At 41.2% G+C, this 58,013-nt stretch overlaps 1 protein-coding gene across 1 annotated transcript; it reads left to right on the top strand.

Annotated features, from left to right (window-relative positions):
- The first annotated feature begins 19,428 nt into the window (after positions 1 to 19,428).
- LOC104347980 (visual pigment-like receptor peropsin) lies at positions 19,429 to 49,787 on the top strand. Its single transcript, XM_009953157.1, has 6 exons — positions 19,429 to 19,549; positions 28,213 to 28,418; positions 43,008 to 43,107; positions 45,539 to 45,643; positions 48,461 to 48,684; positions 49,347 to 49,787. Exons 1-6 carry the CDS (start codon positions 19,429 to 19,431, stop codon positions 49,785 to 49,787), a joined length of 1,197 nt encoding a protein of 398 aa, XP_009951459.1.
- The last annotated feature ends 8,226 nt before the right edge of the window (positions 49,788 to 58,013 follow it).

Raw genomic sequence — 58,013 nt, 5'->3', positions numbered from 1 at the left:
TTAACTTGGAGCAGTGCTTTTATTGCAGTGTTGTTGCTTCCAGGCTGAAAAACCGTGGTATTCTTTCTGCATGCATGTCGCTTGGAAACTTCAGCTAGCCCAGGAACTGCACTCTGTGTGCTTGGCAGCAGTGTTGATAATCAAGTGTGTATCTTTGCACAGTATCGTTTACAGCAGCTGCCGCCTCATTTCCAAGGGGACAATTTAAGATCCAACTTCAGGAGTTGAAACCTGTAGATGGTGCAGAGCCTGTGTAGCAGGAAGGCTGCTTCTCCAGCTGTGGCAGCAATGGGCAGTGGAGATCAGCAGCTTACTCCACTTCGAACTGCGTCTACCCAATTCAGCAGGGAAGAGCCTAGAAGCAAAGCTTTCTAGTGAAGCATTCTCCACTCCGATGCACCCACATCGGAACTTACTGTCTCGTCTCATCATTCTGCAAAGCATATCTTTCTTTTGGGTGATGGGGCTGTATTGTAACTAACAGAGTCTGTGTGGGTTTGGAGCTATTTTCTGATTCAGGTATCAGTCCTAATTTTTAAAACTTCTCATGAACCTCCAAGTTAACCCTGGATATAAAGTCACTCCAGAAACCATAAAAACTGTCATCCCCTAAAAAATGAAGTCTCAAGAACAAAATGGATCTTGAATCTGTTGGGTGAATTTAGTGTTCTGCTTCCCTTGGGGGCACAGCAGTGCTTATTTTAAGCCTAAAAAGAAACTCTGGTTGTCGTACAGGAAATCTAGCTGTTCTAAAGCTGAGATAACATAATTTCTTTTCAATATGTCTACAATTTTGCAGGTAGCAGTGAATGCTAGGAGGTTTTTATAGGGCCCATCTAATTATGGAGAAGTGCTGGATACCATCCTTGGAGAGCGTTTCTTGTCACTGACGAAGCAGAAGGAATGCTTTCATTTTTTTAAGTGCTTTATCGTAGCTGGGGAAATGAAGTGTCTTGTTCCCTTTCTCGTGTTCTTTTGATCAGGACCTACCTCAGGACTTCTTGCATTTTCAGTGAATGTATCAATCAGCGATGGCTCTCTGGATTAGCTGATCAGCCCTAACAATAATGGTTGAAGAAACTGTATGAACTGGGAGAACTAGTTAACTGAATTTTGTTGCTGTGTTTTGTTTTTCTTTCCTTTATAATGGGCAGAAGTTGGATAGAAGCCTCTATTTGCACTGAATTATAATTTAAACATAGCTTATATTTTTGTTGTTCATTTTGCAACCTATCTTTGTGTTTGGGGTTTATGTTAGTTTTAGGTAACAAATACTAATTTTCATTTTCTGTAGCGTTGCGTGCAAATTTATGAATTCAAGTACGTGTTTCTTGGAAACATGTTACAACTTAGGCTAAATAGAATGGGAAGAAAAACTCAGCAGGGAAGGTAATGTGTTTGGATTTTCTTGATCAGGAAAAGATTTGGACAATCCCTCTGTTTTCAAAACTATGGAAAGCAGATTCTGACCCTACGTCTGTTTCTGTTGATATGCAATCCTGTGCAGTTCTATGGTTTGATGGTGTTCAGGGCCCTGACCAATTCAAATAAAACAATTCAGATTTTCCCACTGACTGCATTTTTGACCTTCAGAAGTATTCCATTGCCCAGCTCAAGGAGGCTGGTGTACAAGAAGTCTTTCAAGTGAAATGGCATCATTGCTGTTAAAATGTCAGTTCATTTTTATCTGTAGACAAATCATTGACTGCTCCCAGGAATGTTTCTCCTTCTGCTTCTATTGGCTTCACAGGAAAACTAATCGTGCAAAGTAAGCCCCTTACAGATCATGTTGCTTGTCTGTGTGTTTTGGAATCAGGTTGGAAAATTCCTAAATTAGCATGGGAGTCCTTCAAAACACCTTACAGCTATTTCATCATGGAAAAAAATCTTCACACTATTACCTGCATTCACCTCATTCCAACCTGTGTGATAGAAATTGTCCTTGAGATAAATTTGAAAAAGACAAATGCAGAACCTCTGTCACTTTCATTTCCAGAAGAAGTTGATGTTGTCTGCTAGTGCTAGCGTGAAAATAGTTGAGTAGAGAGCTGCTTCCTTCTACATGCATCTGTTGTTGATGCATGGAGGGAACAGTCATATCAGGCTGATCTAAACCTCACTGTCATGACTGAGCTTTTGCCTAAAATTGGATGATTGCTTCCTCTAAATGCGTATCTGAGATCGCAAAAGATCGAGGCCTTAGAAGGCTTCACTTCGCGTTTGGTGCAGTGGATGATTCCCCAGTGAACATGCTGGACATTGAAGCACAACGTGGCACTGCAGTTGCCTGTTAGAGTGAACAGTGCGAGAGCGAGCTGTGCTACATAAGCACTTGATACTGAAGGAGGGTCTTGCAGAACCACTGCAGTGGTGACAGCTTCAGTAGGACAGGGCCCTTGACATCCTTAAAATTTTTATAGTGCATTTCAGCTATGAAGGATGGACAGGGATGTTATCTTTCCTGTTTCTGTAGACATTGCTTTTCCAGTGCTTCCTAAGTTTTGGTACTGCTCTGAACTGACTTAAGAGGTTAAGGTATGACTTTGCTGGCTTACGACAGTAAGTGTTGAAATTTGGGGTAAAAATCAAGTAAAATCCTATAGTCTTCAGGGTGATTTTAAGTGCCCTGTGTCTAATCATGCATGTTTGGGTTAGCAACTTAATGATCATTCTTTGTCATGTACCCTCTGACATAAACTGATAGTGACATTTTCTTTTGGAAGTGTTAATCAACAGTTCTATTGGCTGCCTACAGCCCATTCTTCACTCTTACAAATGGCTCCCAGAATAAAGTTTACCTATGTAGCCAGATTTTGTTTTCAAAGAAAAGCTCAGAGTTTTGAAAAGCCTATTTAAATAAGTGTCTGAAGAACACAGAATGGATTTCAATGGACTTCCCATTATTATTATCCCTAAAAAATTCACAAGCATGTTCCAGTCATTAGGGCAGTACCAGGAAGATGAGATGAGAATACACCATGCAGGCCATACCTTTAGCATTCTTTTGTAGAAACTTTGTTCTCTGGAACAGAGAAACAATCCCCTTCTCGCAGCTGAAAGCAGTGGCAGTATATAGACATCACAAGGTGTCAGAAGGTCAGGAGACAGCTGTGTTCTTTGCCACTATGGACGCTAAGGAGCAGGTGGAGATCAGCTGTGGATGGATGGACTTCAGAAGGTAAGACCAGATGTACTTGATACTACTGACCACAGTGACTTACTGACTCAGGAGATGAAGCAGCAGGAGCAACTGGAAGGTCTTCATTCCTTCTGGCCCGTACTTCTCATCAGCCTGAGTTTCCTGGGCAGGGTTGAGTCCCACAGTGGCTAACTTTCCCTGCTGCTACCAATGTTCCTTTGTACGTGGCCCTGGCTACCCCTTTCCATGTCAGTGCTCCCTCCTGCCTGTATGCCTGAGGCTATTTCTGGTAACCCTTGCTCCCTGCCTCAGTAAGAGGAACATGATCGGCCCACTGTCTTCCCCCTGCTACTCCAAACCAATGTTTTTTCTTTTCCTCCTTTCTCAGCCTGGTGGCTCTTCATTAGTGTTACCATCTGTAAGCCCCTTCTTCCTTTTAAATATCCCATGGAGTGTAAGTAGTTAAGACTCGTCATTGAAGAGGGGAAATTCATGAGTGAGCTGGGTATTGGGGAAACTGTGTCCAAGTAAGCAAAGAAGCATCTCAGAAACAGCAAGTATTTGTGGGGGATGCTGACAACACTGACAGCGAACAAGGAGTTGCAGGGCTGGCTGGCTGTGGTGGGTTACTAGCGTAGAGAGCTGTCAGAGCCTGAGACAGCCACTGACACAGCAGGTGTGAGGTTGGTGGGCAGAAGCACACTCTAGCTGCCTGGCTGCTGCAAGCTATTGCATACAGAGCCCAGAAGAAGGGAAGGGGCTGTTGAGAAGGAGCAGGTCTCAGTGAGAGAAGGTCGTCAGTGCATGACTTGGAGATTAAGAGAGCATGCTGGGAGACTGAAACTCCCATTTTGTCCGTTGGTGTAAGTTGGTTTGTGGAGGCTGTTATGGTCTGGTTCTCAGATGCATATAGAGAGAGTCTGTGGGGTTTTTTGCCTTTTCTGTTGTCATGTGCTAAGGGGAGAACAAGGCTGGGCTGCACGTGCACCTTTGGGGCACAGTCCTGCTGTGGTCTGTAGTGGCTTCTCATTACCTTTGCACAGACTTCACAGACCAGAGATGATGCACATCATGTCTACCTGTCCTTTAGGTTTAACAATCTAGCTGAATGCTTGTTCTGCTGAGGTCTTGGGCAACATAGGTGAAATTAGCAGGAGGTAGATGATATTTACTCTGCTGTGCACTGGACTTGGGCCCCCACAGAATCTGGTACCTGCAGGGTGGAAGAGACTCTTCTGTCCTCACTCTTTGAAATTCGAGCATTCACAAACTGGTACCAAAGGCAGAACTGGTACAGGTAACCTTGGTGCTTGTGAATTGTTCGTGGTGGTATCTAAGGGCTTGTTTTATGAAAGAGTGGGAACCCATCTTGTTGCAGGATGTACAGGAGACCTGCAAAGGTTGCTAAAGTGTTGTGAATCCTTCAGTGTGTTGTTTCATGGCTTCTTCAACAAGTGGATGCAATTTGGCCTGTGAGGGACACGTGAGTGTGGAGAGTGTCTTGCTAGAGGAGACTGTGGATGACTAGGTGCAAAGTCTCCTGGGGTCCACTCTGTCCCAGGTCCCATTCCAAGGATGCAGCACAGCCTGCTGTAGGACACAGCAGCCTTGCGTAGGATTCTCTAAGAAGACTACAGTTCTAGAAATCTGGGTCTCAGTTGTGGCCATGTTTATCAGGGCCTGCAGAATCTCAGGCCTCTTGAAGACTCTCTGCTCCTGTCAAGTTTGGTGTCTCAGTCTCACATCATATTTAGTCTTGGATGAGGGTGGGATTTAAGTGCCACACCTCAACAATTCTGGTCTTTTCTGCAAACTGTAGCTTCTCCAGGATTGCATGATCACCGTACTGTTTCAGGGGGTTCAAGTTTTGTTCAGGCTGGGATCTCTTTTAAGCCTTCAGTTTGTCTGTTTTCGGAGTCTCCAGCTCATCTGGAGTGAAAAAGCGTGTTGCTGTCAGTCTGCAAGTTCTCACATGTGTTCACAGGTGCCTGGGTCTCACAGCCATTTTATGGAAAACTATATTTCTCCCCTAAAAGACTAAAACTGTGGACAAGATGTGAGAAATAGATTCTCAGAAAGTAACAGCCCATTGGTCATCCACTGGTTTATTTATATACACACACACCCCCCTTTAGGTTAAGTGTTAGGAATGGAGCTAGTCTGTTGTGTTTGGGTGTGGCCTTAGCAGAGCGCTTCACATTATTCGAGCCATCTAATGGCTTTTCCAACTGAAGACACCAGCAGTTGCCGTCAGAAACAGGGATATCCCTGTATTTATATGTTAATTATACATTCTGGAACTGGCAGTGTGATATGGTTAGGGTTAGAGCTGGGTTACGGTTAGCATCCTTTCTGGGGTTAGACCACTGAACACTGCAATACCTCTCCATTTAAAAGGGGGACATGAGCCCCTTCTCAACTGGTCCTTGTTTTCTGCTCAGGAGAGTAATTTGTGCTAGGATCGCTGAAATGGCCCATGGCTTTCTAAGATCTGAAGATTGCCCTTTACAGACGACTAGCTTTCCTTCTGTGGCTTTTAAGAATAGTGTGAGTTTGTAAGAGTTTTTTTCTAAAATGACACCTTTAACGGAGTATTTTCTGGCAAGTGTCAGTCTGAAATACATGTGTCTGCCACAGGATGGCAGCAGTCACCTTTGACTCAGTTCGAAGTATTACATTTCAAGATGAAGTCCAAAGATAAACCACTCACACTAGATCAAGCAGTGAAGATGATATGACAAACACGGGAAAGCCTTTGTGTATTCTTATTCATTATTAATGAAAACCGTGTTTTACAAAGTTTATTACAATATAATTCGCTTAGCTACAAAAGCTGGCCCAGGGGATGAGCTCTGAATACCTTATCATAGAGGAGTTTGTATGGGAGTTCATTCTTTGGGGGATTAAGTACTGAGGGTGAGGTATGTACTCTCTTTTTAATGCTCACCAGTGAGTACATATTTAATCCTTGACAAAATCTGAGGGGTTTTCCATCATTAGGCCTGGGTATCCAGTGCCTAAGGTCATCTAAACGATCCATCACTGCAGTGTGATGGGGTCAGTGCAGTGTGATGCCCAGCTGTGAAATACCTTCAGTTTCCCTGGAACTGAGTGCCTGTTTGAAGGCATTCAGTGCCTGGAGTCAGTCTTTAGCATTTTAATGTTTATGTACATTGACTTATGCTGTCATCTTATCTGAAACAATACATTAATTTTTACGTCCAGTCGTCTTTTAAGTCGATTGTAGGGGTCCCTGGTTGGTTCTGTAGTCCGCATCATCAGCTGTGATCAGTGACCTGTCCCAGCACTGACTGGTAAAAGCACTGTATTCAGTAAGACTCTATACGAAAGCTGAAAGGGTTTATAGCTTTACTGTGTAAAGGATTTTGTGAAATTAAATTGGTCTTTGAAAGTCCTACTTTGTGAAAGCTGAGCCTTTTTGTTAGAAAAGGCAGTTTTAAAAATCAAAAAGTGCAGTGGTAAAACAGGGTTCATAGCCAGCGAGCTCTGCCCTGGCAGACAATGTATCCTGCTGCCTCCAGCTGGGGATCTGCACATCCATCCCCACCACTGCAGGTGTGTGCCCCAGCACTGGGGCACAGGGCCAGTCTCTCTTCCCACCAAGGCTAATAAGGTTTACAAACATGAGTTGTGCTACTCGGGACGGTGCCACTAAAGAGGTGTTTTGGCTGCTCACAGAACCAGTGGGGGAAACAGCCAGAGCTTCGACCTTTCACCTTACAACCTTAGACATCTGCACTGAGAGTCACAGGTTAACTCAGTCTCTTCTCTCTTTTGGTCAGTATGTGTGTTCATGAGTTTCCCTCTTTCAGTCTTTTTTTTTTCTCTTTTACTTGGAATATTTGGCAGATGCCTGAGGTGCAGCCCCTCCGCGCAGGGTCAGAAAGGCCGAGGCAGGAGTGGGCAGCAGGGGCGGTGGCACACCTGAGATGAGGCAGCCACAGCTGGGAACAGCAGAACAGGGGGAGACCTGTCCTCTGGGGGGGAAGGAGGCTATCTAACACCTAGGGAGCACCAGAGACCAGAAACTCTCCCAACAGGGCATAAAACCAGGGGTGAGGCAGTCAGTGTGGTGGCTGATGTGAAAGGGGATGTGAGAAAGGCAAGTGACAGAGAGAAGGCCCTGGACTTCAGGAGAGCAGGCTTGGGCTCCTTCAGGCAGCTTGCAGTTGGGGTGCTCAGCATCACAACGAGAGAAGTAGCAAAGTAGAAGAAGAACATGAAGGAAAATCTCAGCCTCACAATAAGCAAAAATAGGGTGTTATAAATTTCAAGTGGCTTGCTAAAATAATAAGCTTGTGTGACTCAGTATGGAGAGCCCAGTACCAGACAAGGCATGAGACTCTCTCAAAGCTGTTAATAACACTCTGGCAGGTAGACTTTCCTGGCTGCCTCTGGTAGCCCACGTAGCAATGTATTAATCGCTGTTTCAGAGCAGTCCACCAAAAATATTCTTGTTTTTGTCCATTCTTTTCACTGCACAGATGATGGAAATTGTCCCGAGTGTCTTTGCCCAGTTGTTTGATGTCATGTCCCTTTGGAGTCTCAGAAGTCATTTTCAGTAATGAATTCAGAAAATATCCTGAGGCAACATAATACTGGGATGACGTATTTCTGTATCTCAGAGGCAGATAGTCTGAGGCTGTGCCAGAAATAGTACTGAGAGAATAAGTGTTTCTGCTCCTCTTTACTGTAGAACCCTTTTTCTTATGGTGTGGAAGACAGACTCCTTCCCAGTGTCAGCCACGTATGAGGGGGCTAGATTGGGGCTTATCCACATCTAACGTGAGAGAAAGCTCTGTGGTGACTGGTCTGGAGGTGCTTGGCATCAGAAAATAAAATGGCATGTGGAAAGCCCTGAGCGGGGTAGAAAAGGCACAGCCCAGATCTACCATTGTTGAAGGTGTCAGAGCAGAGGTAGCAGGATCAAGGACCTAATTCACAAAGCATACCTCCTGCTTATCCCTGAGATTTTAGCAAGTGTACATAAGGAGAGGGAACAACTGAGCCATCGGCAAGATCTGTATCTTCTCATATGGGACACAAATTTAAGTTATAAAGATTTACGAGGATAATTCTGAGTTAGGTATATTCAATCAGAGCTCTCCACTTGTTGTTCCTACCATGCCCATGCAGGCTCCTGAGCTGTGCACTGTACATGGGGATGGTATCAAGAAAGCATCTGAAAGATGATTTCCCTCTGCTGTTCACACGGGTCAGATTTTCATTCTTGGCTAACAGCCAGTTGCGGTGTTTGTATTCATCCATTCGCAGTCTCCTGCTGGCAGCGGCTTTTCTTCCCAACCAGGGTGAAAATTCTAGCATTTCTTTAAAGAGCTGTCTCTGCTGCCGCGCTGTGAATTACTTGCCTGGCTGTTTTGCTGTGGGGAGAGAAGGAATCTCTCAAAAAACAGAGGCACAACCTTCTGCCTATGACTGATTGCTATTTTGTGAGTTTGTCTCTGCCACTTGGAATAATCTGGATGTGTTTCAGTGTGGCTTTATCTTGCCCCAAGTGGAAGTAAACATTCAGATTAGTTCTTGTAGCCTCTTAAAGAAAACTCCCAATAACCTTGAGCTTTACAATGTTCCTTCTCAAGCAACATAATATGATTGAAAACATTACAAGAAAGCAAATACATTTGATCTCTGACCTAGAATCGGAAAAAAACCCTAAAACTCACCACAGGTGCAAACAAGGCTCAGATCACTCAGCTGATGTGTGACAGAGCCCTGAGCTTGGTAGGGATCTATTGAGTTTGCCTGGGCAAATAAAATGTCCTTTGTGGAAAGCCTTGGAACCCTAATGGTGAAAAGCGCTGTTCAAATTTTAGGCTTTATTTTTCCAGTTCGCATTGGTAAAGTGACCTGAGGACTGTCTCCCTTTCTGTGTGTCTATGAACAGTGACAGTGTCTGTTTTCCCCTCAGTAGATGCAGCCCTGGCTGACCTGCTGGAAGGATTATGACCAAAAGTTGGCAACATGGTGCAGTGCCCAGCTTCTTGGCCATGTTGTCAAGCTGCACAGTTTTGATGTGAGTAACTCCTCACCTCTTCTGACCTCACTTGATAGTGTGTGCTCTTGCCCAAATAAGCAGCCCATTTACTTATACACCAAGCAAACAGCCCTGAAAAGCCGATACTGTCCCTTTTGAAGTGCTGAAGAACTTTGCCATTCATTTGCAAGATTAGAGTCTGTATTTTTCAGGCAAGCCACTCTGAAATCTCTACTGGAGCTGTTTGTTCCTGTTGCTTCCCTCAGAAATCATCTGCTTCCATCCTTTCCTTAAAGGGCTGTCAGAGCAGAGTCCCTGCAAACAGTACTGATGTTTTAAAACTTTCCAGGGAAAGAAGAGATGATGTTTTCTCTTGTGTAGGACTTGTGTTGTGCTGAGTCTTTTTCTGTTGTAGGAGTGCTACATTCATTTACATGGAAAAGCTGTTTGTAGCCCCATATAATTCTTCAGTGGAAGATACTGATACCTATTACCTGTCCATTGTTCTCAGCCTTTTGATTTGAAGTTGCATTATCAATATCATTTTGTTAAGTAGATCAGATTAGAAATGTGAAATGCTTGAAAGTTTAAAAAATGGGGTTTTTTAAATAGGATTCTGCCAATTTTGGCAGAAATTTGTCTGCTATAATATGCCAACTTAAATTCTGAACCAGAATGGAGTCCCTGCACAAAACACTTGTATTCTATGACATAACGATGCTTCTGTTAAAACTGTTCATGTGAGGAAATAATGTCTGTGATAAAACTCATGTTCTGTACCACATGGCCCAGATACCTGGGATTTATACAGAATTCCTTTGGCAGTCACACAAAAGAGCCAGTAGGTACCTAGTAGTAATCCAAACCTCAGTTTGCTTTTCCAGAAATTGCACTCCTGAATTCTTACCCAAGTTTGGAAGAGAAACTGAAGCAGCTTGTCCAAAAATAGTGGTCCCACTAACTTTCCAGAATGTGGACATTAATCTATATTCACATAAGCTGTTCAACAAAGGATCTTTACCATTGTGTAAGTGAGAGTACAATGTTTGGATCTTTTTTAATATATTTTTAATGTGTGGAAAAGTACTATCCCAAAGTAAAATAATTCATGTAATGGGAAGGAGATTTCTAATATCCTCTTTCTTGGGACCTGAGACATAAAGGCTTGTGAGTGCTGGCATTTTAATGTATGAATCAAAATCTAGCATAGGAGGAATATAAAAGGGTAATATCTGATGGTAAGGAACAATGCTTAGGAAGTAAGGAAAAGTGTCTGGTTCTTCATAAGAACTTTGTGCTCCTGACTTGATTATTTATTTTTATATAGCTTGCAAGTAGTTCTCTGACCACTTATAACTGTTTTCAAGTGATCTGGTAATATGCTAGATGCTTTCCAAGCTCTAAGCTCATTTGGGGAGTGACATTCATGGTACTCTGGAAGTGTCCATTAGTCCTTTTGGCCCATGGGATGTGCAGGAGCATGAACTAGATATCAGAAGGAAAAGCATTTTTCCTTTTCAGCATCCTGAGAGGATGCATTCTTTCTGATTTCTGACAGAAAAACAGTAAATGTATTACAGGAAGTCCAGAGAGGGTAGGAGCAGAAGAAACCAGCATGTCTAGGATTTCTCTGCTGTAGCAGTTTCCTGGACTGGTCATTGTTATAAGACACTTCTATTATCTGCTCCCACACCAGCTGGAATGCTCATATTAATGACTGCATAGGAGTCTATGGTATATAGTTTATAACAGCAGCCAGCACCTGGAAACAATTAAGTGGATTCAGCTGATGGAAGCATAATACCAGGTTAAGATTATTTGTATTTTCAGTGATTTCCTCCTCCTGCATTGTATTCTCTTAATCCAGGATTAAATTCTAATTGTGGCTAAGTCCTTGGAAAGCTCATCAATTTGAATGGAAGTTTTAGGAAGCCAACATATCTGAGGTTTGAATGAGAAGCTGTAGGGTGTGAATCTTACTACCTTGTAATTTCTGGATATTTTGTGCAAGGCAAGCACAAATTAAATAAAAGGAATGAAAAGAGAATCCTTGTAGGCTCTGTTCTCAGACATGACAGGAAAGGCCATGGAACGAAAGCACAGTGCCTTGGGTTTTGCTCTCACTTATGCTGCCTGCACACAATCTCATATGAACAAGTTAAGATAAAATTCTGTGTTGTCTCGCTTGTTTGGACATTGGAGCTGAGCATGTAAAGCAAAAGCATCGTCAAAAGGGAAACCCATGCTTCTTTCAAAGTGGTCAAAATCAATCTGTGCATAATTTGACACAGGACAAGAATAGATGGAGTTAAGCAGGAGGTTTGCTTTCTTCTACAAATTTTTTATATGAATGAACAAAATTTCACTGAAGCCAGTGCAGCTCTATCCAGCTACTGCCTGATCTGTGTAACCTGTAGCCCCACAAATACAGTTATTGCTATTGCTAGCTCTGTGCCACAGACTAGGTACTAACATTGCAGTATTAAGGCAAGTCAGGCTTGCTTTGCCTCAAATTGCTTTGGCCTGCCTGGAACTTTGTTTTAGCTGGCTTAACTGTGACAGCATTTTTTTTTTTTTTTTAATGATCATGTGGCTATTTTCTGATTTGTTTTACTTGTGGGTTTTTTTTTGTATAATCATGGGTTATAGCCACAATTTTGGTACAGCCAGGAGTAGTAAGTAGTTATTCTGTGTAGAATGAAATATTTATGGCACTGTCTTAATGTTGCAATGTGAGAGAATATAGGCCTGGCCTGGCAGTGGAGGGCTTGCCCATGGCAATCCAGGGCACAGGGGAGAGGAGTGCAAACATGGGGGGATAAGAGAAGAGGGCACAGGGTGTCAGTTCAGGGCTATTAACAGCTCAGCTGCAAACAGTTAAATGCAAACCTGGGAGCAGGCAAAACCAGCTTATATGTAGCAGAGAAAATAGATAAGAAGTATACAACATATGTGAGATACATTTTATATAGGACATTCAGATACAATGTGGAGTTGCAGACCAAACAAAAAAAAGCAAGGTGTAAAGCATGAAAGAAAATGTACAAAAATAGCCCTCAAGTGGACCTTAGAGAAGGAAGAAATCAGCATCTTCAACATTACGCTCCTCCTGGCAAAGAAGAGGGAGAAACCTCTACCACCACCATCATACTCCTCCCAGGAAAAACCTACGAAACCCAATGACTCCTTGTAAACATCCCTCCCCGTGGACTGAAGCCAACAACCTGAAGACTTTAAGAGAAAATGTGGAAGGGTAAGTACAACACCAGGGAGAAAAGCAGATGCTAGGTAGCGTGTGTTTATTGAATTATTATTGAGAGTTTTTCCCATGTTGGTAGTCTTTATTTCTTTTCTTTTGTCATAAATGAAATATATTTTGAGATGCTTTATGCTTCCCCCCTTTTTTTTTTTCCATTTATGATTCCTGAATTTGCAACAGCTTGCTTAGTCCCTAGGATGCAACTTTAAGATTCTCCTGACATTAAAGTCCTGATGATACATGAAATGCTGGGGGTTTTGTTCTACCTTTTCTACAGCGAGCAATTTCTTCACATGAGTCAAAGTGACGGTTCATTCAGTGCACCTGCCTCTTGCAGTGTACTTCAGAGTCTGGTGAGCATAAAAAAAAAAAAAACCCACTACATTTTGCCTTTTTGAACCAACACCTAAGGCATTCATCTCACATCCTCAAAAAAAAAAAAGAGTTTGTTCACAAAAATTTGTAATAAAATATCCTTTACTATTATCAACCAGCAAGCATGCTCTGTGTTGAACATTCCCAACTTTGAAGAGTAGCTTGGGTTTTGATCCTGTTTGTAAGTGGTAGCATTTTCTTCAGTTTTCATGGTTCACAATATTTGCAATGTCCATAAATTTCACATGAGACTGCAGGCATATGATACAATGCAAGCCCATATTTGGGGAAAAATGATTCTCTAGCTGGGCTCCCCTCTTAACTGGAGCACTGAAGTGCTGCTGCACACAGACAGTAAAGGTGCCCCAGTGACAGAACATGAAGTCAGCCACTCTTTGAAGTAGGTTTGTCTAAGCCTGCTACCATAATGAGCTTGCCAAGCATGACTGGAAGGCTTTTAAAGGCAAAAAGCCGAGTTTTGCTGGAGCGGGAATGGCAATAACATTTTTTTAATACAAAAAAAAAAGTCAGTGCAACTTAGGATGACAAGTTGGAAATAAAAGTGCTCAAATCTTGAACTCCCCTGTGCCACAGAGAGGCCCCTGCCTTCCAGCCAAATTTCCACTCTTTCTCAGGGGTTGCTGAGAACTCCTGGTCCCCTCTTCCTTAGGAAACTCTTAGATATCTTCACTGTGATCTCTCATGAACAGATTCAGCTGCCCAGAAGTTTTTGTTTTCTTTAGCATCACCTAACCTACTCAGCGTAAGTTCAGCTCAGAGGAGTTTAAATAATACAAAGCCTCAGCCACCTAATCTGCACAAGGCAGTTTTCCCTTCCCCTGAATCATCTTTCAGTATGAAGGTAGCATGTATTTGAAGCTGCAAGATAGTCTTCTTTTCGTATTTAGCATCAATCTGAACACAGTGTTCCCTGAGAAATTGTTAATTTCAAACTGTATCTTGCAGTAATAAGCGTAACCAAGCATTTTTTTCTGACAGGTAATTTTTCTAAATCTGTCACAAGCTACAGAACACAATTCCTCAGAGAAACATTAGCTTTCAAGATTGATGAGAGTAAGAGTAAAGTGTGAAGCAGAGTAGGTGAAACTCCATTAAAATCATGACAGGTATGGCTTTTACAACATATTAATTATATGATGTAATCATTTTCTTAATTGAATTTGGCAAGTAATCTAACACAGGAACTGAAATGTGATTTGGGCATTCAATTAGAGAATGCATGATGTGCATTTGTTTTCATGCTAAAATGTCACAACAAGGGAACAGTCTAGGGTTAAACAGGCATGTTTTCAAACATAAATGGTTGAGCATGTTTTGTATTATGGTCACTCTTCAATTTAAATATTTCAGATGTGTTTTTCTGCTATGGAATAAGAGGTTGCTATGTTACCACCAGTTGAACCTCAGTAATGAAAGAGCAGATTCATGTCTGCTTTCTTACAGGTAAATTATTCCAAGTGGCATACAGCTAGCACAGTCATTCCCATTCATCCATTGACATGTTTTAAGCATCACTGACCTGATCTGTTTATAGGAGTTTTTTCTTTTATCTCAGTGGGCGTTAGAGAAGGTCCTGTGCAACGAAGTGTATTTTCTTGGAAGTAGTGATCAAATAAGTGATCTGATTTTGGAAAAATCATCTTACTGATATGAAATGCACTTTCTGACCACCTCAATGAAATCCATAGGCATAACTGATCATAGCAGGATTATTCTTTGCAAGACTAAATGATGTCTTGTTGGATACTGACAGGTTTTTCATTTTATAGTGAATAGTCTAATGAAAAATGTGAAGTAGAAATGAAAATAACTTATTTCTAAAAAAAATCTATGTAGAGGTGTTCCTACTAATATACCATTGGATTTGCCTTGAAATCCTCCTGATTCATATTTCTGTAAAATTTCACAAAGTTTTATGCCTTCCAGAGACAAAAATGTGTTTTTATTCCACAGAGCAAATTTCTATCTGCTTATTGTTTATTTTAACCTATCCTTTCTGCATCTATTTCCTTTTGCCTTTTCCCTCTTTTTGTCCCTTTCTTTAACCCATGTGTAACAGGTATCATGCAAAAATAGTGCTGTGAGAACTTACACTAGCTTTCTGACAAAATCATTCCTTGGGCAACTGCCAAATTCTTGATCATCCTCAGGGAAAACAGATGCTTGTTAGAAACATACATCATATGTTTTCTTTCACACACAAACTTGAATTGTTAGGATTTTTCTGTTATGATGTAGTGGAAACAGTCAGTAAACTGAACTCTAATGTAACTAGCCTGAGTATCTCAGGCCAGTTAATGCTGCTGTGATACTTGCCTTATTGTGCTGGTATATCTTCATTTTGAAAGCGTTTAAAGAGGTGCACAGGGATTAAAAGGCTGTTGCACATTTTTAGCAGCCCAGATAGGGGATACCTGCTGGCTTATATCCTCTCTAAATTGACTTTGCCTGCCACCTCAGAGATCACTGGTTAGTTTAGAGTGCCCATAAAATGGGCTTTACTAACCTGTCGTGTCATAATCCAGTCATTTCATCACTCGCTTTAATCAGGTATCCTGAGGTATTGGTGATTTCAGAGGGTTACTTTCTTTATTAACCTTCCAGTAACAGCTGCATTAAACCCTCATGTGCAGCCATGAGTATTAATTTCTTCATAGAAGTATTAATTAACTTCATTCAACTTTCAGGTTCTGTTAGACTTGAAAATGTGACTTACTGACAATCTTAAAATCCAAATTCTGCTTTTATAATTGCATCAGTGATGTCATTAGATTTCAGCTGGCAGGGCGATGTGCAGGGTTGACCCCAATCTGCTTGTGCTGGTTGTGCAGTCCCTTCCTCGAAGGTCTGTGGAGAGCAGTTTGTGGGAGGACTAAAATGTCCGGCTCAGACGGGCATTGCTGCTTACGGACAGGGCTTGCTTCTCCTGCTCCCAGACCTGCACCTCGGCTGCACAATGAGTGCATGACTGCTCCTTGCATGGCTTGGGAAGGGGTGGGTAAGATCCTCTGTCATCTGCTGAGAGAAAGCCCTTACAAGCCAAGTCTCCAGTACTGCCACAGCCTCTCTTCCCGCACCTAACAGGAGATGGGTCGTATGGCTCTGCTTTACATGGCAGGCAGGTCACAGTGGGGAGAAAATCTTTGGGTGAGCAGAGGGAGCGTATAGCAGGAGCCATGGCACCAGTTTTTCCAAGGCACTTTTGCATTGCTTGCGTCTCTTCTGTGAAGCCAGGCTGTAGCTCCTACATATTTAAGAAAGGGGCACTTTCATGTCCAAATAGGTTTTTTTCCACATGCCTTCCCACAGTCATAGCTATGCCAAACACAGTAATTTCTCCATGCTGCCACAGTGTTTTAGTTTTCTTCTCCTTTTTATAGAACTGCCCGCAGCATAAACTCCTCTAATCTTTTCAAAGCACTTTGCAAAGATAGTAGAGGGACTCAGGGATAATCTCTGTGAGGCCAGTAAATTGGTTGCCACCAAAGCACTGAGAGGCATGAAATGAGGCAACTGTAATCTGCAGAGGGAGCCTTCCTCTCGTTTGGAAGTACAGTGACCTGCAGACACAAGAAACAAACCACAGGAATTTGCAAAGCCTCTGTCCTTTATTAAAGGATGCCACCTGAGGGAGTAAGGAAAAAATTGCAAGCAAGTCAAGATATTAGTCACTCAGTGTAGTGTGTGAAGACCCAGGAAAAAAAAAATCATCAAAAGGGGTGCTTGACCATGGAGAACAGTTTACCCCAATTTTTTTTTTTTTTCTCATTGGTATCAAAAAGCTCTTTCTTTTTTTTCATCTCATTATTATTGCGAGGTCCAAGGCTTGACAGAAGCCTTTCTCATTGAAATGGAAAGTTGAAGTGTCTATGGAGCTGCGGTATTTATGTGAAACCACAAGAAACACACAGCTGGGAAAAGTCAAGATTCAAGTTCAGGATATCAAGGAAAATAATGTTTGTCTTTTATCGTAGCAAAAGGGAAATAATGATCATTGTTACTTTATCACCATTTAAAGTGCTTATGCCTAAAAAGGTCACATCTATGTAAATCATCCCGTTTTCCTGAATAGCTTCCACGAAAAATATTCTCTACTGGTTGTCCCTGTCCCTATTTAATCAAAGTCACAGGCACTGGCATTTGTGTGACAACAGGTGCCAAACTCAGGCTTAGAAGTCCAGGCCTGTGCCAAATGCCATGGAAAAACTGCTTGTGCATAAATGGAAGTGGTTAGCAAGCATGCTCTGACACCTCAGCATTGCCTGTGGTGTAGGAGATCAGCACTCCCTATACTTGCTGTGGGCGTGGCTTCCTGCGAGGTGGAGGCCAACACCCAGTTCCAGGACACCAGGTCCTGACTGCAGAGCAGGAGTGATCTGCATGGAATGAGACATGCCTCATTGCAGGAGGAAACTCGTTGAGGAGCTGTTCTCTTCCCTCTCACAAGGCTGAGAGATCTTGCCAAGAGGCCTTGGACTTGTCCTACAAGCGGGCTGTTGGGTGGCTGATTCATTTTCAATGCGAGAGTAGAGGGAAGCATGGACCAGGTACAGTTTTTGCCCAATGTAAAGTGACATCCTTTTCCACATCTTTCTCTCGGCAAGTGGTGAAATACACTCCAATGAAGACATGAGCATCCATGGACAGAGACTTTGTGACGGGCTCTCAGCTGAGAGATGGGCTCTCTTCTTTGACCCATGTTCCTTGTCCTGAAGAGCAGATGATATTGGCTAGGCTTTGTCATGGGCCTTCTTGAGCATTTGTGAATGTCCTTGACCTCTGCCTTCAGGCATAACTTTATCCCAACCCTCCATCTGAACAGCAATCCATTTACAGGCAGACAACTAGCTAGAAATGGCTGCTGTAGCTCAATGTTGAAAAGCTGTGATTGTACACATACGCCTTGTGAAACCTGATGTACATCCAGGATTTTGCTGGGTGTGCCAGACAGCCTTGTGAGGGTTGCGTGCATGGTCAAGCAATGCCTGCAGCTGGAGCGGTGGTAAGAATATTGGGGGCAACCTGGGACTATTGCAGGACCACAAGAATGAAGGACTTCGGCCTTGAGAGCACTGCTAGGGCTTTTTTTAATCACCAAGCTGGTAAACCCCAGGTCACTCTGTCACAGTCTGCTAAGCAGCATGTTTTAGGAGGCTTGTCAGGGTTAAACTCCAGCTGTCTATAGATGTACTTAGGAAGAGGTCTCTTCAAAAAGTCAGCAGACATTAGGTTGGAGAAAGAGAGCACAGCACTCCAGTGAGTGTTACAATACAAGATGACTGGGGACAAGTCAAGCCTAGTACCCTTGAAAGGGTCCTTAGTGAAGCAAGCATGTGGGTCACCGTCCTTACTGTTAGCAAGAAGGTGAGAGGCTTTCCTCTTTCACCACAAGGCAGCTATTTCTCACTTGTTCTTGCTGTGCAGGATTGCTGTCCCCTTTTGTTCTTGTCACATTGCCTTTATTCCCCTCTCTCACAGTGAGGCTATCATAACAAACACAGGGAAAGCTTGATGGAAGGAGCTAATCTGCCTCAGGAGGGATGAAACCAGTCCACGGACAGTGGAGGTTCCTAGTGAGGTGCTTTGCTTCCTTCGGCCAAGTGCCACCACTGGGGCTCATTTGCTGCCGAGGGTGGGAAGGGACAAGCCAGTTGGGGCACTGAGAGGGGCACAAGGATTTCAGTGCAGTTAAGTGTGTTGCTTGTCAGGGAAACTTTGCTGTTCCAGATGAATTAATTCAGGCTCAAATTTTTTACTACAGATTGGTGAGAGAGGCCATATCTGAAATAAAATTATCAATACCCCAATGAAGACTAAATATACTCCAGACTCACTTAAGTCGCATATAATGTGTCTCCTCAACAAGACAAGATCTCATTTTTCAACAGTGTGGGAAAATTCAACTACAGTTGGAGTGAAGTAGATTGGAGGGTGCTTAGCAGCCTAAAAATATGATTCAAAGGACTTAAAAAAAGAAATTCAAGCTGTAGTGGGAATTATCTTCCCTTGTTTATAAATTAGGAACTATTCTGCCGATAAAGTAACATCATAGCTGATTTCTTCTGCTATGTTAAAGTCACATTCTCAGGTTGTGACACCTGCCCATTGTTTTTTACTGTGGCTGGTTTTTGGGTTTTTTTAATCTGCATGAGATTTTTTCCTCAATTTCATTTGAACTAAAACTCTACTGGTCTTCAGTGAAGACAAAAAGACAAAAGTACTTCTATTTTAGCAACATACCAATATCCACTATGTGGGTGCACCTGTGAGCCTGTAGGTTGTGTGGTATCACCCTATTTTTAAGGAAATTGTCCTTTTGTCAGATACATGCTCTTCATTAAAGATTTCTGCATGTAGCCATAATAAGGATATGAGGAAACCTGCTCTCTTGGGCTGGCCACAGATTCACAGGCTGTATTAATAGACAGGATTAGTGAAGAACAGGTCAGAAGGCTGCAAAGCTCCTGTCCATTGAGATTTGCTTCTTTAGGTCATTAGTCTTGTTGAAGAGCTCCCTCAAATACAGGGAGCAGAAACTGAGGAAAAGGCTGGAACCATTTTATTTTTCCAGGACGCACTGAGGAAAGGGCAATTTCTGGGTCATAAGCTCCATTGAAAATGTCTGTCCAGTTTTCTCCACAGGCGCCCTGGAGGAACAACAACATCAGTTTTCTGAGCAGAGAGGCAGCTGTAACAGAGCAAGGAGAGACTATCATAGGTTTCTACCTACTGGCTTTAGGTATGTACTCAGCTTGGATGTGAAAAGAAGCTCCTAAGTAGTGTTTGGTCTAAAGTTCAAAGTGATTTGTTTGGGTTTCATCCCTAATAGAACAAAATGTTAGAAAATACAGCTTTTTTTCTTCAGCTATTACAGGATCAAAGAGGTATAGCTTCCTTTTCATAAAAGGAGATTAATAATCAATGCAGAAATCTTGAGAAATAAAATAATCAAGCCTGTAAACTTTTAACTAATGTTCACAAAACTTAATGTGTGGGAAGACAAAAAAGTGCCTTATCAGAAGTACATGATACTTCTGTGTCTTCACGTGTCTCGGTAGCACTGAATTTATATTTTGGGATTTCCAGGGCTTTGACTGCTGGTGGTCAGTTGGCATCTTAGGATTACCTCCTGCAGAGACAGAAAATATGGTTCTGTAGTTTTAAACTTTTTTTTAACTATTTGTACTGCTCTTGTTTTAAATGTTTGATGCACTTAGAAATAAACTCCTTCAAACAGGATCTATGAAAAATCTAAGTACTACAATATTATCCTGTGTCACAATGTTGTGTGTTTATTTTGGTTCTGCTGCAAGACAGCTATTCTAAGTGTATAACAAGGATTTGAAAATGGCACCCAATATGAACTCACTTTGATCCCAGTGCAATTTTGTTTGGTTTGTTTAAATATTGTCTTTTTGGAGCAGACTCATTGCAGGATACAAAGAAACTTTATGACATTTCAAAGAATGCAGGTTTGCTAGGTAATCAAAATTTCCAACCATAAAACCTCATAGGAAAATACAAGAAACCATAACTTTTATTAAATCTGTTCTTCTAAACAGCGTATACAAAAATGTTTCTGTTTTTAAATCATTAGTCTGAACAGATTTTTTAGTTTTCTAAGCTTATCACATACTGCAAGTAGCTTACTAGCCCTCAGCTTATGCTTGAGAAAAGTCTATGGAAGTTACAATGTAAAATGTGAAGTATTTTAATACATAAACATGAGACTTTCTTTTTCTACCTATAGCAACCAGGAAGGGAAAAGTTGTGTTTAGAACAAAAACAGAGATTCTAGTAGAAAAATGTACAGGTTCTATCTTAGGAGACTTAATTAGAAGAGTGGCCACAAGATCAGAGCTGTTCAAATTTATCCCCAATCTGTTCATGTCTGTGTATCCCTTCATGAATGGCTGGGAAATACCTGCACCTTCAGCTAACAAATTAATCAGTGGCACTTAAGACTAGAAAGAACATCTTAGGTCAGCAAGGCCAGTCCCCTGCTGTGACAATATATAATCTCATTTGTGAAGCTATTGTCCTCTGTCATATTAACTGGCTAGGGATTTTTTGGTGTTGCTACCACTCTTCCAATTGACAGCCTTTTCCTGATTTTGTTTCTCTGCCTTTTCCTAAATTCTTAACTAAAGTGATCACACCAGCTTCATACCCTTTTTGTCACTCCCTTCAATTAAAATTTTTTTTTGCCTGCAATTAACATCCTATGGCCAGTCCATGTTCATGAAGGAACAATTATACCCCATGGTCAACCTTTGTACCCATGTATTAAACAAGTAAGGGGTGGGTGGGGGACATGGGGTGTTTGGTTTGTTGGTTTGGTTTTGGCTTTTTTATTATAATTTATTTATCTCCTGTCATAATAACCTTTCCCCTGTCATCCCCATTTATCATCCTATCAGCCTTTTGTGCTGTCTGTTCCAACCTGGACTTTTTCTGGACTTTTTTTTTTTTTTTTTTTTTTAACTTATAGCCAGGACTGAATAAAGCATCCAAGTGAGGTCTTGCCGTTGCCATGCACATTAATGTTTACACCTCTCCAGCTCTGCTGATCCCTACTAGTGTTACCTCTGCATCACACTGATAGTTCAAACTCCTTCCTTCAATTGACCAACAGAGGCATTTTCCTCTGCTGCTTCCTAATGGTGACCCCACATCTTCTAGCAAATACTTTCTAAAGTACCTAGGTGCCTGACCTTTCAGGTTGTATGTCTTTCAGGTTTTGATTGCCCAGATCCTTCTGCCAAGCTTACAAGTGCTTGGTGTGTCATAGCTGCTATTCTTGAAACTTACCTCCACATTCAAAACTCAAGTTGCATTTCTTGCAGAGTATATATAACCAGTTACAGCACTACTCCAAGTTAAGTGTAGTGTGGATCTGGTTAAAATGTGATGGAGGTAGGCATACCTTTTTGCAATACGAACTTTTGGAAAAAATCTATTAGTAATACATAAATCAGAAAAGTCTGTGTGTCTTTTTTTTCCTCAAATGGCTACTGCTGCACGTCTGCGAGCACCAGCCATAACAATTTACAGCTATTAGTTTTATGTACACCAGTAACTCAGTCTATATGGGGAGCAGTCATGTGTCAGAACAAAGTACTCTGTTACGCAGACACCCTCTTGCCCTTCTGGCAGCAGAGGACAAAGGCCAGTTCCATGCATTACTCTCCAGTACCTGTGTTTCTTTAGGGGTCTGGAAAGGCAATCTACATTTGCAGGAGTCTACAGGTGCTTCCTTACACGAAGTCCCAAAGATGTTATTTCATACTTTTGTTTTTTTGATGCCTTGGAAAACAGCTTCAGTGATTACACTTCTGTAACTGCTACATGTTTTCATCTCTTTTGAATCTGTCTATGAATGTGCAGCTTTTTCAAATTCTGTTGTGCATTTACAACACAAAAGGGATGTATGTGATTGGTGTTAGCACTTACCCAGAAGATGAGGTTCCTCTGAATCTCTTCACCTTCTCAGGATAAAGTCCTCAAAACCTAACTATTTTGGCTAAGTCTTCCGACAGTCACACATCTTGACAGAGGATATAAATGTCCAAGAACCATGATCTAGCACATTTTGCTAAGATGAGGCCTCTTTGCATGTCCTCTTCTTGAAATTCTCGTGTTACAGGTAGCACAGATGTCATACGAGACAGACAGGACACTGATGTGTGTGTCATACATCATACACCAGCCAGGCTGTTTCACATCCAGACAGAGGGGTCCTCAGCACACCACATGGAAACTTGAGCTCAAAGCCCATGCTGGAATAGGTGTCACACACTAACGTCCCAAGCAAACCAGCATCAAAGAGCATGAGTGCATTTTGCAAATGCTGATGGATTTTGAGATCACGGCACTGCTTCTTGGCATCTGAGTCACTGTTCCATCATTCTCCTTGCTAATGCTTTGGCCAGGGGACCTAAAAAGTGGGGGAAAAATGCAATGCCAGTCCCATAGCAGTAAGCCACCCTAGCATGCTTAGAAGGACTATCTGGAGGTGGTTGCAGCGACTGTGTTACCTTTCATTAGGTCAGCTGCATCCATGTCAACCTTCTGAAGGCAGCACTCTGTTTCTATCCTTCCCTTCCATGTGCTCAGAACTGTCTTTGACAGACAAGTGGGAGCTTGTCCTGTTGCTAGTACTACATCTGACCCCATTCTGCCTATGCCCTAGGTGATATAGTACTGTGGAAATCCTTGTATAGTCTAAATTACTACATGCAATTTAAAATACTGTCCACAGCTGCTAGCTAAGTCAAACCTAGACCTAGGCAAAAAAAAGAAAAAAAAAAAAAAAGAAGCAGCATTTTTTTTCTTCATAATTCTTAATTGGAGTTCTTAAGTAAATTGTTCTTTTCTGCATTTGTACACAATTTGTTCTGTATTCGTTTTCCCTAGTTTCACAGTTGACTGAGACTGTTAGAGTGAATGCTTGGCATAAGAGGAAATTTTAAGTTAGTAGGAGAGATTATTTATTAGAGAACAAATTCTGAATTTTGTGACTGTTTATATCAGAAAGGTGTGCTAAGAGCACTACCAATCCCATCAGAAAACTGGAACAGACCACAAGACCCACACATGCCTTTAAATGCCACACGTTTCCAAATGGTAATATTAGACTGTTATTTGACAAGTGACATAGCATTATTTTGAGGCGTTGTTTGACAGATAAATCTGAGCAGATGGGAAAGGAAACAAGCTATTCACAAAATATCCATCCCAAAAATTATCACAGTTCTTGAAAAAATAATATCTCTACATTTTGTCAAGTATAAAACATGATGAATCTTCTCCTTCCTGCCAAAACTGGCAATATGCCCTGGATAGGATATTGTCTATGTGTAATTAGCAGTGAAGACTAAAACCAGAGCAGGGTCACTTCACAGTTCCAATAGTTAATGACAGCTTTCAAATTCTCTAGATTTTACTACTGTTTTAAGTGAAGTTTTCTAGTCTGAAATTGTTCTGCAGCAAACCTCTTCAGATAGACATTTATGCTGGTGTATGGGTAATTGAATCAGTAATTGACTTCATTCACGCCTGCTCTGTATTTAGATGCTCAATCCAATTTCTGTCCTAGAGATAAGGTTATTTGCTGAGGCAAAAAGTGTAGCTTATCTTGTGACACTGAGCCTTCACCTTTTGCTCTCATTTCTTGAATTCTTCCACTTAAGATCTCCTCTAGGCATGGATGCAGTCATTTATTGGAGATGTGCATGACCAGCTCAGAGTTATCAGTTTCCTTGTACCAAATTTAACTGCAAAAACATAAATTGAATGTTAACAATGAAATTTCATGCTGCCTCAGATGTTTATTGTTTGTTCAGAGACCATCTCAGGTACATGAGAGAAAAATGGGGTATGTCTGGATCCTCAGGCTTGACTGATTTGGCAGAAATCTTTGTAAAATTGTTGTGCTCCCCCTTAGCTGTTTTCGGAGTTAAACAATCTCACTGTTCTCAGTCGCTTTCAGCAGGGACATTTTCAATATCCTTAGTTACTACTGCTGGCTACTTTTTCAGTGCTGTCTTTGCACGGGCTGGCAGACAGCATGCTGATACAGAGATCTGTCGATAGGGTTTCAGTCCCTGGCTACAACCAGTTTGCCTGGTAGCTTTCCTGTGCCTCCCCCAGAAATCATGGGTAGTAGCATCACCCTCTTTAGTGGAGCACTTTTGACATCTGTAAATTAAAATGCTCTATTAAGGGGGTATTATTCCAGGGGAAGGATTATTACTGAATTATATAAGGGCAATACAACGTTTTTAATATTGCTGTCCATCCCATTCCTCCTACCTCCCAATGTCTGCAAATGTGGCAACAAATACTTCTCTGTGAGTGTCTGAGGAATAAAGGTGACTCCTTAGCTGTTCAATATTCAGCATTTATCAACACTCATTTAACCTACTCTACTCTGATACTGCCATCTCACAGCAGCTGCTCTCAATCGTGCCCTCTGTTAACAAACTTCAGTAATTGTATATTATCTGTGTATTTTGCCACTTCAGAAGGGTCAGCATCTCTCGGTGAGCCGCCCATATCAGACTGTGTTACAGCTTATGGGGGGAATGTGGTGATTCCTCTCTGAGCCTTATGTTGAGTGGAAGTGCTCAGTTTCTTCCCACCTGCTATTTTTTTCTCTCTCAGCCATATTTTGATCTCAGTTGGAACCTGTCACTTCTCACCAGGATTACCTTAGGATGTTGGTGTTGGATTTGGGGTTTGAGGGTTGGGGTTTTTTTCATATACTGTTGTGAGTGAATACTGCTGGCAGCTTGCAGAAAATGAAAATAGTTCTCTCTGTTGTTTCTTTTCTATCCTCTGTTTTATTGAGATGCCACCTGGTGACACCAGGGCCTTATAGCACTTCGGAGTTCAGAGGTTTCTTTCCGAGCCCTTGATGTGCCTGTGGTCTACCCTGAGGCACATACCACCTGCAAAGCAGCTGGGGAGATCCCTACCCTCACTGAGAGTGTCAGAACTATTGCTGTGCTCGCCCAGCACTGCATTTTCAACCTTTTTCCCTGTTGTGCTGTCGGGGTTTGGGGCAGGGAGGGACTTTGTTTGGTTTGAGATGTTCTTTTGAAGTTGTTTGGGTTTTGGGGTTTGTTTTTTGTTCTTTTTTAGTTTTGTTTTGTTTTATTTTTTTAAATCAGTCAGTCAATATAGTCAGCAACCCCAGACCAGCACACCTGTGTGATGGTGCAGAGATCCAATGTCCCGTAGTCACCGTCCTAGTTGATAGCACTTTTATGCGGCCACTGTTTTTGTTACTCCGCGGTTACTGAGAATTGAGCTCCTCCAGTTTTTTTATCACAGTATTAATATGGTCTACTATCCAGACATCAGATATTTTAGGGACTGGATATGCCACTGCAGGATCTCCGCCTGCTTTAGTTAAAAGGATTGTACCTCCCTGCAGTAGTCATACTTGCTCTGTAACTTTGTCTCCCTCAATGCTTCCCTTATCCCCACCCTTAGTATGGGAATGTCGTTCCAAAAAAAAATCATCACAAATACTGTGTCGTTGTCACCACCATCTAAACCATGTATTGTTTTACATTGCTTAATTTCTTCCTTAAGATATTTTACTCTCTAGGCTAGGGGGAATTAGCTCTGTATATTCCCAGGAAATGCATGTGTCTGACACTTCAAGGGTGGCCTTACTATCCATTACACTGTATTAACAAAATTTTGCTGTTTACAAAGGAGGTGCCATTTTATTTTGTCTGCCATTTTAGCACTATGTCTTCACACTGACAGGGAAATATTTCCATGCTTACTACCTTGAAAACTATCTTACCTTACAGAAGGTAGAGATGACATACACAGCACAGCTACCAAGTTTGCACTGCCGACTATCCTGATATTCCCAAAGACATCCTCCTCCACTGCCCTGCTGTGCCTATTTATACCTAGACTCAGACAAAAGTCAGAAACAATTCCTGACTTAAGTGCATGCGCCCGTTGGAAACAAAACTCCATTAAGAAACATTGTCACCTAGTGGCCAGAATAAGATATATTTATCATTGTTGATCTTATCCTTATAATGAGATATATATATAAAATAGATGTATGTATCTCAGTATATCATTGCACCACTATTTCTGGTTAATACCATATGCCGACGTGTCAGCTCTTCCCAGTTCAAAAGCTCCTTAATAAACCATGTGCATTTCCTAAGCAAGCCAGAGCAGCAGCAGCTTGGCAATTTTGCAAAGAGAAGTTATTAAAAGGAAATTGCTCTGCAGAAAAAACATTTCATAGAGCTGTACAGAGACTGTCCCATCAACCACCACCCCTCCCGCTCCAGACTACCCAGAGCACTCACCAGGCGGTAAGTACCCAACTGCTCTGGAGGAAAAGCACCTTGCTCTTTGGCATTGTAGCTCGCGATACTCTCAGATGGCCTGGAGATTCAGAGGTCATTTCCTCCCCTCCGTTCCTAGCCAAGGCAGACTGCGATGAAGTGCTGGGTTCCTGATATACGGGGTTGTTGATGATTCCCGAAGGAAGGCAGCTGCCCTCTCGCTACATTAAACCTATCAGCAATCTTTCATCTCGTGAACTCCTTTGAATATCCAGAGATGCTGTGCAATGCCATTGTGTCACGCCCCACTTCAGGGCATATGTTCACCTCCAGCTGTGTCGATATACAGCACCCTTACTCTGGGATATCTTCTCCTTGTGCCTGGATATGAATCAATTCTTTTCTCCCTCACCTGGTAGTTATTGTTGTACCCTGGCATCAACTGTGGGGAACAAATCCACCAGCTGCTGGAGTCCTAAACCTGTCCTAAGCTAGGTAATCAAAAGACATGATGTTTTGCTCCATATTGCCAAGGTGAAGTGACGCCGCTTATGTCAGCAGTGGCAGAGCTGGTCTGGGGGGTGGAACATGAGCCAACAGGGAGCTGGGTGCTGCCTGACCTGCTGCTCAGCCCCACTCCAGCAGCTGTCCTGGAGCCATTCACTGGCTAAGCCCCATTTTCAACACTAAGCCTGATGCTTACTAGTAAACATTTTGTTAAAAGTAATTTGTTTTCACATCTGCATCATTCCAAAAAGTCGGATGCAAACTACTAAGGTCTTGTGCTGACAAGTTGGAGCAATAGCCATACACACTTGGAAACTCTGCGTCTCTCCAACTGAATAAAGGGTGACTTTCACTAGATTTGCAGTCATATCACTTGCGTTTTCTTCAAGTAACTAGACATGTGCAAGTCGGGCATCTCTATTCCTGGAGGGTAAAAGAGAACACAAATTTCTCTAAAAATAAATAAAAAAGACTTCTGAAAGGTCTGTTCTAAATTTTCTCTTCATACAGATTATCAGGTATATTACCGAAAAATATTTCCACCTGGGACAGGCTTTGCTGCAAGGAGATGTTCTAAGAGAAGAAATTTAATCGTATTAGCTGCACTTCTCCAGAGAGGTCTGGTAAAGCAGCTATATGCATTAACTTTTGGTATCCATTTTTGTATACAATACCTAAACAGCTGCAGCTTTTGGCTGATTGTTTGTAGTCTCTGCTGTGCTCTACAAATCTTTCCTCCTTCATTTTTTTCCCAGGTGTTATGTTTCATGAGTTTCATCTGTCCACTTAGGAGAAAAGCTTCTCTAGGCCCTTAAATGGTGGATCTTTGAGAGATGCAGCAGCAGCAGCACTTTGTGTTTGGTGGTTTTTTTTGGTTGGAATTATTCACTTGTTCCTGCTTCTGAAATGTACCCAGCTACTTAAAAGGGCTTCATCCATGGATAATCTGGTTTAATTTGTTTCTAAATGAACAAAAGGGTAATTTCAGAAGAGACAGTGCACATTTACACACTAAAGTGCTTCTTGCTTTACTTTTTCATTTCATGGATTTAATTTTTTTTTCCAGGTTGGCTGTCTTGGTTTGGAAACAGCATTGTGATTTTTGTCCTGTATAAACAAAGACATCTTCTGCAGCCCACCGACTACCTCACATTTAACTTGGCAGTATCAGATGCTAGTATCTCCGTGTTTGGTTATTCACGAGGGATCATTGAAATCTTCAATGTCTTCAGAGATGATGGATTCATTATCACATCGATATGGACTTGCCAGGTAAAACTGGATTACACTCAATTAGATAAAAATAGGTACAGCTATTTCTGTGTATATTCTTTATATAAATAATCAGACAGACCCAAAAGAATGAAAAGAAATACTGACTGACCTTCCAAAAGGACAGTGTTCTCTCATTACACTCATAAATCTATGCATCTGATCAATGTTCAACCAATTTCCAGTGATTTTTTTCTATCTATCTGCAATAGTTCTTACTAGTTTGGTTTTTTTTTTTTTACTTCACAACATAGCTCCCATTCGCATTGGAAAGCTAAGGCATAGGCTGTGCTTGTCTTCAGCCCCCCTGAAGTCAACCTCATTGTTGGCTCTTTAATATCTAACTAAAAGCAATATGTAGACTCCCACTTGAAAAGGTGTGTAGAGCAAAGCCTCCACACAGCACTTTGGTATTCCCGTATATTTTAGCATACAACTTCTTATACTATATCAGTCATAACTCTTGAATCTTGCCCCTAAATTCTTGGTTGGTTCATTACCTGTGGTAGGATGAGTGACTTTAAATTTATGGCACAGTCATCCCTGAACTTGGAGGCAGCTTTTTGTCAGAGAACTCAGAAAATATTATTATTAATTCTGAAATATGCCTGCATAGACAGAATATAAATACATCCCATGGATACATAGGCACAATCCTGGCTCCCTGGTGCTTTTAGTAACATCTGTGAGAAAGATTATACTTAGCGTGTCTGTTTCATGAGGGAATCAAAAATCTGAAAATGACAGGATAGCCTATAGCAAAGTGTAAGAAAGATCATGATGAAAGACAAGAGAGAAATAATCCTCTTTTCTTGTTTGTTTTGTTTTGTTTTTAAATAATTATTTTTTTAAAGAGGAAATGGAACTATTGTGCAACATGGATGAAAAAATGTTTACAGTTCATGTCCCCCTCTTTCAATACAAATGTTTAGTTTACCCAAAGAGGAAGACTTTCCACAGAAGAAAGATTCTGATAAACCTAGGAGCTGTAGCTTGATCTAAAAAGATTATGATTTTCTTGTTTAAAATGTGTGTCTAAGCTAATTATTTCCTCAGTGAAATCCCACTATTTCTCTAGTGAGAACAGCTACAGTTCCAATCTGAGGTCTCTTGAGGAGAAACTTTGAGGACACCTCTTTAATATTTTCTTATTAATGGAAACCTTTGCAGTCATCAGATAAAAAAAGACATACCTGCAAAATGTAAAATTCACACCCACACTCAGAATTAAACAGATTCCCATTTTTCCCTGTTTCAAAGAGGGCTGGAACTATGATTGAGAAAGTAAAGGTGAAATCTGGATCTCCAGGTTCCATTCGAGCTCTGCTGCAGACTTCTTATGTAAGACAGGGTAAGCCATTCAGCGTGAAATCCCAAATCAAGATCTGTGGCATGACTTATCATCTACAACCCAGCAGGTTGAAAGAGGTAACATTAAACAACCCTTCAGTTCCCCAAGTCCAAGCTCTTCCAGAGCCCCGTCTATGCCGTGGTTTCTTTTTTGAGCTGTAAAAACCAGCACAAACAGGGATAAACCTGACATGGTACCCCGTGTCCAGATAACCCGATTTGCATTAAAGTCTTCTGTCAGCAGCCTTACAGCTTGCTTCCATGACACCTCTGCCTAGGAATCCCTTTTTGGCTGACTTTGAGCTATTTAGAGTCTCGTTATGATGATCTAGATTTTTTTTTTTTTTTAGATGTAAAAAGACTGGGATGGAGGTGTGCTTGGACTTAATGTGACAGAGGTGTGCTTAATCTTGCTGTGCTTGAACTGCCTTTACAAGGAGAGAAGCAATCTGTAACTTTTTGAGGTTCTCAGTTTGGTGGTCAGGGAGTGTAGAGTAATCTTGTTTGGATCTCCTGGTTTTAAACAGCATTCATTTGTAAAATATGGATATCAAGCAAAGTTTTAAGGTATTGAGATCCAAAGATTTTATTCAGGACATGGATAATGCATTGGCTTTTCTAAACATTACTATTTGCAAAATCCCGAAGTTTCTGCTTTGGTAATCATCTGTAGGATCTAAAAGTTAACATTTATAATTTTTAATAGGAACTAATACTGTATTAATGCTAACTAAAAATTTGTGGTAACCTGGAAAAGTCAATTTGTACTCTGAATGATTAGTTTGAATTGGTTGTGACTTGCTGAGTGATTGAGCTCGTTGTGACCTGTTGAAAGAAAATCATATAGCATTCCTATTTCCATCAAGATTTTGTTCTGTGTTGGAGGGGGTCTCAAAAATATGTTTAAACCCTGACATCCCTCTTCTTGCTTGTTAAGCTTGACAAAAGAGAAGCCAGTGATGAAAAAGTAACTTATGGAAGTAGAATGGCTGTTTTTAGGAAGAATATTGTACAGAAATAGGGGGAAGCTTCTATGCATATTAAAAAAAAATGATGTGAACATTTCTCTGTGTGTGTGGACAGCCAGCTAAAAGGTTATTCTAAAAACGCTCAACGTTGAACAGCGTTAGGGTTTTGATTGCTTGGGTTTTGGTATTTATAAAATGTGATACATTCACAGTCCCATCAGAATGGCTTTCACATCTGGAACATGAGGAGTGAGGAGCTTGGTGCCAGGAATGTAAAGCCCATGCTTTCTGTCACAGCTCTTTGAAGTCGATGTCTCTTGTTCCCCTCATCACACTCAAGCTCTTCTGCAAGTAGCTGGGATGACAATTTGGGCTGTTGCGCACATGAACATGACTCTTTCCTTAGCATGGCCCATGTCTTTTCCCTGACTTGGTTTGTTTCGCTGAGTCCAGAGGACAGCCTTACTTGGCTTCTTGTTCTTGTCCGTTTCACTACACGTTTACTCCTATTTGATCAGTCACTTCTGCTGTCAGGTATCCTTAGGGAAACTTTGTTTTCCCAAGCTAGCTTGTCATTTCTGTTTATGAAGAACTTCCATGAGCTCACCTCAATTTTTATTTTCCTTTCCTCTGACTCGGGCCTCCTTCTGTGCCCTCTGGTAATATTTTTCAAAATTAAAGTTTGCCATTCTTGGCTGCCCCAGTTAGAGGGAGTGGGGTGAAGACAGACAGATACCACTTCTCTTTCAAAACAGCCTAGTCTGTGAGAACTGTAACAAAAGATGCATCTCCAGCTAAAAAGACCAGCTTGCAGCACACCCACTGAATGGCACAGATATGTGTTTTCCTGTTCTCCTCCTCCATATGGAAGAAATGCCGCTATTTTTCCCCATGACAAACATTATTTTTCTTTTTGGAGGTCTGACAGAGCCCTTTTCGCAGGAATGAGGTTGCATGGTAGGTCCGTATCCAAATGCTGCCCCTGCAGAATGCTGTGTACAGATATGGTTTTCCAAGGGTGGCTTTTGGACTCTGCTTTCACTTCTTGTTTATCCATTCCCTGCTCTACCCTGTGTCTTAGTTCTGATCTGAACAGAGGGAGGACAGTCAGTCTCTAGCACATCCGCTTTTTAGCCTCTGGTGGTAATATCAGCAAATAAAGTAGTTCAGGTATTAAAGTTCAGGTCAGAGAATGTAAGCCAGTGATCAAGAGCCATCTGTTCCCCCATCGACTATATTTCTAGTGAAAAGCTTCCTCAGGATATGTTTTTGTCCTTACCATATGTTTTTTTATTCTTATGTTTTGCTGAACTAGAAGTTACACCAAAACCTGTAAATAACATTGTGTGCAAATGTTCTTATGTGTAGGAAGTAGAGAAATATTAATCCTCTGTAGTATTAAATCCCGTAGTTTCTTTTAAACCTTATTAATCAACCAACAGAAAGTTTTTCTTGTATCTGTTATTCATGTGGTGAATACAAAAGATGCAGGCTTCAGGAAGCCTCTAAATATAGGAGAAGGATTATAACCTATCTGATCCCTATAGGTGCATTACAGTCATGTCAGAAGCCAGGGATGGACCGTGGGGTGCCTTAGAATTTTAAATCATTCATAATATTGGTACTTCAGTTTAAACTTGTTTCCACTAATTTACTCTTCTAGGTTTTTTCTTTTGAGAATACAGTTTGGTTATTTTGACTTAAGAATTTTACTGAGAGTCAAGAAAAATGACTGCTCTTGTCATGTGCTCATTCTGTTGGTATAGGCTTCTTTAAAAAAAAGGTTACTTACATCTTATATGTAAGAAACAGTAAGAAACATCTTGGCTGTATGCAACAGAGCAGAACATAGTTATCACCAGGTCACGGTACCGTCACAGACATACCCACTGCCACCGACGTGCTGACTGATGCTATTATCACAGATGCACTCACCTCACTACCAGTCTAAGTATCACCGGTCCATCTGGCCAGCCAGATGGTGCCAGAGCATCCCCAGCAGATCCGGCTCTGCACAGAAACAGCCTCAGGAGGAACTAAAACCAATATGTTCAGATATGAGGTATTAGTGAACACCACAGTAGCATGCCTGACAGGATTCAGCCCACACCACCTTTGTCCCTGCACCCTGCCCTCACTATCTAACCAAGGGCCAGCCTGAAAGGACCTGCCTTCACCTCTTTTGCTGAAGCTGCTTTGTGTTGTGCAGAATAGTAAAGCCACTGAAGGGAGCAGGAGAGAGAGAGAGAGAAAAATTAGTGTCTCACCCTGTGGTTGGGTTTACTACACAGCAGCAAGGAAACCTGGTTTTGAATCCTGCACTGCTTAATGCTTTGATGCTTTATACAGCGCTTCTGTATTTCCATCTGGCATACCCTGGACAGAAAAAACACAATGAATAAAATGAGCAGAAGCGAGCCCCACATTGCATGCATGTATTGTTTTGCTCTGTTGTCCTTTATTCATTTGTGCACAGTTTGCCTGACAGCACCAGACCTGTGGCATATGTGCATCCTGAAAGGGCATGGTGTGGCCAGGAAGTCCAAAATTTTCTAGAAGTGACAGACTTAGCATGTGTGCATTGAGGAGCACGTGACCCATGGAAATGTCTGGGATTTCTTGCACTTTATCAGACTTTTCTAAATTGTGGTGGTGTAGCTGATCAAGTTGCCAGCTGAAATCCCAGATAAATGAGGATCTCTAAGAAAAGCTAGATTAGATGTGCAGTAGTCCTGTTTTAATAATGCTGCTGTTGGACAAGGAGGGTTCCCCTCCTTCCAGTGGGTGTCTGACCACTCACATAGGGAGTTTCTCTTTGTCTCTGGCCCTGGTATTTGCTCTAAGGACAGTGGAGATCCCCTATACAATGAATAGTCTTGGGGCTTGTGTTCCTAGGCAGGGGATGTGGATCTGAGCACATTTGGATGGAGAAAACTGTATCCAGCTCTCCTGCATGCTCCATGGGGGGAAAAGGAGAATGGATCAGCAATCCCTCTGCTTTTCATAATGACACAGCTTAATTTTTGAAAGGTCTTGCATCGTTAAGTGAAGGATATGGCTGTGAATACCAAGAAATTCCAATCTTTTGCGGCCTGGAGTAAGGCATTAAAAATCAAAAGGGAGGTGAGATGTGCCCCTCATCTTGTTCTGGTGGCTGCTTTAGGAGCCTCCTTGGATCACCAGCTTTTGCCACGTCCAATCTAGGACGCAAGTTCACAGCCACAGCCCTCCTTGCACCAGGCAAGCAACCAGAACCTGCAAAGCTGAGCACTGCAGCCCTTACCATCTTTTTGGGTTCAGCTTACAGTCACTGCTTCTTGCTTTCAAGCACTTTAAAAATCCATCATTTTTGGTGTTACTAAATGTTTAGAGGTTTATTATGGCATTTCTGAGAAGAAATAATGTCCATCTTTTGTAAAAATCAGAGGTAGGGATCTGAAATGCCAAAATGAAAATTGCAACAGTAGGTAATGCTGAGATCAGTAAGATGAAAATATATGGGCTCTTTTCAGAAGTTTTGAGGGGAAGATTTCTAATCTTTAATAAATTCTTTTATATTTTATTGATGGCATTTGCTTTCTCAGAATATGCATTTATCTCTTTCCCTATACATGGATTGTAAAATATCATCAAATCTTGCCTGAGAAGAAAAAAGATTAATACCTTCCTTTAACAAAATGTTCTGTAAATTATCTGACAAATCAAAAATCCTAAAGGCATCTGTGTTCTTTTATAACAGGGTAGATTTGAAGGGCATCAATTTCTGTCCATTGTTGACTGAGCTAGACTATTGACTCTGTTGACTGAGTTTGTGATTTTATGCATTTGTAAATTCCAAGATGGTGTTTATGTATCACTGTATGTGGTATGGTATTCCCTCATGTTCTGGGTGAGACGACTGACCAGTGGTAGCTCAGCAGTCAGCATGACCAGATGGAAAGGACCAAAATGAAAGCTCACAGGCTTCCTTTCTCCTTCCTTCCCAATACTTGGAAGATTACTGAGGTATTTGTGTGCATTCTTCATCAAACTTCTTCCAGCACAACCACCCATTCACGTTGCTCCATCATCTATTAATTTTTTCCTTCACAAAATTATCCCACTTCCAACTTGCCTAATATGTAACAAGCACTCTTTGCATATATGTCTCACCCCAACTCTGCCTCTCATTCTCTCCAGCAGCTGTCGATGTGAGTACCCTACACACTACAGAGCTCTCACTCATAAAACCCAGTCAAATCCACAAGCTGTTCATCTTTTCCTCTAGTAACATCTGTCAAGGTGAATAAAGGTTTGCTGCTGCTCAGCCTCCCTCCCAGATGGCTACAGGGAGATGTAGTGATGGTTGCTGTTATTGTCCTTGCTCACGTGTGAAAGCACTCGAATGTCCTTCCACATTTTTCCTCCTCTCTCTCCCTGTGGGTAACTGTCTGTGCAGACACACTTCGAGTTCACTAGTGTTCATGAACAGTGGAGCCAGAATGCATGCTTCAGGCTCAGCAAAGCTCTCTGCGGTGTCTAACTTTGGCAGAGGTTTCCCATCCAAGAATGAGATAATACAACCTTGCTTGGTGTAAAAAATCCTGTTATGTCACTGTATATCCACATGTCCAAGCGTGTAGCTCTAAGTTTAAGGATGGAATAGATGAAAACATTTTATTTTTTTTTTCTCAAATTGTAATAGCACAGAAATGTGGTCTAATGTCTGCTTAGTTAAAAAAATGTTTGGCTATCTACCTAGAAGAGGTTAAAAGCAATTAAACCCAATGTAAAAAGGGAGAGAAAAATAGCTATTGACTATCCTAGCACAGCACTGTGGTGTGTCATTGCTGGATTTTACTTATATATAGTTTATCATTCCTGACATTTCAGTAAGATGAAAATAACCCGAAGAAGTCAAATCATGGAACTGGCACTAAGAGCATTAACAGACAAAACAGGTGTTAAAGGTGCTGAAAAAAATCTGTGTAACATTAGCTCAGTATTCAGCTCACCTTAATATGCTGATGTATTCTGAAAGGTAGGATGTGGAGACTGATCTATAGAGCAAATTAGAAAAAAGATGTCCTTTACTTTGCCTGTGCTGTGCTACACAGATCTTTCTCTCCCAGGTATGTTTTTCTGAGCAATTTTAGTATCTCAAATATTATGAACACTAGAATGTATCCTCATTCTTGTTTCCTTGAATAACTGAGATCTGGATACTGAAAAAAAAAAAAAAGTTGCAAAGATATTAGTCTTCCCTGTTTCTTTATTTCTGGTCCTCCTTTATATAATCTGAAGAGTGTGCACATTGCAGTTGAAGAGGTAAAAGCAACTCATGTAGACATCAGCAAAATACTTCATCTGTAGGGAAAGGGGGAAAAACTGTGCCTTTGCACAAACAGAACCATTAGCAACAAGAAGATCATTCAGTGTAACTAATGTGACTGCAGGGAAGTTACGCAAGTTTTCATTAGACATTAATTCTCCCTCATTTTCCTGTAAATTATTATTTCTGCAGATGTTTGCAACAAACGATGGAAGTTATATATTTGGTACCTGAAAAACTGTGAGTGCTCAACCCCTCTGTTTCCTTGTTTAACAAGTCTGACATAGCCCCTCCCATTACATCCAAGCACTGCGTCAAACCACACACTGCTGCGTGGAAAGGGCATTCATTGTCTGATAGTGCTCCTACAGAACCAGGAATTTCCGAAGCCTAAATTTTGATTCCTGCACTAGCTTTTCCTCCCAGAGGACTTTGAAACACCCTTTTCTTGTTTCCTTGTGTGGAAAATGGTAGCCTTCCTCATTCTTCTGTGCTGCTGTGGGTTTCTAAGAGATTAAATGTCATCTCTCAAAAAATGCTGTCCATCACTCACCATCATCAGTCAAGATCTTCTCACCATGGGGCTGAACAATTTGTGTTCTTCTGGCTCCTCCCTGTGTGCCACATCCTCTTACTGACTGATGCAAAATTTCACATGAAACTTAAAAAATTACTCTGATAATATCTGCAAGTATCTTAAATAGTCCTATCTCACATTTATTCATCTTCTATTTCATAAATACGTATTCCACTAAGTCAGTACACCACCAGTGTGTAGGAAGCAATTCCTGTTCAGGTCCTGACCCTGATCCTGTCCTGACTGAATCAATGACAAGGTGACTGTTGCTTGCAACGGGCAGTATATGAATGATAGCCAGTGTTTCCACACTACTGTTCCTGCAGAAGGGATGACATTGCCCCTGATGGCTTTACAGATAGCTCTTTAAGGCCAAGAATAACCTGTATCTTTTACACTGCCTTCCAGGCTCTCCCTGGACTACTAGGACTCCTTGGCAACACGTGTGACTCTCGTGTTCAGAGCTGTCACGTCCAGCTTACCATACACAGTTGTGATGTGAAGACCTTTACAGTCCATACTTATTTTAAGACTATAAGGATTTTCTTGGGATAAATCAGTTGTCTTCCATTCTGTGGTTATTTTGGTACAGTATCCAGCGAAGCCAAGACTATAAACCTAAGAGAACATCTGCTAGTAGCCATGCAGCTTTTTCAGGCTTTCAGGGACGTAGCATGTTCTTGTCTTGGCCACTTAATGGCTGAGCTGATACTATCACTACCCTGCCCTGCCTTGTGCCTAGGAGCTTTATGAGCAGAAGAATAAGTTCACTGGTAGGCATTCAGTCAGCGATCGGAGATGACCTCGTATTAACCTGATGGTGGCTATGTAAGCAGATTTCTTCTTGCTGGGAAACAGCACAGACAATTGGAGAATGTCGAGGCTCATTTGTAATTTCTGGGCTGTCCTGGCAGAACTTGTGAATAGTCTGTGGGACCTCTTCTTCCCTTGAGACATGTAAGCCTCCAGAAACATTTACCATGATGTTCTGAAAAGACTAAGATAATACTACTTTTCTTTGAAAGTAAAAGTGTGACTTTAATCTGATGTTAAGGAATCACAGTTATTGGGGTAGAATCACCACAGACCACAAAGCCAAGCCTTGCTTTCTGTGGAAATGTAGAGATGAGATGGGTAACTCATGGGGCTGTTTTCTTCTTTTATCTGTCTGTCAATTTGTTTGTCTATATTAATAGTGCTGCTAGCAATCAACAAGCAGGCTCTGAATTACCATCGCTGAAGCGGACAGGAGTTTTGGCTCAGGCCGACTGAAACGAGTTTTACACAGTGTAGCATGGATGTTCCCAGAAAGCAATGCTAGAGTTTCCTGGCTAGTGCTTCTTAATTTCCCTGTCAGTAATTCACAGTAAGACAATGACAATACAGCATTTAACTTGAAGACGGGAATATTTCACCTGTATCTGGATCATTGGGTGATATGAGCTACATGCTTTGTTGTTTCCTCCCCGTTCATTCTTCATGGGTGGATGGGAGAGACATAAAACCTGCCATGGTCCCATGGCATCAGCCCAGAACTAGAAAGCAGGTGCTCCCAAGCATACAGAGATTTGATACTTGAATTAAGATTATAATCTGATGAGGCTGTGTAAAGGAAATTCTGAAATAAATACCTATTTGTTAAATAATGTGCACTTGGTAAGGTCATTGCATTCATAAGCATGCTTGTTGATAGGGGCATGTGCTACTACGATTATAAATTGTGACCTGAGAGGGCTACACCTCTAATAGCTAAAAGTCAGCCCAAAGTATGTATATGTTGAATCTCATTTGATTATCACGGTATATAAACCTAAAATATCTACAAGCAAACTACTGAAGCCAAACAATGACCTGCATAAATTAATAGCTGGCACTAAATGTACATTTATCTACACAGTAAAGTTAGTATAATGACGTATTTGTACACAAAATTGTATAGCCTAAATATTGCATTAATACTTTTCCTATCTTTAAAATGTATGCCATCCATAGAAAGGTTTACTCGCTTGGTGAGTGCAAAATACTGAGTATCTGATGCTTTCGGTTAGTGGTTTAAAGTATCTAATCCTGTAGCATATCAGTTCTCGTTGTTTATTAGTAAATGAAGTGCCATTTGTGTCAGAGACCCATAATGGCTTGGGTTAGTGCAATCACCTCTAAGAAGAGCTACCCTTGAAGCCTGCTGAGGCATTTTAAAAGGCAGAATGCAACTATAGCAGAGCAATGTCACACGAGCAAAAGATGTAGAAACTGTGCTTAATCTCTTTCACTTTCCATGTTGTAGTAAATCTTAAATAAACCATTTGAATGCTTTAGGAACACTATGCATTGGGAGTTTTAGTTAGTCTCCTGTGAAAACTGGTTTTGATTATGAACCTTGTTATTTTTTCCATTTGACAGAAGAGTTACTATAGTCCGGTCGACACATTATTGATGTATTGGAGGGTTGTCATCAGACTCAAGTGGAACATTTTCTCATTTATTGCAAATTTTAAGAACTTGTTAAATTTTAAAGCCTACTCTATTCAAAGGTACCTATAACTGTTTTTCCAAATATAATTCTAAAAGATTGACTTAGGTGCTTTTGTGTCTTTTGAGGTTGAAGGAGGTTTATTGCCATTATTTATTTAAATTATGATCTTGGAATAATCTGATTGGTATTCAAAATTTTTCCTGAGAGAACTTATTGTAATGACTTTAAGTACATGCAATGGAAAAACAATCCCTGTTTAAAATGGATCTTATTCTTTAGATATTCATTATCTCCTATGTAATACAAGAGAAGGACAGGTCATTTTGGTTCTGAAGGGAAACAAATGGACTTCAGGAAATTGCAACAGATTCACCAGTTGGCCAGAGGAGGGAGTGATGCAGCCTTTCTGGCTGGTGAGATCAATGTTTCAGCCTGAACTGAAATGTAATAGCTATTTTGGCAATCTGCTTTTGTGCCATTAAAGCTTGATTAATCCAATAATAAGAACAGTAGGCTATATTTTACTCTGTCTGCTTTAAATGAAGACAATCCTTATGAGTTCAGTAGAGATGTATAAGTATTAAAGGTAGTAAAAGTGGGGCACACCCAAGATCAATAGTTAAAAATTTGATAGTGTACTAGGGATTCATGACTCCCACTGTGCTGAAACAAAGCTGAAGAAACAAATTTGCATGTAGCAGAACCTTTATGTACCGTGGGTTGTAAATAGTACACCAAGAACATTAGGGAGATTTAAAATCAGGCACAAGTACAAAGCAGAAAAAAAATACAGCCTTTTCTTCAGTTGTGTCTTAGCTTCCAGGCAACATAAAGATAATGAGGAAGTTCTGTGAGTATCTGTATAGCCAAGGGAGTAGTATTGGTATAATACCGAGAAAAGCTTTTAAAACTGCTAATCTACTCCTGTTTCTTAATGATTCACCTGGTGAATCAAAACTGCCATACTATCAACTTCGTGTTTATGTCAGAGCTCTATACTGCATATTAACACTACTGCTATTTGATCTTAACTAATAATCAGGAGGATAAAATTGCATTACACAAAAATGGAGGAAATATTATGACTCTGGAAGAAGTAAGAAGCTGGGTAGGGGAGTAGAATAAAAGAAAAGGTAAACCAGAACCAGGGAAGTGGAAGAGCATCAATCTTCCAAAGTAATTAAATGTTGTATACTATTCTAGTATTTCCTTGGCTGCCATTCCATGTCTTTAAAGATGCAGAAAACTGAGAATATCATATATTTTTGTTACCTACATATATTAATATCTCCACCTATAGAAACTGGGGCTGTGCTAAAGCAGTTTTCCTGTTACTAACTACTTTGGGTTCCAAGCAGTCATTTTGGTTGCTACCTACAGTCAGCATTGTCTGTTCAGGAGCAGGAAAAGTAGCAGAGAACTTTCTTCCATATCCAGTAGATGTGTGCTTGAAGTAGGTTGGTTACAGCTAGAGTAAGATCCCTCATTTTCCTCTGAAGACTTATGTCTAAGCAACACCAATATAAAAGCATTGCAGAATTGATAGACTTGCTGGGAAACGGTGTATGCATAGCTAGGCTCAAGAGCTAACTCGTTGCCAATAGACGTTTGGCAGGGACAATTCTGGTTTGAGGATCCTATTCCCAAAGCAGCCTAACCCTGTTGGATACTCTCTTGTGTTTTAGTGTTCCAGATGCTGTGGCCTCTGTATGGGCTGTTATGCAGCTTGAGAGCCACCTCATTTAACTCCTTTATTCATTTCATCCCAACAAGCTTGTCATCCCAGGGCTCCCTCTCCTCCTTGGCATTTCACCCTGTTCCTAAACTGCTGTGTGGCTAGCACAGGGGCAGTTAGTTAGCACAGCTGTCCCCAGCGGACTGATGTCACTTTAGCCACTTATTAACCATATGGCCCTGGTCAAATCTCTGATCGTAGCTCCCACACTAGCAGAAGGAACAGTGTTTTGATGTGCTGAAATGCCGTTATGAAATAGTATGAAAATGAGACATGGCACTGACAATGGCTCGGTCCTATGAACTATGTTGATTTAGGTAAAACTGCATTTTTTTTATCAGGGCACCAGTCCAAATAAAACACTTTGTCTTGTTCTTTTGTATGGTGACAGTTTCATCTTAAATGGTAAAGGGAAGGACTATATCTTTAGACCCACTTTCCTTCCTTGTAAGTGTGCTCAAGGGCTGTTTGAACTGATCACTTAGTGTAATAGTCTCTGTTTAGTCTGATGTCACATGAGAATAATGGTCACGTCTGCAGGTAATAAAACATACACCAATGTATTTCAGAAAAACTCAACAAGTTTCGTTGTGAGAGCTATGATACACACTATGAAGCTTTTCCTACTACTTTGGTATTCCATCGCATAGCTCCTTAGATTTAATTTCAAAGTGTTTATTTCATCATTGCTGAAATACTGCTTCCTTTCTAATCTAGTAACTAATGCAATTGCTTAAGCTTATGCAGCCTGGTTTCTCAGTAGTTCTTGGCCACATTGTTTTCCGCATCTGTGAAGCATTGTTAGAGCAAATGGGTTTGCATCATTAAGGTTAATGAAATGCAGAGCACATTTGCATATCCAGGTATTTCACCAATCTCCACAGCATGCAGCAGGCCAAATTCAGCTAAACGCAGCTTCTAGCAAGTAGAGCTGAGATACGCAAGGAAGTCTGTTTTCTGGTGTAAACATTGTTGCATTTATACACCAAGTGTGAGGTGATTGTAAGTGGAGCACAGGTGGATGTAGGTTGTTGTAGTAGCAAGCCTTGCATGAATGTAAAGTGTGGTGGGTCTGTAACAGCTGTCATTAAGTATATAGAGTCAATATAAAGGCGCTGGTACCACAAAAAAACAACTTTCCTAACCCTTCACCCAATTTATTTCGTATAATCTGCCATGGTCTCAGCTTTAAGCCTGGATTAAAGCCCCAGATTCAGTGCTGGGATAAACTGAATTCCAAGGGAGTTGTGCCCATTCACACAAAGACAGAGTTTGTTCCCGTAGAATAATCATGTGCCTTTCCGTCAATACTTTTACCACCTGGATGCCAAGTTACAATCCAGAGACATTTGCTTAATATTTTTGCTTCACTCAGTGTAAAACTGGCACCTCCAAGAGCTCCTCTGCTCTGGACAGTTTGATGTATCATTGCAAGCTTTCAAAAAACAGGACTGCCTTCAGCGTTTTGCCTGGATCATTTCCCAGTCATAGTGCTCCCTAGCAGCAACTTCCTTCCTACACCCATAAGTGAAGCTAACAGAGTTGTGACTGTCCTGTGTGTATATCACTGAGACACTGACATCAGTGGGAGCCTACACAGCCATATGGGTCTGCCTGCATCGATCAGAGTGGTGAGAATCATGGCTTAATAAATAGCAAGTAATCAGCAACACCAACATTGAGGCTTAAAGAACAATTTAGCTTTGGATGGTTTTATTTAATTTTTTTAAAAGTTTGTCTTACTCATCCAAGCCCATTACCTCCTACATTCTTCCCTCTTTGGCCTGAATTTCATGGGTTCAGTTTGCATGTTTGTTCTGCCTAAGCGGGGCAGCTGCATCCAGTGCAATTTTGCCTATTCAGGGCTTTTCTTCTTTTCAGTTCAACCTTTTTCTCCTTCATTTGGCAAGTCATTTTGGGGAAGCATAGATGTAAGGGTGTGTTTCCTTGTTCATTTTATGTACCTGTCAGAGTACATATATAATTCTTGAACATTTACTTGCTCACTGATCCTATAGAAGATAACTGCACCTGACATTTTATATTTCCTTGCTAGTTGGGTTTCTGGAAAAAACTTTCAAGACCATTAACATGAAAAAAAGAGCAATCCCTGCAGTTCTCTTCCCCTTCAGCTCTCTGCAGTAAAAGAATGTCCTGCACTGCTTTGTTTTTCAGGTTGATGGCTTCCTCACGCTTCTCTTTGGCCTGGCTAGCATTAATACCCTTACAGTAATCAGTGTGACTCGCTACATCAAGGGCTGCCATCCTGAGAGAGGTAAGGAATAAAGGCAAGTCCCTTTATGCCTTCACTGAACGTGGTGCAAATCTGTATTTCTTTCAGTCACAGGCTATATCAAATATAAATTAGATGCGTTAGAGACCAGAACATAATGCAGTCATTTATATTACAAACATGTTTACATAGAATCCTTCAGGGTTAACCCCAATAAGAGCCAAATTATTACTAGTACACTGGTCACCATGGGTTAAATTCACCCTTGTTCCAAGGATACCACAGGTTCTGCTGATCCTCTATATTTCTCAAAATGCAACGTAAATGACTCCTAACATTGTCTGGATCTCACTGTAAGCAACAAATTTCATCTTCTATGAGATGACATTTGAGAAGTTTCAAGTTGTTGATAAGATCCTTGGTTCAGAAGGCTGCCCTACACACAAACGTTTTCACTCTTCAGGGTGTTTTGCCAGGGTTTGTGCACAGCAGGTCTCATGAACTGCTTCAGATACTGCTGGGAACACTCAGTGTGACGTCTTGCCTCCAGCTTTTGTAGCACTGCGCAGCTTTCCATCCCCACATACATCTCCAGCCTCCCCTTGGTGGACAGTTTCACACCAGAGGAAATGAAAATTACTCCTACCATCCCCAGAACTGACCACGACTTAACTCTGCCCAGATGGGCCCTGTTTCCTGCCTTGTCTCCCAGATCTGCAAAGCATCATCACCACAGACTTGCACCCATGCTTCCACCTTCTCTAGTGCCCTTTTGATCTGTAACCTGAATATGTCAAACAATCACTGTCCATTATTCTCTCCAGTGCTAGAAACCTTTTCCTAACCACTCTCTCTGTTTTTTTTAAATTTCATTTTTTTATTAACCTTTGGTATAAATGCCTCTGTAAAGGCATACAAGTGTCCCACTGTACAAATCTAGTCTGAAATCCTTTATGTGTTTCCTGCCCTGTGAAGCCCTCATCAGCAAGTCTATGTAAACACGCTGCCATCTGCCCCTTTCCCTTTATGCCTTTTTACATCACCACACTCACCCCAGATGCTTCCTTTCATAGGATCAGTAGAAACCTTTCCTCAGCATTCATCCTGGACCTCCTTTGACTTCCACTGACAGCTTTCTGTAATCTCTTTTCTTTATACCTACACATTCCATAAATCCTCCCTAGTCTTCCTTTCACCCATCCTTAGATAATATGGTATCAATTTTCATACCTTTCTTATGGCTGGCTTGGACCATCTTTCAGTCAGGAACCTATTAATGTCTGCAGGTAAAGCATGCATAAATACACTGGATGCATCATATGAGATTTCTCTTTAATAACATGAGTAGTATTAGCCATGAAAAGAACTTTTGCAGGGAGGTCTTTTTTCCACAAAAAGTTCTTCTGCAGTTTGTTGTAATCACAGAATCATAGAACAGTTTCAGTTGGAAGAGACCTTCAAGATCATCGAGTCCAACTTTTGTCCTAGCTCTATCAACACCACTAAACCGTGTCGCTAAGTACAACATGTACCCGTCTCTTAAACACCTCCAGGGATGGTGACTCCACCACCTCCCTGGGCAGGCTGTTCCAATGCCTGACAACCCTTTCAGTAAAGAAATTCTTCCTAATATCCAGCCTGAACCTCCCCTGGTGCAGCTTAAGGCATTTCCCCTTGTTTTATCACTTCTTACTGGAGAGAAGAGACCAATGATAGACTTGTTGAAGTTAATTTTTGATACAAACTGCTGTTGGGGCTGCTAGAATTTGGCTATGATGTATTTTACATCTTATATTCATTGCATATTATGAAGTCATATTTAAAACCCACATTTCTCTTTTGCAAAGCTATATCACATGTTCATCTGAGGCTATGCATAATTTATGCTTGCCTCTTGAGGAAATCTGAGCAGGTACCCAGTATAACTTTACAGAAATGTTGAGGAACAGAGATTAGTGGATACATAAATATTTCCCACATAAATGAAGAAAAAACTGCAACATATGGCAGCAGGACAGATTGAATAATTTGATTGAATGGCTAATATAATTTGAGCATCTTTTCTCCTTTTAACAGGGAAAACCTTGAAGTGAATAAGAAAATACTCTGAGTTTAGACTTAATGTGTTTGTTTCTATGTAAAAGTTAAAATACAACTAACTGTTCCTTGCTTTTTACAAAATTGAAAAACATAAGCCTAATGTGGAATTTGCTAATTCTGCAGTGCTCAACAAACAATTTCTGTCCTGCTTAAAAGCCATTAATTTCCACTGTTCCCAAGTGGTCTTGAATACAAGCCTGATAGATGCTTTCAGATTTAAGCTTGTCTTACAAATATGCATTTTTTTTGTCTTAATATTTTTTTTAATAGCTGTATTTTCCTTATTAGCTGTTGGTATAGGAGTGCATTTAGATTTCACAGTTGTGATTTTTCTTTCTAGATACTATTTTCTGACTAAATCATGCCGTTGCAGGTCACTGCATCAGCAACAGCAGTATGACGGTGGCTCTGGTTCTCATTTGGATAGCAGCTTTCTTCTGGTCAGCAGCTCCATTACTTGGCTGGGGCAGCTATACAGGTAACAGGTATCTTTCAGTTGTGTTTATCTGGCACTTCTTCACTGAACTTACTGTTCACTTTGTTCACTTAACTGAACAAAGACATTTACCCTTCTTTCTTGCTGTTTGTGATAAACCAGACCAATTATCAGTGGAACTGAGAAAATCATTCATCATGCATGACATACATGCAGAGCGTTGCCTGCTTTGGTATCAGCTATAAAGAGATTTTTTTGAAGATATCACAAGAAAGACTTGGACCAAGCGCATATTACCTATGAAAAAAGAGAGGCCAGAAATATTTGGCATGGTTAAGCAATAAGATAAAGGAAACTATCAAAAGACATCCTTCAAAAACTGTCAAGATTAAGAAGCTAGAAAAGAACACAAGTTCCAGCAAGTTAAACTTGAAACTATAAGACAAGCCAGAAAGATTTGGTGAAACAGTTTGTTGAAAATATGAAAACTAGCATAGCAGAAGAAAAAGATGTCAGAAAGTTTGTCAGTCCAAGAAGTGATTACAGTGTAAGATAAGGCCATACCAAAAAAGAAGGGGGAAAAAAGGAAAAATTTTGAATAGAGAACACTGCAGTAATTCAATGGCTAGGGGATACTCCCACACCAGAAAATTTCTTCATGGGTAAAAGCTGGAGAAATTGTCTCAAATTAAGTCTCTAAAAATTCAACAAAACAAATCTCCAGGAACAAATGGTAATAATACAGGGGTCGTAACAACTGAAATCATGTGACTGAAATTATCCAGCAGTTATCTGCCTAGATCCTGTAGGCATCTGCATCCTTTGAGAAGTCATGAAATTCATGAAGACTTATTAAAGCAGCTATATGAATATAGCCTCACTTATTAAATACATAAGCTTTGAGGTATCTCTGGACCATTGAAGTATAGGTGTGACAAAAGCATCCATTTCTATGATTGGTTAAATCTTCTATCCTTCCCAAACCAAAAAGTTACCAGGTTGTTAGGCTCAATGGGCCTTCTGTTTGAGACAAAAGCAAACTGTTTATTAGACTGTTTTAGTCTTTTGTCATGTTTTTTGCGCTCTGTATATGTCATAGACTTGGGGGGTTGGACTGGCCATTTTCCATGTATCTTCTGCCAATCTGTGTTTTCTAAGAGCACTTTTCCCTACTGCGAATCATAGCAGTTTCAGGTTCCTGGGCTACTTGACTATAAGCACATTTCCATTGAAGGTACCCATGGAGATGTGGGAGACCAGCAACGGCAAGGCCAGCAGCAGGTAGTGGGTGCCAGCAGACCACTGCACATTACACCTGGCTGCCTCAGACTTCTCACTTCTACACAGCAGCTGCAGGGTCCCCCAGGACCCCATTGATTTTTGGAAGTGACACTTGATAGTGTCCCTGCAGAGGGGGGAAACACAGCACTGAATCCTAACTCACAGAAAATATGCAGGGTTTTCTTTTCATGTCATGGAGGCTGATTTCATTTTTCAATCAAAAGTTTTCACAAACCAGAAATCTGGAATTAAGCTAGATCTTACAGTTATCTATCTTTTTGAATCTTGAGGTCTACTGGCAAAAAAGGCAAAGGAGATAAAAATCTATTTCTATTACTGAACATATCCACACAGCAACACCTAGAGCTTTTGGTGATAAAAATACTAAGCTGTTTTTGATGAGAATCATAAAAGAGATTTTAATATTTTGCTCCTTTAATTCATCCTGTCTAAACCTCCTACCACCTGTGAGAAATTAAGGGATTTTTGTTTTCTTCAGAATTATCACTGAATGTCAGGGAGAGATTTGTTGCTAAATCATGCAGGCTTCACCTGTAATGTATCTCCAGGACTTGTTAATACTTGACTTACATAATTTTGGTTCATGCTTCATTTATTTGTAGTTCAGTTTGTTGCCATAGCTGTCAGAAAAAACAGCTTTTTCCATTTAAGAAGGAAAATCAACAATTCACAATCTGTAAGAAATGTCTAATGCTATCAAACTCAAGATTTTTTATGAGGACACATTTGAAAACACATCAGAGGGTGTAAAGAAGTCAACTGCTAATCATAAAAGAATTCAAGCAGAGACTGCACCTTATTCTCACTGCCTCCCCTTAAGTACCTGATCAGCTAGTCCTTTTGTAAATCCTGCTAGCTGCAGATCCTGCAATCTGTCTAACTCCATTTTTAAGAGCCTACAGCTCCTTTGTAGTTGAAGAACTGTATGCTTCCCATTTAGCAAAAGGTCTCATGTGTTTCTATGTATATGTTTCACCTTCCTATAATCTTTTTCGGTAGCTGTATCAATTTTCTTTCACGGTTCTCACCACAGTAAAAATTTCATTGCCTTTTTGTTTCTTTTAAAAAAAATTTAATATTTTTATTTCCTACTTTGCTATGTAAGTAGTGACTTTTTACGTTTGGCATATTGTCTCTACAATTGCTTGTTATGCTGTTACAGTGCTTATCTTAGGAAGTTACTATTCAGAAAATTATGACAAATAAGAATAGATAACACTCAAGAATATCAATCCTACTGAATTATTACCTTTTTTTTTTTTTTTTTCTAATAAAGTATTGCAGTTTCCTGTCCTGAAACAAGGGTTTGTGCATTATGGATTTACACTGGAAATCTAAACTAGACAGAATGATAATACCCTAAAACTTGTTATGGTCTAGCTGGTCTTGAAAATTTGTTTATGTAGAAAACCATGTCGCAGCTTATTAAATCAGAAAGATCAATCCATACTTTAGTGCTTAAAAGAAGAAAAATACAGCATTTGAACTGATAAATTAAATTGCTCAAAAGCAGATAAACATTCTAAAAATGCTAACCAACTTATTTTTGCTTTCCAGATCGCATGTATGGCACATGTGAGATAGACTGGGCAAAAGCCAACTTCTCTACAATCTACAAGTCCTACATTGTCTCCATTTTTATCTGCTGCTTTTTCTTACCTGTCATAGTCATGGTCTTCTCATATGTGTCAATTATTAATACTGTCAAGCTAAGCCATGCATTAACAGGACTGGGTGATCCCACAGACAGACAGAGGAGAATAGAACGAGACGTCACCAGGGTGAGTTTGGGTTTCATACTGGGTGGGATTTATCTCAATGAAATCTGTCTTTCCAAGAATTGGTCTCAACTAGGACAGAAGAGAACAAAACCAGCTAGGCACATTTCATTTCTCTATAATCTCTAGTGTCAGAGTCTGACCTTAGTGAAGAATATGAGGTTTGTTTAAAACTTCTACCCAGTAAGTTGGTTAATATTGGTGATTCATCACATATGAAAAATAATCTAAATATAATTGGAGTGGGTTATACAGCACAAAATGAAAATTTGCTTTGGCATATGTTCTTTTCTTTCAGAAGTTATGTCACTTCTGAGCATAGACAGAAGTTACAGTGGAGCTTTCAATTTACTTACCATTGACTTAAGTCTACCCGAAACCTTCTGAATTCATATAAACATACAGGGGACTGTAGCTATTTTCATTCCATTAGATGAAGCATTGCTCAAGCAGACCACCATGCCAAAATTTGATATATAGCTTCTAGGTCTGCCTGGCTCCATCAAAGCAAACATTTTGCTTGCTTGTATTCTCCTGTGAGCTATACCCTGAGGACAATCTGACTGTTTCCCTTCCAGCCAAGTGTTCAAGCTACTATTACCAGTATATTGCTTCACTGATGTAGTCTTCCAGAATATATTCAAGACTATTCTTCTGTCTTTTAGGTGTCTATTGTCATTTGCACAGCCTTCATTATTGCATGGTCACCATATGCTGTCATCTCTATATGGTCTGCTTATGGTCACCCTGTGCCCAATCTTACCAGCATCCTTGCCAGTTTGTTTGCTAAGTCTGCCAGCTTCTACAATCCAATTATCTACTTTGGAATGAGCTCCAAATTTCGGAGAGACATTTTCATCTTGTTCCATTGTGCCAAGGAGGTCAAGGACCCTGTGAAGCTCAAACGTTTCAAAAACCTCAAGCAAAAACAACAGGACCCCTCTCAGAAAGAAGAGAAGTATGCAGCAGAAATGCACCCTGCACCAAGCCCTGATTCTGGGGTGGGAAGTCCAACCAACACCCCACCTCCAGCAAACAGGAAAGTGTATTTTGGTATTCTCGATACACCATCTAATAACCCTAATATTGAATGCGATAGACTGTAAGTTTTGCAGCACGTAACACATGCATCCACTTTGTGTTCAGGAAGACCCCCTTCAGATCAGCGCTTGAGTGGTTTCCTAATTCCTAGTTCATCTGTTTCTTGCTATAGCACTGATGACTATACAACTCAAGCAAATCAGACATTAAAGTGATATTTTCCTTCTATGTAGGTACAAAATGCTATGAAGCACATGACAACATGGGCAGCACACCCAGTACCAGAAGCATTTGATTTTCATAGGCATACTGAAAAGGAAGACTGACTTGTGAAGAGCAGGCATTAGCTAGTAAAAATAACTAATATGTTCCTATGCAAATTTTGTTAATTAGGAGATTACATTTCCAAATACGTTTTTTGTCTTCAACAGTGCCAGGCATAGAGGATCATTTTAGCTCTGTGGTGCTGCAAAGCCCAGGCTGAAGGAGAATATGGGCCCTGCTGAGATTGCTGTGGAGCTGCTGCAGCTCCAAGGGCTGCGAGCTGGCAGGCAGAGCCATGTGCTCCCTGTGGGCGATGTGGTCTGTCAATCACGGGGCTCCCAGTCCCTGTGTGTGCATGGGTGTGTGTCTGATCACCCGTGCCTGACTCTGTGTATGTCTATGCAAGTGTTAGGAGTGGTAGATGTTGGCATTTTCTAGTCACTGTGGTCTAAACAGTGGCTTCATACTTTTCCTTGTTGGGCTGCAGAATTATTTCCACGTTCCTTGACCGTCCTGGTGAGCAGGGCCTGGCAACATTTGGATTCAGGAAAGCTGGCCTTTAGTTTTATTGATCTGTCTCCAAACCGGTTGTTTTTCTACCTGACTATTAAGCTGGAGATTTTGTACAGGCAATGAAACCCAAAATGACACTAAGCTTTAAGAGTACTCATGAAGTGTGGCATCACAGTCATTTACAAAATACAATCCAATACTTCACTGCTGCTTCTGTAGAAAGTTTTTGTACCTGCCTATGGGTAAAAAATGACTTTTAGGTAAAAGTAACTAAGTAGCAATTAAGGATAGTCATTTAAATAGCTAAGCTGTAGGCTTAAATCAGTAGCAAGACTATCAGTTATAATATCCAATTATTCCACCAAGTTTAATTTGCAGAATCAAAGTGAGGAAGTATATCTTCATAATTCCCCATCTTGGAAATTAACTGCATACCCAGAGACTTCTATAAAAGTGTCTCTGTATTAGCTGTGGAAATTGTGGGTTCATTTAGTGAGTTAAGTAAAGGGAAAAAAAGAAAAATACCCCAACAATACTGAAGTCTCTAACCTCACAGCTGTCTATGACTTTTTGGAATCTCACTGTCTGGGTGTGCTAAAATGTAGTTGTTTTGCAAAAGTATGCTTTTCCAGATGTGTTTCTTGGGAAAGTTACAAAGAGAGCCCGCCTTCATTTCCCCCATTACTCTATTTGTTTTGAGAAAAATCACCTGTGTTTTGAACTGAAAAACAAATAAACATTATAAGCAACAGTGAGGAACTGTGTTTTCTTTCACAGACACAGATCTGAACTACAAGGGTATTCATTTTTGCGGAAAATTTTGTGATGTGGGTGCTATTTCATTACCATAAGTAATTAAAAGCAAATAAGTAAACAGTTTGCTTCCAGATAAAAGTGCATGTCATAGCTGCAGAAATACATTTAAGGCAAAATCCTGTCACAGCTGGATGAATGCAGGCTGAGCTAGCCAAAGCTAGCATGCAGTTTTGAAAGCTTCTGGCTGTAGTACAGAATCCTCCTTGCTAACCCGCTGGACTGAGGCTTCTTACCACTGAGAGTGCTTGGGTTTTCCTCCAAAGAAAGAGAGGTGCCACGCATCCCCATCAACTGTGGTTCTCAGAGATACCTGTAGGTGTACCGGATGCCTGCCCATAGAGCCTCCATGGCCATAGATGCCAGGCTAGCTTTTAATTTGTATTTCTGTTAATTTACAGATAACTAGGGAAAATTCTTGCCCTGCTGCATTGTAGCAATGGTCTTGATCTGAAGGATTCAGACTCTGATATAGAAAGATGTGAAAAGGGCAAGGGGGAAGGGCAGAGCAACAAGGCCATTTCTAGGAATGCCCCCAAACTCCAGCTGAAATCTTTACTAGTTCATAAACTGCTGAGCATGCACAGTGAGGTTAGACTCAGGGGAGTGGGGGAGAGAGTAGTAAAAATGAGCCAGAATAGGAGCGAAGCAGAGCAGAGGAAAATGTAAGAGGGGGACAACCAGATAAGCAGGGGAGCAAGGGGCCAGGAGCCAGAGGATGCATGCCTGCTGAAAGACAACTAGAAACAGCCAACACAGAAAAAGCCTTGACTGGACTGCAGCAGACCTCCCTCCTGCAAGGCCTACAGCTACAGTACTTTGTGGATGTACGGTAATACCATGGGACTGCATAACTGTAGAGCAGAATATCTGGTTTTGCAGGTTACACAGGGGAAAAGACAGATGTCTTTGCAGGCACCAATCTTCGCTCCAGGTTCAGTAAGAGCAAGAGCACATTTGTCACTGAAGTTATTCAGGTTAAAAAGCTTCCAACCCTAAACACCAGTGCCCTGTAGCTGCGCCCACACACCAGCAAGAGGCTGAAGGGTGAAAAAAGGTCCAGAATCTGGTACCACTGAAGTGCAGGTAAGGCAATGTACTTCAGCATTTCAAGTGTGTGAATCAACACAAATAATTTTGTAAAACACTTTGCCCGTGTCCTGCATTTTCTCCCCTTCTCTCTGGTCCCACATGTTTCCGGATAAGGCTGGCCCCTACTGCTGCCTCCACAGATGGGCTCCTCTGCCTACTGAGCCCACACTGTAGATCAGGGAGGAACAAAGAGCTCAGGGGCTTGAGACAGTCAGCAAGGGTAGGCACAGTCTAGATATGCTGAAAGGGGTTGATGGGGTTTTATGCTTTTTACTTAGCAGGAATGAAGTACAGTGCGAACAGCATAGCAACTTCTCCTCCCCATAACCTCACTGCTCCCCATAACCTTGAATTTTCTTTTACAGTGCATGAGTTTTAGCAGCAGAGATGCAAGAAGGCTGTTGTTCTGACTGATATCCAAGAATGCTTTCCTGGGAAACTGCAGCTTTGAACACTGTCCATCTGAGATGGTCTTACAAGAGAGGTCTCACCCACCTTGACAAAGCAAAGGACTACCTGTTTCCAAGGCTTTTTCTTTAGAAACACTGCATTTTTACGTTTTTCTAATGCAAAAAGCCAATGGGTGTGCCAGAGGCAGGGCCAGATGTCATATCTCCACAAGACAGGACATCCCATCCTAGTGCTGTCACTTCACCTTGTGTGAATACACACAACAGGCAGGTAACATGGGCTTGCTTATAGGACCTAGTTCTTCCACTACCTCTACCAGGGACCTTTTTCAATGTGTTTTATATTGAATGGATTAGTGCCAGCCTTCACTTTAAAGCTTCAGCTTTTAAGCCACCCTTTAAAATATGCCTTTACCTACTCTACATATCAACTTCTAAATATTTCACAACCGTTTTGATTAGCTATTGATTAGTACACTGAGCAGGTCAGCTCTTAATGGCTACACAATTCACATACATGTTTATCAAAGTCTCATCAGCTCTTATTTGATTATTTCTTGTTATATTATTATTAATAGTTATCAACATATCAGTATTATACCATAATCACTGTAATTATTAATCATGAAGTGCTGTTATTAATACTCACATGTACAACTTGGCCTTGCAGGTGGATTACCAACATCCCTGTCACTGATACAACCCTTTCACTTGGGCTACACAGTTCAAACCATCAAGTTAACCCAGGGTTACTTCTGTTCAATTTCCACATTTAAAAACAGCCTCTTCTGGTTTGGAGGGAAAAAAAAAGTTATAGCAATCGTTTGTTTATTTATGTCAAGAAAACCTTTTGGGTTTGCATTTGCCCTGCTGGCACTTTTGCTGAGCTGAAAATCCTGTAGGGTGTCAGCACATTGAAATACATAGCAACATTTCTTAATAGCTTTGACATTTCTAATGGTAACATGAATAACTTGAGTGTGTAGTTGGAGGCAGTGGGATAGCCTACTGCAGTCAAGTCCCTGTTCTCAGTGCTATTATGCCTTTTTATCTAATGGCTCATGTAGAAATATTTCTTGTTGCAGAGATCAGGAAACAGGAAATCCCCTTCCAGCCCCTTAAGACAGTGGCTTTATTATAGTATGAACTACTCAAGCTTGCATCCCCTTGCAGGCTCTCTCTCCACCCCATAAATCCTTCATTCTTTGCTGCACAAACTGACTAGATAAGCGATACACAGTGTGCCCATCCAAGCATGGTCTATGGTTTGGCACCTTCCTCAGGAGAGAGAGATGGAGACAAAATCCCTTCCTGAGGGTAGGGCTGGACAGGAACATTGTTCTCCTGCTACCCTGCTGAATGCTCTCACCCCAGGCAATAATGAAAAAGGTGGGTAACGCTACCACATCTGTATTTTCAACTATCCTGGAGCTAAGCCAGCCTGGCAAACCAAGTTCTCTTGCAATGCTATGTGTGTCCCTCTGCCTACCACTCAAATTGCTAGAAGCTTGGAGTCTGAACCTTCTTTCTGAATAAATGAAAGAATTTTTGCAAGCACTTTGGAAGCTCTGCAGACCGAAGCAAAAGTGCCTGCAGGGTCAAATGGGTCTGTGTCTAGTGTGTGGTCTGAAGTGTTGAATTCCTCTCTGGTGCAAAGACTCCACAGCAGCTGGCCCTCAATCCCTTCCTGTATAGGTGATGTAGGAGTATAGAAAGCTACAATACTGTACAATTGGAAAAAAGATACCTCCAAGGTCCTCAGGGTCAGCACATATTCCTGCTTTCTGGGAGACTGCAATTAAGTGGTTCCAGATGAAGCAGACTAAAAGCTGAAAATAGGATCTTCTTCAGAAGAACAGAGTAAAGGTACTGCTGGATATGTATATACACTAATCCTGCAAGAAGCTTTGTGCCTGGAAGACTCTTATAAAACTTCATATACTCACATTCAGATTAAGAGAGGTAGCTAAGTGAATGGCATTGACCGCAGGAGAGAACAGGAGCCTGTCATCTGACCCTATGTTTTTGTCTACAGTTTTGAATACACAAATGTGTATTTAATACATACTTCCAAAAGTTTGTTTTCTGGATTGGATTTTTTTTTTTTTTTTAATCTGTCTGTATAACAGTAGCTCATCATAAAAGGAAAGCAAAACTGCATCCTTCTTGATGTACAGGAGAAGCACAAGAATAAATTTAAAATTCAAAGGATGTCGAAATAGTACTGCAATAAGAACACAGGACAATAAGAAAATTACTAAATGGAAACTAATAATCCCATTGCTAATACAAAAATCAGGGCCACACTGAATGATAAAAGAACTACCAGCTGTCTGTGCCAATAGCCATCGTCTTTAATGATCACTGAATGAGACAAAAGCCCTTTGGGGATAACAAACATGCAGCATTTCATTGTGTAATAGGATATAACCTAGTAGTGGTAGTAGAAGGACATACAGAAATCACTGCAATGAATGCCCTCTTTCACTGGTATTTGACAGCCTCCAGTAGCCTTTGACACTATACACCAGCCAGCCTGGCTGCTGGAAAGAAGCACTGCTACAGCAAAGCTGGGATGGTCCTGGAGGGTACAAATGGGGCTGGAAGCACATCTGCTGGGTCCAGCACAAGGTCAGTGCAAGCTGCCCAAGCAGGAGGCACCTGCATGTGTCACATCTGCTGCAATATTTGCAAAATGAAGTAGGAAGTCAAGAATAACATTTGGCAGCACAAATGAGGGTGGGGCACGTCTTGGTGTAATGACCTAGCAAAGCCTTGCCATGCGCCAAAGATAAATTTCAAATGGATTCATATCATACAACGTTCATACAGAGCAGTGGGAGAAACTGAGTGACTTCAGAGCATGCTTCACACCACTGGGAAACTGCTGTATGAAATGAACAAAACTGACTTCTGAGAAAAAGCTCACCAGTCCCGTGGCCCACCTAGCTGGCAACTAAACACCACATAGCTCCTACTCCCACCCTGCTGCAACGGGGAGGAGAAAATATAACAAAAGGCTCAAGACAAGGACAGGGAGGGCGCAACCACTGATTATGATCTCAGGCAAAGCAGACTGAACTTGGGGAAATGACATCAATTTAATTTAAACACCACTGCCACCACCAATTTACCAATCAAATCAGAGTAGAATAATGAGAAAAACAACCACCTTCCCCCACCCCTCACTTTTTTCCCAGGCTCTGGTCCTAATTCCTCTGCCTCCTCCCCCACAGCAGTACAGGCAACAGGGAATGGGGGTTGCAGTCAGTTCATCACGCATTGTCTCTGCTGCTCCTTCCTTCTCAGGGAAAGAGGACCGCACAGTTCTGCCCTGCTCCAGCATGGGGTACCTCCCATGGGAGACAGTCCTCCATGAACTTCTCCAACATGAGTCCTTCCCATGGGGGTTAACCTCTTCACAAACTTCTCCAGCATGGGTCCCTTCCATGGGGTGCAGTCCTCCCAGTGATGGACTGCTCCAGTACAGTCTTCCTCAAAGCCGCATACTTCTTTAGGTGCAGCCATCTGCTCCGGCATCAGGTCCTCCACAGGTTGCAGGCAGGCATATGCTCCACCGTTGATCTCCATGGTCTGCAGGGGGTCAGCCTGCCCTCTCACCACAGCACAGGGGAATGTCTCCTCCGGTACACCTCCACCCCTTCCTTCTTCACGGACCTGGGTGTCCACATGGTTGTATCTCTCATATCCCACTCCTCCAGTCCCAAAAACTTGCCCAGAAGTTTTTTCCCCTCTTAAATACGTTATCACAGAGGCACTGATTGGCTCAGCCTTGGCAGAGGTGGGTCAAAATTGGAGCCGGGCAGCATCTGGAAAATTCTTACAGGAGCCACCCCTGTAGCCCCTCCCTGCTACCAAAACCCCACTTCAGAAAAACCCAACACACTGGCATAACATACAGCCTATATGTAAATTTAAAGGGAATGGAAAACAGGCTTTAGCTCATCCTTGACAATCCAGCCCTCAGCTTCCTTTGCTGAAAGGCAGTCAAGTACAGAAATGTTATCATGTGTCCTATCAGAAAAGAAAACATCCCAGGCAAGTGACCAGTTCAAGAATTTGAAAGTTTAAGTCCTAGCTCCAAAGATGAGACCCCTATCTCCCCACAATTTGGAGGAGCTGTTACCAGACAATTCCCCATCCTTAGAGTCATGGCAAGGGAAAACACTCACTTTTGGAAAGCTGATACACCTTATTCTTGGAAATATGCTATACAGTCTCGGAAAGATAATACACATTAATGTGATGGCACGGACATGGAGCCCAAAGGAGGGAGGGTAGAATATCATGAAAGTCACTGATCACTGTCTGACTACTAAAGCACAATAACATCTTGGCAACTCGAGGAAGACTCATGTTAGCCATGCAACATATAAAAGGATAAAGAAAATTGACTACCAGGACAGTAAAATTTCTATGCTTATATTTTACTTCTTCCTGGGATGATACAATCCAACGGAGGCATACAAACATCTGCAAAGACTGAGGTATAGCACAGTATATTTGCCCTGGAAGTTGCTTTCATGTGTTGGCAGTCTGGGACTGCAGGTTAGATCCATATCTGGGGAGCTGTTGCCTATTTGGTGAGTTACAGTACTGCTTGACCTGGCTATCTTTCCTTTGGGAGACAAATGTCACTGCTAGACCTTGGCTAAATTCACAAGAAGATCTTAAACATTTCAGCTTCTGAAAGAAGTCAGAGCTTCTGTAAGAGATGGAAAATGTGAAAGAAAGGTGCCCATCTCAGAGAGCTGTGAGGAAAGACCAGGCTAGCCCTAAGACAACTAGTCAGGTGTACCTGCAGATAAAGGAGCCAAAACCCTTGACATCACAACTTAAAACTGAGAAGAGCAAGGCTCTATCAGCTTCTGGGCTGCAGCCATATTTAGCAGACCTGAATCTTCCTCAAGCTAGTTTAGACCTCCTGTTTGCTTATGCCCCACTCACTGACACTGTATAATGGTTACTGGTGCCCACGGAACAGTGAAACATGGGGAGTTCCCACAATGTTAGCTCTTACCTGTCCTGCCCTTGAAGAGCCCTTTAAGAATTTACCACACTATCAGCAAAGAATAGGCCTAGCATATGCATCAAAAAACAACTACTGAAAGTAATCTCTCTGAAGTCCTTCTGCAAAGGGGGATTTGGGGCCATTCCCCTTTTACAACCATGTGCAAC

Source organism: Leptosomus discolor, chromosome 2 (genome assembly GCF_034619465.1).
Source record: "Leptosomus discolor isolate bLepDis1 chromosome 2, bLepDis1.hap2, whole genome shotgun sequence".
NCBI classification, from domain to species: domain Eukaryota; kingdom Metazoa; phylum Chordata; class Aves; order Leptosomiformes; family Leptosomidae; genus Leptosomus; species Leptosomus discolor.
The sequence above is the reverse complement of the archived record's forward strand: the minus strand, read 5'-3'. Positions and strand labels throughout refer to the sequence as shown.

What these genes read in the sequence shown, in the direction of transcription:
- LOC104347980 (XM_009953157.1), top strand. Translation starts at nt 19,429, where the DNA reads ATGTCTGTCCAGTTTTCTCCACAGGCGCCCTGGAGGAACAACAACATC. An exon ending in TTTCTACCTACTGGCTTTAG is followed by an intron (nt 19,550 to 28,212) that starts GTATGTACTCAG and finishes TTTTTTTTCCAG; the next exon opens with GTTGGCTGTCTTGGTTTGGA. An exon ending in TGGCTGGGGCAGCTATACAG is followed by an intron (nt 45,644 to 48,460) that starts GTAACAGGTATC and finishes TTTGCTTTCCAG; the next exon opens with ATCGCATGTATGGCACATGT.